Source organism: Rhinatrema bivittatum, chromosome 1, assembly GCF_901001135.1.
Source record: "Rhinatrema bivittatum chromosome 1, aRhiBiv1.1, whole genome shotgun sequence".
NCBI classification, from domain to species: domain Eukaryota; kingdom Metazoa; phylum Chordata; class Amphibia; order Gymnophiona; family Rhinatrematidae; genus Rhinatrema; species Rhinatrema bivittatum.
This window is the reverse complement of record NC_042615.1, coordinates 162,495,214-162,567,302: the sequence shown is the minus strand read 5'-3', so window position 1 is coordinate 162,567,302 and position 72,089 is coordinate 162,495,214. Positions and strand designations below refer to the sequence as shown.

At 43.8% G+C, this 72,089-nt stretch overlaps 1 protein-coding gene across 4 annotated transcripts; it reads left to right on the top strand.

Moving 5' to 3' along the window:
- Positions 1 to 25,885: 25,885 nt before the first annotated feature.
- Positions 25,886 to 71,847, top strand: KLF3 (Kruppel like factor 3). Of its 4 annotated transcripts, none has more exons than XM_029589443.1 (6): positions 25,886 to 26,247; positions 41,586 to 41,683; positions 59,635 to 60,127; positions 62,012 to 62,159; positions 67,368 to 67,522; positions 70,241 to 71,847. In XM_029589443.1, the coding sequence occupies exons 2-6, from the start codon at positions 41,627 to 41,629 to the stop codon at positions 70,420 to 70,422; spliced, it is 1,035 nt and encodes a 344-aa protein (XP_029445303.1). In that variant the 5' UTR covers positions 25,886 to 26,247; positions 41,586 to 41,626; the 3' UTR covers positions 70,423 to 71,847. The 4 variants fall into 4 exon arrangements, with proteins under 4 accessions (XP_029445303.1, XP_029445293.1, XP_029445311.1 ...); XM_029589433.1 differs by having other exon boundaries at positions 25,887 to 26,145; XM_029589451.1 differs by having other exon boundaries at positions 26,168 to 26,286.
- The last annotated feature ends 242 nt before the right edge of the window (positions 71,848 to 72,089 follow it).

Below are 72,089 nucleotides of genomic sequence, written 5' to 3'. Positions count from 1 at the left end.
GGTTTAAATCTTACCTCCATAATTGGAATTACAGGGTTAATATTGGCAGTAAAGAATCTAACCCCATAAACCTCACATGTGGAGTTCCCCACAAACATCAAGCAATAATATGTCAAAACAGCTGACAAACTTCCAATAATGAGAAAAATTCAAATATAGTTTTTCTAATATTTCCCAAACACCAAATATTTCAAAACAGCAAACACATGAAATAACACCTAAAAATGTAAAATAATAGAATTAAAAAATCTCCAGCTCCATACCTGGAATCTTTTGATTTACAGTCATCCAGATTATTGTGGATGGGCAGAAGGGGGCCACATAAACTTTATCCTCTCTCTCTCCCACTCATGTACATACATGTTGTAACACACACAGGCTCTCTCTCACACTCACATACATGCTGTCATATATACAGGCTCTTGCTCTCACTCACATATATGCTGTTACATACACAGTCTCTCTCTCTCTCTCATACGGGCTCTCATGTGCACACAGGCTCTTTCACTCATATAAATATGGAAGCTCTCACATACACAATTGTAGGCTCTCTCACATACACATGCAGATTCTCTCTCTCTCTTGTGCACACATGCAAGTTCTCTCTCTCTCTCTCACTCACTTACACATGCAGGCTCTCTCATACACATGCAGACACATTCTCCCTCTCATACACATGCAGGCTTTCTTATTTACATGCATGCTTTCCCAAGAACATGCAGGTTCTCTCTCTCATATACATATCCAATCTCTCAATCATAAAAACACACACTCTCTATTTCCTCCTTTCTTCTAGGCCTTGACTAAGGCCAGCTGCTGCTCATTGCCGGAGGGGAGGAGGGAGAAGACCACACTAGCAGTGCTGTTCCGGGGCAGGGGACTGCATTCCCCACAGGCCTCTCTTACAGCCGCGGTGAGATGGGCTTCATCGCAATCTCACTGAGCCATTCTTTGAGCCACAACACATGGGCTCCTTCGCAGCACCACAGGCCTCTCTTCCAGCCGCAGTGAGATGGGCTCCATTGCGCCTTGCTGAGCCATCCTTCAGACTGCGATGGGTGTGCTCCATCGCGGCCCCGGAGGTTATTTTATGGCCATGGTGAGATGGATTCCATCATGGCCCCACCAAATCTTCCTTTGGAGCCATGGAAACCCCTCTTCTTTGGCCACGCCCAGGAAGCTGAGGAATCACTAACACAAGAGACCAGCCCACTGGGGGATGCCCGATCCCATGATAAGCCAATCTACCCCTGACCTAAGGTACTCCTCACTCTAACATCCAAGGCTCAGAGACGTTTTCTCCCACCAATATTTTTTGAGATCTGTTTTATCAATGAGTAAAACTATTGCAACATACATACTTGAATACCCACATTCTCTATAGAATGATTATACTGTCAAATGCTGATCTCATATCAAAGGGGACAACTACGGAATCTAAATCCCATCCAATTCCTTGTGTTGGTCATCTAGTAACACTATGTAGTCCATTCCTTAAACTATGTTAGATTTATAGATTATATCTTATTTTTTCTACTCCATTTGGAGTATCCAGAGATTATAGCATATGTACATGTAAGCAAATATTATTGAAAGAAAACGAAACTATTGCTAGCAGGAAGCTTATGCACAGAACAGCAGAGAGAGGGAGAGATCAAATTAAAGATAAATAAAGAACTAGTATTAACAAGTTAATTCCACATCTTCACACTTCCCTGAATATGCTCTACAGGTATTCAGCAGTGGCAATCCAGTCATGCATCTGGGAGCTCGTTGTCAGGGTCAGATATACCGTTCAGCAGGGGTGGATTAGCACAGGTTAAATAGGCGCTAATCCACCCCCTAATACAGTAGGGGGATTAGCGCCTATTCAACCCATGTGGGATGCAGAAGCACATTTATTGCTCAGCTATTAACGCCTGCCTGGAGCAGGCGTTAATAGCTGAGCACAGGTAAAAGGAGAACTGAAAAGCAGAAAAAACTGGTTTTCTGTACTTCTTCTCTTAAGTTAAAAATAAAAAAGAAAATAACTCGGCAGACGGCCGAGTTATGAAGACCGACACCAGTAAACTCGGCGTCAGTTTTCATAACCGGCCGTATGCCAGAAATGAAAACGGTCGCCAAGTTTACTGGCGTCGGTCTTCATAACCGGCAGCCGCGGCGGGGTCACGTTAGCAAGGAGGCGCTAAGGTCGCGCAAGTGACCCTAGCGCCTCCTTGCTAGCACGACTCCCTCATTTGGGTATTGCATAGCACCCCCTTGCGGGAGCCATGCGCACATTAGGAAAGCGGGCGCTGACCTTTTAGCGCCCACTTTCCACGCTTTATATTGCATCGGTCCCACAGTGTGCAGAACACAGGCATGCATAGTAAGGATTTCTTTGTTCAAGCCGTCCCAAACTACAGACATGTGTAGCTCAAATTTCTTTGCACCAAGCAATGTTAGGCTATCAATCAGTGTTTCACTTTCCCGTGGGACTATTCCTATGCATACATTTAGATAGCATCTGATCCACTGTCCCTAATGACAACAAACCAGCTATAGAGGCCCCACTTCAAGAAAAGAATTTGTAGGGCTCAATAATTATATCAATGAGGCGGGGTATTTAAACCCCCCTCATGTTATCAGCCGATGCCTCAACACTAGGTCCTCCTGCCTTGCAGTGCATGTTGCTGTCTCCTTGTGCCTTGCCCCATTGTCCTTGTGCCTTGCCTCGTTGTCCTATGCCTTGCCTCCTTGTTCTGCCTCCTTGCTTTGTTCCTGTATTGCCCTACCTCTCTATTGCCTTGTCTTGTTCCCCAGTGTCCTTGTCTTGCCGTGTCTTGTCTGTCTTGGCCTGATTCCTGATTCTGACCTCTGGTACAGACAATGACTATTCTGGATTGCCACCTGCCCTGACCCAACCCCTGCTTGGACCCGGATATTGTTTCCTTCCTGCCTGCTCCGACCTAAGCCCTGACCACTGCCCTCACTTTGACATTGTCTAACCACGCCTTTGCCTAAGCTCTGCCGGCCCCTGGAACCCAAGGGCACAACCTGCGGGGGAACGGGGCTGGTATAAGTGAAGCTCCAGCTCCAGTCCAGTAAGAGTGAGTTCACCAGCTGTTGGTGTGGGCCTAGCGGGTTTGTCTGCAAGGCTGAGTCAACCATGCTACAGCCCTAGGGCTCACATCTGTGACATAGAAACGGGCAGAGATGAACTGAATTGGAATCCACAACAAGCTAGTCTCTATATGCAGAGCAACAATGGAAAAACAGAAACATTACCATTCTTCATAAAACATTAAACAAGAAAAACAAGAAATGTAAAATATCAATCATAATAGTAAAATCATATTCATAAAAAGAATAAATATTTTGAATCAGTTAACAAGCAGAATATCCAAAATTTCTCAAACATTAATAAAATATTTCAAACCAGCAGCACATCAGACACCAGGCAATAATTAAAACAAATAAGGATAAACAAAATATATATCTCTCCATACCTGGAGACTTCTTATTTCCAAATGCCCTGAGATTGTCATGGATTAATGGAGGAGAGGAGGGAAGGCTCATGCACAAATATCCAAAGCAGACTCCCGTTTTCACACACATACACACATACATTCACGCATCCCAGACAAGCTCCCATTCACACAAACATACACATAGAACCCAGGCAAGTTCCCATTCACACACACACACACACATATTCCAGGAAGGCTCCCATTTACATACACACACAACCCAGGCAGGCTCCCATTCACACACATACAACCCAGGCAGGCTCCCATTCACATACACACACACACACACAGAGGCAGGCTTCTTCTTTCTCAACACACGAAGGCAGGCTTCCTCACACATACACACACACAACCAGGCTGGCAAGCAGGCTTCTTCTCTCTCATGCACACACAGAGGCAGGTGTCCTGTCTCTCAAACGCACAGGCAGGCAGGAAGGCTTCTTCTGTCATGCATACAAACACACACACACACAGGCAGGTTTCCTTCTTCTCTCTCTCTCTCACACACACACACACCCAAGCAGGCTTCCTTCCTGGCTCTCTCTCACATACATACACAGGCAGGGAGGAAGGCTTCCTCTGTCACACATACACATACATACACAGGCAGGCTGCCTTCCTAACTCTCTCTCTCTCACACACACACACATTCACACAGACTGGCTTCCTCTTTCACACATACACACACAAATAGAAGGCAGACTTCCTTTCTCTTTCTCTCTCTCTCTCACATACACACACACACACACAAACAGGAAGACATGCTTCTTCTCTCACACATACAGAGGCAGGTAGGCTTCCTCTCTCATACCATATACTCAGGCAGGCTTCCTTTCTCAAACATGTACACCCATAGGCAGGCTTTCTCTCACACACATGTAAACATACACAGAGGCAAGCAGGCAGGCTTTCTCTCTCTCACCCACACACACACACACACACAAACACACACACAGAGGCAGGCAGACTTCCTCTTTCATATATATACACAAATAGGCAGGCTGCTCCATGGCTGTCAGCAGCCTCTCCCCTTTTTCAGCTGCTGGCGGGTTGGGCTCCACTACATTAGAGTCTGCCAGCAGCTCTGCAGCCTCTCTTCTTCTTCATCCTCTGGTGGGTTGAGCTCTGCTGGCAGCCCCATGGCCTCTCTTCTTTTTTGGCCAGTGGTGAGTTGGGTTGAGCCAGAGGCTCATTGCTTTTTCTCTTTTTTGGCTGTCGGTGGGTTGGGATCTGCCTGTGGCCCTTCTTCTTAGGCTGCCAGCAGGTTGGGTACCTTTAGTGGTCCCATAGCATTTCTTCTTCTTTGGCCACCGGCAGGACGGGCTCCGCCAGTGGCCCCACAATCTCTACTCATTTTCAGTACCGCAGGTTACTACCAGTATGAATCTGCCAGTGTGCCTGCACTACTGACTATACCTCCAAAGTTAGGTACATAAGTTTATCCAGCTAACTCTGCTAACCAGACAGTGACTGAATATGGACTTCAAAGTATTTTTGAATACAGTAAATTTTTGTTCAACACCCAACCAGAATGTCCAGCATCTTCATTGAAGTTCAGAGGTGCCCTAAAGCAGAGGCATCGCAAGTGTGAGTACTGTAGATCAAGAAAGTTTATAGAAATAAAAGACTATGTATGGGTCCACACCCTTGCAATTTGATTACAAGTTATATTGTCTATATTTTAATTTTTATTTTGAATTGGTGTGATTAAAGATTTGACAATATTAAATAATATAGCTGGGTTATTTTTGCTAATGAAATTTTATTTGCATAGAAACCTTTCTTTGCCTTATTCACTTCTTGTTTATATATTCGAAGTAAGCTATAATAGGAGGTTTTTGTACTATTATTTTTATGTTTTAGCTACACACTTTATTTTTTCCTAAGTACAGATTTCAATTGTCGCAATTTACTAGTATGCCATGGGGTATTAGGTTTACTCCCGATAGGGATTAATTTTATAGGGGCAATATGATCTAGGGTATTTATTAGAGTTTGATTCCAGTTATCTACTGAACTATTTATATCCTCCGAAAGTGTAGTTAGTAGTTTTGGGATCAGTTCATTAATGAAATCTTCTGTTTTAAAAAAAATGTCATTTTCTTTATATGTGTAACGGTGTTGTTATTCCTTTTAGTTGCTAAGAATATAATGGAAATAGATATCATATAACGGTCAGACCATGGTATTGGTTGAATAGTGTAACCTTCAACTAGGATAGTTATATAGGAAGGATTAAAAAATACTAAGTCAAGGGTTTTTCCCCGTGAATGAGTAGGTTCTCTGATTAGCTGATGCCAACCTAGTCCCGTCATAGCATCTAAAAAAGCAATAGTAGTAGCAGAGGGATTTTCCGAGTTTACATGTAAATTAAAATCACCCATTAAAATTGTTTCATTTAAATTTAGTGATAAGGATGTAATAGCTTCCAAAAGGATGGATAAGTTGGACTCTATTATTTTTGGAGGGCAGTAAAGCAACACTAAATTAAAAGAATTCATGTTTATGATTAAAAATTCAAAGGGTTCAGTAGCTAAAAGTGGCTTTTGTATGGGACAAAGCATTGATTTAATTATAATTAATGCTAAAACACCTCCTCCTCTCCGGTTTGATCTAGATACAGAAAAAGCACTATAATCCGGCGGACATATAGTATTTATGACCACCGTATCAATATCTGCTAGCCAGGATTCAGTAAATACTAGTAGGAGGTCAGGCATTTTTTCATTTAGTAAGTCAACAATTACTGGCGTTTTTTGCCTTATAGATTGAGCATTACAATATATGATTGACAATGATGAAAAAAATAATGAAGCTGTAGTTATCATTGGAGTTATTCTACTGAGGAAATTTCTACATATATTCTTTGAGGCATATTTTCTCCTTTTAGCGTAATACAAAGATTTACAATAGATGCCCTTGCCCGTGATGATAGGGATATCCATTTGGCCATAGAAGCAGTCCTGTGCTTTTTCCCTAATGTCTGCGTATTAGGGAAACACTGGACCCCAGAACCATAAAAGTCAGAGCCCAGCGTTGGCTGTCTCTGAATCGAATTTCTCTCCCTACCCTCCACCTCCACCATCAAAGCGGAGAGCATTGTTGCCTTCTGTTAACGGTAGCAGCAACTGCCACTCCGTGCAGGCTATCCTCAAACCATCTGCTAAGCTTAGTTATCCACTTTCATTCTCTCTTAATCATCCTTTCTCTGATTCACTTTCACCCCCAATCATCTCCTTACATAATATCCCCTTTCCTCCCTATACCCTTCTCTGGCTTACTCTCTCATACACCCTCCCGATCACTCCATCAGGCTCTCACACACCCTACCCCCATCATCTCTCTTTGTATGTCTCTCTCAAACCTTTCCCTGCGCCCAGTCACTACCTCTCACTCTGTTTCTCACACTCCCTCCAATCTCCCACCATTACCTTTGGCTCACTGTCACCTTGCTCACCTTTACCACCTCTAGCTCTCTCTTACATACACTCCCTGCAACATCATCTCTAGCTCTCTTTCACCTGTCATCACTGTCTCTGGCTTTTTTTCACATACACCCTTCCCTTCCAGCTGTTTCACTCCCTAGCTCTTTTGTACCCTTCTACCACATTTCTACTAGTTCTCTCACATCCTCACCCTCTCTCCAGCTCCTGTGCCCCCGCACTCCTCTCCACACAACCCGCTGTTCCCCACATGGTTCTCATGCAACCCCCACCACCACACACACACACATACACACACAAACACACACACAAACAAACACACATTCACACACACCCTGGATCTCTCTCATGTGCTCTATTCCTCCCACCCTAGCCCCAGTCCTCTCATACCTGCTGCAGAACACAAGGCAGGGTGGACTTAGGAACAAAAAGTTGCCAAACCACCCAAGTTCACATTGCTGACTTAAGGAAGATGACATTCACTCAACCCTCCTCATGCTCCTGCCAGCATTCAAACCCCTTTTCACCTCTCCCAACACTCACCACTTCTTGCACCACTGCCCCCAGGCATTCACCCCACTACTCTCTCTTCTCATTCCCCTTTCAGCATTCCCCTCCTCTCCCTTCCCACATATCATTCATAGGAGTCACATATGTGACCTGGGGACTGTTTCTGCTCCCTCTTCCTGTCCCTGCTGGCTACAAGCAGACCCTAAGGAAAGGAGAGGCAGGAGCTGATACAGCAATACAAAGAAGAGCCCTCCTGCTCTCTGCTCCAGCCTCCAGCCACCACTCTCCTGTTGTTGCCACTCCACCTGCTACCTTTCAAGGGAGGGGAGGGAGCAGGAGCTCTTTGCTTTGCGGTGTTTGTTCCATCATTGGTCACACCCTCTCACTGAATTACAGTTGGAGAGGTACTGGATTAGGTACAGAGTGTGTCTTCTTTGCTCTGCTCTAGATTCACCTCGTCACCTCCTGTTCTCTGCAGGCTGTCTGGGATGGGAGCTTGAGCAGGCTGTTCTCTGCTGCCTGAGACTCTCCAATAAAATCAGGGAACAAGCAAAGCCCCTGTCAATATTCCAACACCGACAGACATGAATCCTTGTCAAAAACTGAAAGAATGGCTCCATTGTTCACATTTATAGCTTTATTACCACAGAATATTTGTCTCAACCCACCAGCACAGCAGTGCATCTGAAGATATCCAACCCTAGGTCCCCCTGAGCACCTCTTCCTTTCCTTTGAAATCTGGGTGTTGCTGCTACCGCAGGGTTTTTTTTTTTCCTGTTTTTAGAGGGTTGTTGTTGATGGGTTTTTCTTTATGTGGAGCAATTCTTGCAGCATGTTGCCAGTCCATTTAAAAAAGACACGGGCTGTTTCTCGTGATCCCAGTGCCAAATTGTTTTCCTCTTTTTTTAATATGCCACCAAAGGAAATCATACCTTATTTTAGTTTTCTCTGTAAAAACTGGATCTCTTGGAAGTGCTTTCTGTGTTTTTTGAGGACACGGTATTTAAATTATAAAAGTAGGACATGTTGCAAAGGCCGGCCACGGGTTCCGTGGCCGGTCCCACTCACCTCCCTTCTGCGACCCTGCCTGCTTCCCTCGACCTCGCAGCGTGGTGGAGACGCCACCGCTGGCCCCCTTCTGGGCCTGTATCACAGCCAATTCACCGCCGACGAGTTCTTCTCCCTTCTGGGTTTCCCCTGGTGCACACGCACCAGGGGAAACCCGGTGTGTGATTTAAAGGAGCTGCAGCACACTCGGGCTACCGGGCCCTCCGGATGATATCACTCACTGGGCCTATTTAAGGCAAGCTCTGACAGTCAGAGATTGCCTTTGCAACAAGGTTCCTTCCTTCTAGTTGCCTCTGGTCCTCTCTCTGGTTCCAGTTCCGTTTACTCTTGGACTGCTTTTGGATTCAACCTCTGTTTTGCCTGACTACGTCTCGACCTTCTCCCAAACCAACCACTGCCTGCCACTGCCTGCCTGACCATCCTCGTCTGCCGCCTGGAACCGACCACTGCCTGCCCAATCACGTATTGGCTGACTATTCTTGGACAATACTCTGGCTTGACCCTTGCACTACACTCCGACTTCTGCTTCACTACCGCTCTGGGAGACCCCCGGAGGCCCACGTAAGACCATACCACCGACACCCAGCCCTGTCCAGTCGGTCATTCCCTTACCAGTGCCATCTCGCTACTCGGGAAAACCTAAACAATGTCGGGTTTTCTAAACCAATATCAAATGCACTTCACCCTTCAGTCGGTGCTTTTTCCTGATGACCAGGTCAAGACGACGTTCATTCTGTCCCTATTGGATGGCAAAGCTCTGGCATGGGCCTCCCCAATGTGGGAGCGCACCGATCCTCTATTGTCAAACCTTCCATAGTTTGTACTTGCCTTCAAGCAAGTTTTTGAAGAACCAGGAAGACTCCCTACCATGGATGCCAACCTCCTCCATCTGTGTCAAGGGTCCCGCACCCTGAACAATTATGCAATAGAATTTCAAACCCTGGCATCAGAGCTAAACTGGCAGGGGGCCAGTTTGCATGCCATATTTTTAGAGGGGCTTGCTCCACGAATAAAAGATGAGCTTGCAGCCCATGAGCTGCCTACCTTCCTGGAGGGGCTTATCGACCTCACTGGAAAGATTGATCACTGGCTTCAAGAGCGGGCCAGGAAGAAGGGTTTCTGTCAGCGGGGCCATGCCAAGGAACCACTCTTCTCGACTGATGATATCAACTTAGCCATGAAGGAACCGATGCAACTCGGCTATGGCCGACTCACGGCAGCTGAGAGATCCCGTCATTTTCAGGGTGGTCTGTGTCTGTATTGTGGGAACTCCAGACACTCATTGTCCCAGTGCCCCAAGAGGAGGGAATGAACCTCGCCTCAGGGAATGCCAACGAAGGTAACTCTCGGCCTTACTATCCCTACAACGTCCTTGTTCCAACTTCCGGCCTCCTTGGAACTTCCTGCCACCAGCTTTTCCACTCAAGTGTTAGTGGACTCCGGAGCTGGTGCAAACTTTATCCAGCAGAACCTCGTAGATCAGTACTTAATTCCTACATGTCCTCTGACTTCTCCAGTGATGCTCTCCTTGATCCATGGGGACCTTCTTCCGGGTTTGGTGACTCAGACCACATCACCTCTTACCATGAAGATTGGACCGGATCATACGGAGCGTATTTCCTTTCATGTCCTACCTACAGCAGTGAGCTCGGTAATTCTGGGTTTGCCTTGGCTGAAGAGACATCAATCATACTTTGACTGGGCCACCGGACGCCCGGTCCATTGGGGCCCACAATGTTCGGGTTCTTGTTTGAAATCAGTGGAACCCCCCCAGACCCTAACTGTAGCTACTGTTCTTCCAAACCCTCTCCTTCCTGGAAAAAGGTCACAGGAGATTCAAACCCAATCCTCCTCCCTTCAGAGGAACGTCTTAGGAGCAGTCTTCGGCCATTTGAAGGAACAGCTGACACAAAAGACGTCCAAGATTGAGACTCTCAAAAAGGGGCACAAACGGGCCATAAAAGGGTTTTTGTCTCTCTTGGCTTATAAGGAAGAGGAGGTCCAGAGTCCTCATACTTGGCTACAATTCGAGGAACAAAAAGGGGGCATTTCCACAACTCCTCCGGTACTGTCAAGAACTCCAGCCGTTCCCCGTGACCTCTCTGAGAGGACTACTCCCCGGTGTTCCAGCCAGGATCGATCACCGGATATACAAGAACCCCCACTTGAAGTATACCCAGCCATCTCGATCCCCCTGTAGGGAAACCTTGAGGAGAGGGTACTGTTGCGCTGGCCGGCCACAGAACCCATGGCCTATCCCTCTCACCTCCCTTCTGTGACCCTGCCTGCTTCCCTCGACCTCGTGGCGTGGTGGAGATGCCGCCACCGGCCCCCTTCTGGGCCTGTATCACGGCCGATTCACCGCTGCCGAGTTCTCCTCCCTTCTGGGTTTCCCCTGGCAAGTGCGTGCACCTCTCTGTGTGATTTAAAGGGGCCGTGGCACACTAGGGCTGCTGGGCCCTCTGGATGATGTCACTCACTGAGTCTATTTAAGGCAAGCTCTAATAGTTCCTTCCTTCTAGTTGCCTCTGGTCCTCTCTCTGGTTCCGGTTCCATTTACTCAGGGCCGGCGGAACCACTAGGTGAGCTAGGCCTGTGCCTAGGGTGCCGAGACTTAGGGGGCACCGTGCCAGGCAGCAGAATTTTGAAAGGGCAAAAAGTGCCCTTTCAAAATACTGCCAGCCTTCGACTCGCCTAGATGGAGACCAAGCGTTGAGATTTAGGGGGCGCCACAGCAGGCAGCCAGCTCCCGACTCGCCCTGCCGCCCCACCAGTGTCACCCTCCCGACACCCCCCCTAGTGGTCCAGCGGAGGTCCCGGGAGCAATCAGCCACTCCTGGGGCCTCAGCTGCCACTAAGCAAAATGGCGCCGGTTACCTTCAGCCCCTATCATGTGACAGGGGTCAACCAATGGCACCGGTAGCCCCTGTCACATGGTAGGGGCTGAAGGCCACCGGCGCCATTTTGCTTAGTGGCAGCCGAGGTCCCGGGAGTGGCAGATCGCTCCCGGGACCTCTGCTGGACCACTAGGGGGTTGTTGGGAGGGTGGCACTGGCGGGGAGGCAGGGCGAGTCGGGAGCTGGCTGCCTGCCATGGCGCCCCTTAAGTCTTGGCGCCGATCTTCTTTCTGTGAGTGTGTGTGTGTATGTGAGAAAGGAATTTGCCAGTTTAAAAAAATGAAATATGATAATACATATAGCTGAACTTTTGAAAAGTTGGATGAAAAATTACTAAATTTTAAGCATCCCTCTTCTGGAAAATAAAATTTAACTTAAAGTGGGTAGAGACAAATACTAAAGCAAAAAAAATTAAAGTATTTAAAATGTTCATCTCAGCAAAATCACAAATTTAAGATACTGATGCCAGGTGGGGTTTGTTTTTTGTTTTTTGTTTTTTTTAAGCATAATTTAAGCATGAAGACTAGAATCTGAAATGGTTTTGCTTTTTTTTTTTTTTTTTTGTAAGCCTTTAGAAAATGTATATTTTTAAATGACTAAGACTGGAATCTTCCCATTTAAAAGGGAAGTGGACTAAGGATGTCTTTCTGTTCCATATCTCCCACATGAATAATCATACGACTGATAGTTTTGAAGAAAGACACTTGTTTTATTGCCTGAAAGCGTAAAACAAGAGAAGCTGTATTGTGTGGGTGGCTGTCCCTTGGGAGGACAGAACCTGAAGGAAGGGTGTCATTTCGCCTTTTGATAGGAATGTGGTTTTCTTATTTAACGGTTGGGAGCATCACTTTCACTTTTAGTAATAGTAAAAAATGCTGCAAGTCTGAAAGCAAGGTGCTTCTGTGAGAGTGTAATATGTATGTGAGACAGGGAGGGTGCTTCTGTATGTGTGTGGTGTATATGTGAGGCAGGGAGGGTGCTTGTGTGTGTCAATGTGTGTGCGCAAGAGAGATGGAGCATGTTTTTGGCTGGCTTGTGGCTGTGAGAGAGGGCATGTGTGTGATTGAGCCTGTTTGTAAGTGAGATAGAGCATGTGTGTGATTGAAAGCCTGTGTGTAAGTAAGAGAGAGCGAGAGCATGTGTGATTGAGAGAGACTGGCCAGAGAGGTGACGTGTGTATGTGTGAGAACGGCTGATCAGGGAGATGACTGGTGTGTGTGTGTGTGTGTGAGAGAGAGAGAGAGAGAGACTGGTTGGGGAGAGATTGGTGTGTGAGAGACAGAAACTGGTCCTGAGGGTGTGACTGGTATGTGTGTGAGAGAGAGAAGAGACTGGTTGTGGTCCCTAAGGAAGAGATCTGTGAGGACAGCTTCAACAGCTACTGCTGCTTCTGGTATGGCCTGCAAGGGAAAGGAGTAGGAGAACTGCTGGAGAGGGTAAGTAAAGGTGGCTTTTTAAGTTCATTTTTCTTGATTGACTACCATTTTAATTATTGGGTAGTATGTGATGTGTCTGCTGTTTGAAATATTTCATTGGTGTTTGGTAAAGCTTTCAAAATTTGCATGAGTCTTTAATTATTGGATATTCTATTCATCAGCTGTTTAGAAATTATTTTATTTGTATGATTTTATAATTATGATTAATGATTTATATATCTTTACTTTATTGATTTGTTTCACGAGGAATGGTGACATTTTTGTTTTTCCATTGTTACACTGTATAGAGTCTGGCGTGATGCGTTTTACAGTTCAGTTTTTGTCTGCACATTTCTATTTATACTTTATGTGGCTTTATTCTGTATTTGGTGAGGGTTTGTGTTCTGCATGCAAAGACTGAGATGAAGCATTCTTTTAGCATGTGGTTTCTCTGTAGGGATCTGTAGTAGCTTGGCCTGTTCTGTTTTCCTGATAGGAGGTGTATTGATATTTTAGATTCTGGTGTAATATTTTTGGTATTCTTTTTCATAGGTAGGGTTGTTATTCTTTGAGTGTTGGCAGATAGTACTGTGTTGATATGGGAGGACCATGCCAAAATATATCATAATAGGTATGATGCCATATGAATTCCAAGATGCAAAGTTTTCTTGTTGGCATCACAACAGTGCATGAAATTATCACAACAACTTGTATATTAATTTTACCTCAGAATGTCATTTTTCATGTAAAATATGTTATAAATGCATAATTTAAAATTGTGTATGGGGAGGGGGCGCCAGACTGTAAGGTTTGCCTAGGGTGCCAAATACCCTTGCACCGGCCCTGCATTTACTCTTGGACTGCTTTTGGATTCGACCTCTGTTTCGCCTGACTACGTCTCGACCTTCTCCCAAACCGACCACTGCCTGCCTGACCATTCTCGTCTGCCGCCTGGAACTGACCACTGCCTGCCATATTGACTGACCATCCTTGGGCAATATTCTGGCTTGACCCTTGCGCTACCACTCCGACTTCCGCTTCGCTACCAGTCTGGGACACCCCTGGAGGCCCACCTAAGTCCAGGCGGTCCGGGTACCCAAGGGCTCAACCTGCGGAAACCCCGGACTGTTATTGGTGAAGCTCCAGCTAGCCTCCGTCTCCTCACGTACTCTGCCTTCTGGTGTTAGGTGCTCTCTGGGTCCGACCAGAGGGCCGAATCAATCCTGCACCAGGCCAAGGGTCCACCTCCAGCGCAACAGGACTTTCCCACAGGTTTAGTGTAGTTTAGTTTTAGTTTATTAAAAATATATATACAGCATACTTCATATAAATTTCTTAGTGGTTTACAGACAGAGAACATACATAATCTGCTTAAAACAAGAACAACTTACATAAATAATCATCAATATTTAAAACAGGTAATGTGCTACAGGAGTGACTGCTGAATTGATGCTCAGACCCCATCAATGATCGTTCCTCAAAAGTTAGAGGGGAAAATAGCTTTTTTAAATTATTGTAAATTCAGTTCTTTAAAGCCTTCTGTCCTTAAGTAATTTTTAGCCGGCCTTTCCAAATAATTCTCAAGGACCCTTACTAAGGTGGCCAACTCACCATATTGTAAAAGACTCAAATCAAGTTATGCAGATTACAGCATATTTAAAATTCAGGTATGATAATTCAATACCCCGAAGAGCATTGTGGGTTCCTTGCCTCATCTCTTGCTCCTCCACAATCATCTTACTATCTTTGGAGGTATCCTCACCTTCCTCCTGTCCCTCTACCCCATTTCTCATCCATGTTTTCCTCCTTCCAAAATCCTCTCTCTGTCTCTCTCCTGCCCAGTAGCAGGTCCCTCAAGCCCTCTCCCTCCCCCTCTTCCCATATCCAGCAGCAGATCTCTGCATCCCTCTCCCCAGTGCCAGATTCTACTCTCCCACCTGTTTCCCCCTCCAATCCCTACCCACTGCCCAGCAGATCCCCACTCCCCCTTGCCTCACACCCTACAGCATTAGGTCTCAGTTTCTGACATACACATTTTCTCTGACACACAAGCACACACACACACACACACACTTCTCTGCTGTTGTGCTGTTGTTCAATCAGCAAGTGCTTCCACCACCCAGCAGACATCTGCAGTTTGTAGGTTGTCTTACACATAGTGATTGCCCCATCTCCCCTCTGTTACAGTCTGAACACAGATGTTTTCCCTACCTCACCCCTCTCTCCCCCTTCCTGAGATTAAGCTTGCTTTCACCTTCAGATCCACAGCATTTTCCCACTGGCTGCTAGTGTCCCATTCAGCCCTATTGACTCCTGGCCCTTCCCCCCATTTCTGCAGACTGCCTGCCTTGAAGTGAGAATTATTTTTTTTTTTTGGAGGTCAGGAGGCCAGGGGTGCCAGGACGGGGGCAGAGAAAGCAAGATTGTCCAGAAGAAAGGAGGACATATGACCACTCTACCAGTTACCAGAGGCGGATTGCAGGAAAATAGCCCAGGGGATTTTTTTCAAAACAGGCCCATGGAGTATATTTATTTAGTTATTTAGATATTTATTTATTTTATATAACGTTGTTCCAAGTGAAGATCACAACGGTTTACAAAAGTAACATTTATCTTTGGGTCATTACATAAATTGGTGTAACAGAATTTGGTATAACAATTTGGTGTAACACAATTTGGTAAAATACATACATTGGCACTATACAATATAGTATTACAAGTAAGAACATAAGAACATAAGAAATTTCCATACTGGGTCAGACCATGGGTCCATCAAGCCCAGCATCCTGCTTCCAACAGTGGCCAATCCAGGCTATAAGTACCTGGCAAGTACTCAAAAACTAAGTATATCCCATGCTACTGATGCTAGTAATAGCAGTGGCTATTCTTAAGTCAATTTGATTAATAGCAGGTAATAGACTTCGCCTCAAAAAATGTATCCAAACCTTTTTTAAACCCAGCTATACTAACTAGGGATGTGAATCGGGCTTCAGACAATTGAAAATATCGTATGATATTTTCAAAATCGTCAGAAATCGGGGGCTCCCCCAAAACGATAGGAAAACCCCACGAAATTGTTTGTGGGGGTTCTCTTATCGTTTTGGGGGAGGGCGGGAAAAACGGCACACAAAAATAACCCCTAAACCCACCCCGACCCTTTAAAACTAATCCCTTAGCTTCCCCCACCCTCCCGACCCCTCCAAAAACTTTTTACAGGTACCTGGTGGTCCAGTGGGGGTCCCAGGAGCGATCTCCCGCTCTCAGGCCGTCGGCTGCCACTAATAAAAATGGCGCTGATGGCCCTTTGCCCTTAACATGTGACAGGGTATCCGTGCCATTGGCTGGCCCCTGTCACATGGAGGGAGCACTGGACGGCCGGCGCCATCTTTAAAAATAATTTTGTATCATCTGCAAATTTGATTACCTCACTCATCATATTCCTTTCCAAATCATTTATAAATATATTGAAAAGCATGGGTCCCAGTACAGATCCCTGAGGCATTCCACTGCCTACCCCACTCCACTTAAAATTGTTCATTTAATCCTTCTCCCTGTTTCCTGTCTTTTAACCAGTTAGTAATCCACGAAAAGACATCACCATCTAACCCATGACTTTTTACTTTTCTTAGAAGCCTCTCATGAGGCATTTTGTCAAATGCCTTCTGAAAATCCAAATGCTCTATATCTACCAGTTCACCTTTATCTATATGTTTATTAACCCCTTCAAAAAAGTGAAGCAGATTTGTGAGGCAAGCTATGAACATATTTGGTAAGATATATACATTGCAGCACACAGTTCTCTTACTGCCCTCATGCACTTTTCCTACAGCACGTGTCAACAACTCCCAAAAGTATGCCAAGTCAACCCTGGAACCCGCCAGAATCGAGCCAAAAATGTCTCCAAAATAATCTTCATCTTTCTTAAATAACTAAGAAGATGAGCACTTTCTAGACCAGGGGTGAGCAGAGCTGCAGCCCCCGTTCCATCCATACAAATTGGTTGCCCCCTACACATCTGCTTATTTATCTTATAGAGATATATCCTGGATTCCAGGTCTGGCTCTTGAACCAGTTACAAGTAATGACACTGACAGCCAGTGTCAGACACAAACATGCTCAATCACAAACAGATTTTTAGATTGCAGAAACTTTATTGGAACATACACACTGACCCACACAAAGACACATGGGGTAGATTTTTAAAGTTATGCACGGGCATAGATTTGTTCGTGCAACCCGGCGCGAACAAATCTATGCCCGATTTTATAACATGCGCGCGCTGCCGCGTGCATGTTATAAAATCCAGGGTCGGCCGAGCAGCCTGCCTCCGTTCCCTCCGAGGCCGCTCCGATTGGAGGGAACTTTTTTTCCGGCCCCCCCCCACCTTCCCCTCCCTAACCCACCACCCAGCCCTAACTAAATCCCCCCCACCTTTGTTGAGGCGTAACTTGCACGCGCCGGCCAGCTGCCAGCGCGCCATTCCCCAGCCCGGGGGCTGGTTCGGAGACCTCGGCCACGCCCCCAGAACGCCCCCGGGCCAGCACCACGCCCACAGCCCCGGCCCACCCCCGAATGCCGCGCTGCTGACACACCCCCCAACACGCCCCCGACACGCCCCTCAAGCAAAGCCCGGGACGTACACGCGTCCCGGAGCTTTGTGCGCACCGGCGGCCTATGCACAATATACATGCTGCAGGCATATGTGAATATTGTGCGTGTGAGTTATCTGCGGCAGGTTAAAATGGATGCTTGTATTGAGCGCCCATTTTCCTGACCTGCACACAGCCATGTCTCCTGGGTGCCCGATACTTTTGAGCACCAGGGATGTACAATTTTAGCCGAGCACATCCTTTTTAATTTGGCAGCTCATTAAAATATAGCATCACATATCCAGGAGAGGTAGATGTGTGCGCATTGAAAAAATGAGCACACAGTTTGGACGCACATTTTTACATGCTTGATATTGCATCAGATTGACAGTGAGTTCCCCCAGTGCAGCACTGCTGCACCATGGTGCAAAGTTCTTGCTTGCCATCAGCCCTTCCCCATCAGCCGGTGCTTGGCGACACCAGTGTGTCGCCAAGCACCGGCAGGTGTGTCGTGTGCTCCTGGTCTCTCCCGCTGCTCTTCCTTCCCTGCTGCCGTTGCCGCCGGGCTATCAGCATGTTCAAGCCCAGCGGGAACAGCAGCGGTGCTAGAAGAAGCTCTGGCACCCGCGGCTGGCCTTTTCTTGTTACCGCACCTGCCCCCCCGTGACCCGGAACAGGTACGCGGTGCGCAGGAAGGAGAAAAGCCATGCCGTGTGGAAAAGTAGCAGCAGCAGTGGCAGCATCAGCCCCCGAGCAATCAAAGTAGACGGTAATCGGGAAAGAAGACAGCAGCATGAGCCTCCTGTGGCCGATGGGATTCTTCTTTCTTGGCCTGCGGGAGCTGGAGGAGGAGGTTGCTGCAGTAACATTTGTGCTCGGTGGGGGAGAGAAAGAGAGAAGCAGCCAGCCAGCCTGTGTGTAAGTGAGAGAATGTGTGTGTGATTGAGAGCCTGTGTGTAAGTGAGAGAATGTATTTGATTGAGAGCATGTGTGTGTGATTGAGAGAAACTGGTCAGAGAGCTGATGTGTGTGTATATGTGAGAGACAATGAAAGTGACTGCTCAGAGAGATGACTGATGTGTATGTGAGTGTGTGAGAGAGAAAAAGCATGGAAGTGAGAAATCTGGGTATGTGAGAAAGCATGGGAGTAAGAAGTCTGATTATGTGAGAGAGAGCATGGGAGTGGGAAGCCTGTCTGTGTGTGTGCGTGCATGAGAGAGAGACTGGTTGGTAAGGTGATGGTGTGTGTGAGAGAAAGAGACTCGTGTGTGTGAATGTGAGAGAAAGAATGTGATTCAGGGAATGAGAAGCCTGTGCACGTGGAGAGCGAGTATGGAAATGAAAGAGAGACTGGTGTGTGTGTGTGTGAGTTTGTGTGTAACAGAGAGAGTGATTATGGGAATGAGAAGCCTGTGCATGTGAAGAGAGTGAGCATGGGAGTGAAAAACCTGGGTGTGTGAGACACAGCATGGGAGTGAGAAGCCTGCATATCTGAAAGAGAACATGGGAGTGGGAAGCCTGTGTGTGTGTGTATGCATGAGAGAGATCAGGTGACTGGTGTGTGTATGTATGTGTGTGAGAGAGAAAGAAAGTGATTATGGGAATGAGAAGCCTGTGCATGTGAAGAGAGTGAGCATGGGAGTGAGAAACCTGGGTGTGTGTGAGACACAGCATGGGAGTGAGAAGCCTGCATATCTGAAAGAGAACATGGGAATGGGAAGCCTGTGTGTGTGTGTGTGTGTGTATGCATGAGAGAGATCAGGTGACTGGTGTATGTTTGTGTATGTGTGTGTGTGTGTGTGTGTGAGAGAGAAAGAAAGTGATTATGGGAATGAGAAGCCTGTGCATGTAGAGAGAACAAGCATGGGAGTGAGAGACTGGTGTGTGTGTGTGTGTGAGAGAGAGATAGACAAAGAAAGTGATTATGAGAGTGAGAAGCCTGTATATGTAAGTAGAACACGGGATTGGAAAGCCTGTGTGTGTGCATGGCATGAGAGAAACTGTTCAGGAAGGTGACTGGTGTTTGTGTCAAAGACTGTTTGGGAAATGATTGGCGTGTGAGAGACAGAAACTGGTCATGTGGGCATGACTGGTATGGTGTGTGTGTGTGAGAGACATGGGCCCTAAGGAAGAGGACCATGAGTATAGAGCTTAGCCACTACTGCTGCTTCTGGTGTGTGCTACGGCCTGCATGGAAGAGGAGTAGGAGAGCTGCTGGAGGGGGTAAGTAAAGGTGGCTTTTTAAGTTTATTTTTCTTGATTGACTGCCATTTTAATTATTTAATATTATGTGATGTGTCTGCTTTTTAAAAATATTTTATTGGTGTTTGGAGAATTTTTAATAGATTTTATGAGTTTTTAATTGTTGGATGTTATTCTGTTCATAGCTGTTTCAAAACATTTATTTATTTATTTATTTATTTATTTGTTTGTTTATTTCTAATTTTTATATACCGATGTTCCTGTAAAGAATACATATCGCACCGGTTCTATTCTGCTTATTAGTATAGTTTTACAATTATTTCTGTGTGGGGATCTATAGCAGCTTGGCTTGTTCTGTTTTCCTAATAGGAGGTGTATTGGTTTTTAGGGCCTGATTTAATATTTGTAGTGTTGCCTTTTCATAGATAGGGTTGCTCCTGTTTGAGTATATTCCATAATACAGGTGTAACTGTGTGCGGATTAGTTTATGTGCATTACTATAGATCCTGGGAGTATGTTAGGTTGGTTCTGTGTCTGTTACCGAGATGAGGTATTTTACTAGCATGTAAGCATTTGTATCAGTCTTATTTGTTGTATTTTCTCAAGAGGACATACATTGGTGGTAAACTGCTGTCTTTTCATAAGTAGGGCTATTGAGCCTGGAACTGAGATGACTCCAGAACATCTTTTTTGTAGGGTAAGTTGTCTGGGGAATGTCGTAATTCTGCTTTACATCCATTATTGTGGGTTAGGGAGGTTCCCGTGGATGCAAACTGTACTTTTACATCTAGCCCCGTGACGATCATGGGTCATTGTGTCATGCATGTGAGAACCTCTGTCAGGTGTGTCCCGACAGAAAAAAGGTTGAGAACCACTGCTCTAGGAAAGTCTCTGGTTCCATAGCCAGCTGCTTCTCTCAGAGCTCAGTACAGTCACTTCAGACAGAAACCTCACCAAGATTGCATAGGCACTTCCTCCTGGCTTTCCCCTTCCTCCCTGTGCCTGTAGCTTGCCTCCACTTCTTCGCAACCCTCCCACCACTCTAGTGCATACCCATTGACTGCAGGCCTCACAGTCTGCTGCTTTTATGGTTCCCCAGGCTTGGCTCTGCCTTCCAACTCCAGAGGAGGGAGAGACTAGAAGTGATCCATATTGTTCCCTGAGCTTATAAACAGAGAAAATTAAGCCCTGGCCAAGAATGGGAAGAGCCACTAACCCAAAGTAGCACAACTCCAGATGAAATCCTGCTTTCTCTTGTGGAGCCAGTGCAGCCAGGGCTGGTGCAAGGGTATTAGGTGTCATAGGTGAACCTTATAGCCTTGCATACACTTCTTGCCCCACCCTTCCCACATATAATTTTAAAATATGCATTTATAGATTTTACACAAAAAGGAACATTCAGTATTCTAAGATAAAAATATCAATTACAACATGTGAATTATTTACAAGCACTGCTGTGGTAATGTAGGGAATATCCAATTCTTGGTAACAGAACAAGCTGGATTTATTGTAGTCACAGGTCAGATTAAACAACACTGAACATATAGCCTTTATTATGAAACTATGTTACCGAGCTTATAAGGCATCACCCTAATATTAGGAACAGAAACATGTACAATTTACTATATGTGCCTCTATGTAAACCGTTGTGACGGTAATATACTGAATGATGGTATAGAAAAGATTTTAAATAAATAAATAAATAAATAAATTCTCTTTTTGTTTATAATTTTTTCTTTACTAAATTTTCCATTATATTTTACAAGAAATAGAAGGCAAATGAAATGCAGAGTTACATATCAAAATATAAGATACACCATGGAAATAATAAATCTCTGCATACAAAACCCATAATCATGGGAGATAGAGGAAAGTACATGCACACTTACACACAGTATACAACTATGAGTATATGCAGAATCCAAATAATAATAAAAGAGGTGAGAGGACTTACAATTTTATTGGTCATCATTCTTTTTTTATCCCTTCTGGGTTCTTATCTAATAAAAATGTCTCCAAGTGGAGAGGGTCAGAAAAACTAAACTTTTTCTCTGAAAGTTACTATAACAAGAACAAGGAAATTAAAAAAAACAAAACATTGCTCCTATAGCTAATAATCTACCCTCTGGAGACATCAGGAAAAATTTGAATTTTCTGTCCACAAAATAATGCATCCTTATTCCTAAAGAAATTTTTAAACGCATTGGGGTAGATTTTCAAACCTGCATGTGGGCGTACATGTGCGTGCTACCCAGCGCACACACATGTACGCCCGATTTTATAACATGCACGCAAGCAACTGTGCACCTTGCATGCGCCGAGTGTGCACCGAGCCCGCACCAAGCCGCACTGCCTTCCCCCACCCCCCACCCTACCTTCCCGTCCCTTCCCCTACCCGAGTTGGAGGAAAGAGGGGCGACCAGTCCTGCCGTCACTTGTTTGAGACCCGATAACAACCAGGGTAAGCCCCGGTACAGCAGAGGAGACCCGGTTCCTGGGACCCCAAACGAGGCGGAAGTGACGTCAGTGGAGCGTCCGCTCCTTTAAATTGAGGAGCAATCAGCGCTCGCTGCTGTCGGCGCGCGCTGCTTAGGCAGTGGCCTAGGCCGCGCGCTTCATTACAGGCTGGGAGGCTGATATCAACTTGGCCGACGAACTGCTAATCCTCATCCTTCTACCTCTATCTATCGGCGACAGAAGAGTGAGTAAATCCCACAAGGTGTTATATTACAGTATTGACTATAAATATGCCTCATACTAAGAGAAAGGGTAAGGTTAGGCAGGATGCCTCTACCCCTGCCAGACCAGGCCCCTTACAAACTACCTTGACTGGTTTTTACTCTCGCACAGAAAATGTAACCCCGGAGTGTCCCATTACAAGTGGAGATTTTGAGCAGATATCTCCCTTGTCGGGAGAAGTGAGCCTTAGTCCCGGGGTCCCAACGACACCAATTCCACCAATGACCACTGCTGGTATTTATGACCAAGGCTCTCCAGTACTACGGACTGCGTATGTGCCGGTTAGCCCGTTAGAGGAAGTTCATAATAATCCAGCAGTGATGGTAAAGGAGAAGTGGGAATCCCCACTACTCCAGCGATTGGATCAAAGATCTGGTGAAATAAGTGGGAGAACTATGACAACTGGAGCTAGTGCGCTTGTTCCTCCCCCTGGTAATACTTCAGAACAGGAACTGGTTCGACTACTGCATCTGCCACCTGCCCCTAATGTTGATCTTGGGGATGCTAAAAAAGTCTCATTTGAAATGTTATGGACAGCGATAATGTCTTTACAGAAATATGTTGAAAATTTAAATGTCAATATAAAGGATGTACAGACTACATTGCTCGGATTAAGCCCGAGGGTAATAAGTAATGGGACTACTCTTAAGAAAGTTGAAGTAGAAATAAGTAAAATAAAGGAAGTGCAAACATCTATAATAAAAGGGGAAAGTATTATAGCTAGGAAACTTGAGAACCTAGAAAATGTGGTCCGATATCCCAATTTAAGGTTTGTAAATTTCCCTAAATGCAAGATGATTTCACCAATAGAACAGCTTAGGAACTACTTTACTGAAGTTTTGTCCCTTCCATCTGATAATTTTCCATCTATAATTAATGCGTATTTTCTGGGTGAAGGAAATCAAAATGTTAACTTAACTATTCCCCCACAGGAAAATACCTTGAATATTACCGAGTTTATAGAAACTTCTCTTAGTGACCAGATTGAGAAAAGGGGAACACTAATAGTAAAATTTGCCCTTTCTATGGAAAGGGATAAAATTCTTAAACTTTTTATGCAGAATAGATCCATCTCATACCTGGGCCAGAAGTTATGGGTTTACCCGGATGTAGCAAAGGACACCCAATTACGGAGAAATAAGTTTATTACGCTAGCTAACTTAGCTAGAACTTTTGGAATTCATATCATAATAAGATTCCCATGTAAATGCATTATGAGGGTTGATGGTATAAAATATGTGTATTATGATCCTTCAGAATTGGAAAGGTTCCTGGAAGAACGTAGAACTCAGGGTCAGGCAGCGGATTTCTCCAGTTAAAGTAGTTGGAATTAAGGAAATCTGTGTTTCTTCTCTCTTTACCTATTTAGAATTTTGTTTTCTTCTTAAAAAGAATATGTTAGTTCTGCTCCTTGGGCTCCCATATCGTTTGGTAATTGGAAAATTAGGAAATTATTTTTTTTCTCTCAATAATGTATACAGTGTTTATGTTCCTCATTTTCCTTAAAAATTTCAATGTATAATTGGAAACAGAACAAGTGAAATTTTAATTTGTGTTTGAAAATTCATAAATAAAGAATAAAAAAAAAAAAAAAAAGATTTGAACTCTGTAAAACTACAATGCTATTAGCTAACCTACACATTTTTTTTAATGAATATGAAATAGGATTGTATTCCTTCCTAAATCTTTTCCTGACCCAAGCAAAGAAAAAATTATTTTTTAATGAATTTTTTGGAGCTATAGTGGGACCTTGTCAGTTCTCCTGCAGGTTTTTAGCTGGGTGAAGGGCTCCTCCCATATATGCCCATTCTGCAGCGGTGGGAGTGGGGGGGGGGGGGAGGGAGGAGGGAGTCCCTAGGGTACTTGGTGATGGGGTGCACCAGTGTAATCTCATTTTTATTTTTCCTTTATTCCTCCTTTTTTGGCTTCATTTTATCCTTCACTTGATGATTTATAGGTGCGTAATGCCGAAGGGACCTCGCATGTGTTCAGGACTGTCTAGCCAATTAATTCCTGGTCATGGCCAAACAGGTTGTCTGGACCAGGTTGTCTGGACCAGGAGGGAGAAGTTGGCTGGGTGCAGCCTCCTCAAGTATGTGGCCCTGAAGAAGGCAATCTTACATGACTGGCTTTAGGCAGAGCACTTCACTGCCCTGTCCACTAGCAAAGTGGAGGAATTGGCAGCCAGTAGACACTAGGAGAGCCTACTCTGTCTTCTTCTTCTTCCCTTCTTTTGAACTAGTTTTTTGCTTGAGTTCCCCTCCTGTCTTTCCTTTCTTCTTCCCTCTTTAAGTTTCTTTTCTGTTAAGGCAGCGGGCAACAAGCACTGTGCAGTGCACTGCACAAGGGCAGCAAGGCATCCCCACTCTTTTAGACCATGATCAGGGTTGCACCTTGGACAAGCATGAGCAGTCCTTAAGCCTCCCCTGCCATGGTCATGGCACCCCCCTTCCCCTGGGGGATTCTATCCTCCCCTAGGGGACTTCTGCAGGATCAGGCCAATGCAATATCGGTTGCTGCAGTAAAAAAGAGGCGCAAGGGGAAATTGTGTGCTCCACTCGGCAGTGGGTGCCCAGGAGGGGTGGCTGTCAGCACGTTAGGAACAGGGATGTTCAATTAACGAGGGTCCATTGTCCTAACCTGTGGCTGTACACAGGTAAGGAAATAAATGCTGACCGCTGGCACACTTTTTTTTTTTTTTTTTAAACATTCTCCTCCTTTTTGTTCCTCCAACTTAATATGTCGGAGGAAGTACAGAAAAGCAGAAAATACTAGGCTGCTCAAAAATTAAAGCCTGCATGGAGCGCACTTTTTTTTGTTTTGCATGGGGAGGGGGAATAGCTAGTAGTCTCAAAAACATGAATTTACATGTGATTAGTGCTTAGTTTCGTGGGTTGTTGGACGTGCGTCTTGATATGCAAATTCCCTTGTAGCATAGCCTACAAAACGCGCATCCATCCATGGGTTAACACTGTATTGCATCCGCCTGGATGTCTGGGATGGGAGCTGGAGCAGGAAACAGATGTTGTTCTCTGCTGCCTGACTGACAGGGAACTAACAAAGCCCCTGTCAGTATTCCAACTAGGGCAGTTCTGAATCCTCATTACGAATTCAAAGAATGGCTTCATTGTTCAAACTATGGCCTTATTACTACAGAATATTTGTTTAACTTTTTTCCCCCCACACGGCAGTGAATCTGAAGATATCCAGCCCTACGTCCCTCAAGCATCCCCTTTCTTTCCCCTTGTGATCTGGGTGTTGCCGCTACCGCCCTTTTTTTTTTTTTTTTTTTTCTGATCTTGCAGGATTGTTGTTGGTTGTTTTTCTCCTTTATGCGGGGCAATTTTTTTTTTTGCAGCGCGGTGCCCGGCACACGCCTCAGTACTTCCAGAGAAAAGCAGGGAGGGAGGGAGAAAAGGAAGGAGAAGGCGCGTCTTTCTCTCTGCAACGTTGCGTGGGGCGGCAATGACAGAGGGAGGGCGGGGAATTGGGAGCATGTCCGCGACGCATGTTTGTGTGAGTGACTCGCCTCATCCTCGCCGCCCGGCCTTGGGCTGGGCAGCCGGCTGAGTATCGCAGCCGCCCTGCTCCTCCCTTCCTGCAGTCCCGCCCTGGGAGGCTCGGGGCGCCGCCGTGGTCACGTGAGCGCGGCAGAGGGCTGCCAGAGGCGCTGCCAGAGCCGGCGCGAGGGGCAGGGAGCGCTCACATCTTCCCGGCACGAGCTCCTGCGCGCACCACTCCCGGGCTCCCGCTGGCTTTGATTCCCATTTCGGGTTGGTTTGGTTTCCTTGTGTTTTGTTCGCTAAGAAGCCTCTTGTTTTTGTTTTTAATCTTGCCACCTTTTAAGCATTTGGTTGGAATTACAGAAGACCTAGGTGACTTGCTTTTTTTGGGGGGTTTGTCCTCGCTTTACAGTAAGTTAGCGCTGGAAGCATGCGCCTTTTGAGGTGAAAGTGGCGAAGGTTGCAGTGACTGAGCTGCATGTGTGCGTGTGGAAATACCGGGCTGATTGCTAAGCGATTGGAAACAACTTACAGGACTGTTGGAGTCCCGGGGGAAAAATGTTCTAGCAGTTTCCCCGTCCCCTTCTATGGCAGCAGGACCCGGGTTTGGTGGGCACGTTCCCTGTCCTTTGCACCTCCTGCAGGCGACAGCCCCATGGCCCGAAGCCATACCGGCTGCTGCTGCTGCCACGGCTGCTTTCTCTCTTTCTCTCCCCCCTCCCTCCACCTCTTGGAGACAGGAAGCCGGAGTTCAATTCCAGGACAGTCCATTTAAAAGAGGCCCAGGCTGCTTCTTGTGAACTCAGGTGCCAAGTTGTCTTCCTCCTCTCTTTTTTTTTTTTAATTTGTCTTTACCAGTAAAGGAAATTATACCTTATTTTTTTGTATATTCTGTAAAAGTTGGATCTCTAGTAAGTGCCTTCTTCATTACTTGAGGACATGGTATTTATCTTAAGAAAATAGGACTGGCCCCCAGATAATGTCCTACAGGAGTGATTGCTGAATTGGCGCTCAGACCCCATCAGTGATTGTTTTTCAAGAGTTACAGTGGAAGACCTGCTGTTCTGAAATTATGGTAAATTCAAAGTGCTTTAGAGACTTCTTCCCTTTAGTATTTTTTAGCCGGCTTTTTCAAGTAATACTTAAGACTATTTACTGCAATTTTTTTTTTAATTCAGGTCAGTCCATTATGCCCCAGAGTTTTTATAATCTAGGTGGGTACCTGAGGCAACCAGTGATAGTGCCTTGCCCAAGATCACAAAGCTTGTCAGACGAACGCTGTAAAACTAAGATTCTTTTCGCTGACCTACGTATCTTTTGAAATGAATATGAAATGAATGTATTCTTTGCTAACGCTTTTCCTGACCTAAGCAAAAAATGTGTTTTATGAATTTTTGTGGGGCTATTGGAACGTTGTCCTCGCTCCTGCAGGTAACTTAGGGGCAAGAGTCCCATTCACAGACGACAAATCCTGAACAATGCTGACTGATTTTGAAAACAAGGAAAGCTTCTGAATGATAAATGCAGGGTTTGACTAAATTAGATACCCCACCATCCATTGTTCCTCACTCTACTGAAGTCAGATGTGCCAACCAGGTTTGGGGTTTTTTTTGTTGTTGTTTTTAATTCACATTCACCTATGGATTTAAATTGGTTTCGGCCTCGCTATCAGATTATCGATAAGCAACTTGTAACTGTCTAAAAATGGACTGAAACTCCCGTTTATTACACATTTCTTCTTTTGGATACAAAATATTAGTATATGAGACCGTTTTATGATCTCTGATTTGTTGTTGCATATATCAACTTCATATAAAACAGGAACCTGCCAAATAATTATGTTGTCGTTTCAGGGGGGGGGGGGGGAAACCCTTGCTTTAAAGGAATTTTGTTCTTTCTCTTGCTGAATTTGGTGTAGCGAGTGTGTTAAGTGCAGTGGGAAGAGTTTGAAGTGGGTGTTGTGGCTTACTGCTCTTTTCACAGCACGCTTGACTTTTTCAAGTAGATAAGGAAAGGTTACTGTCGTATAATTTAACAACTTTCCATTTGGTTGCCTTCATGCTTTTTGTAATAACAGACCAAGTCTGTTCAACCTGTGCCCTGAGGAGAATGCTCTGGTGCTGGGCTGCTGCCCCTCGCTGCACAGTGTCCTGTATGGAAGTAGATACAGCATCGTGGAGAGTGGAAACCAGAAAACACAATTGTGGGTTTGTGGGGAACATAGGATAGCTTTGGTGTAAAGTTAAGAGAAAAAAAATAGTCTGCTTTTAAAGCACGTCATGGGAAAGATGGCAACATCAAATTGAGGACGACTCTGGAATTGCCGAGCTAGAATCTTAATTTATTCTGGTTACCATGGTCGATGAGATGTAAGGTGGTTTGGTTTTTTTTTTGTTTTGTTTTGGGGTTTTTTTTTGTTTGTTTGGGGGGGGGGGGCGGCTTCTGGTTATGTCTGACTTGGCATTAGGGACATTCCCATTTTCCTTGAACCGTGAACTGAAATAAGGTATTCTATTCTACTGTGTGTTTTGATTTTCTTCTAAGACCATTTCCAGTTTTTTTTTTTTTAATAAAAGAGGGCGGCTATTGTGTTGATTTCCAGGCATTATTTTTGCTGCTACAATAGCTAGCAACACAGAGATTTGCAGTTGATCCAGAGAGATGTACACAAGTTTTTATCGTTGTGATGTTTAAAGCTGCCGCTGGCGCCTATTCGCAAGAATGACAGTGATGACCCAGAATTTGTTTTAGTCCTCTGTCTCTCCGTTGGGATATAAAAGCCCAAAAACCCGTTGAAAATGTTTTCCAGTGGAACAAACCGTGGTCATACCTCCTGTATATTTTCTCACTTTTTTTTTTTTTAATGAAGACTTAGCCACCAGTTGTGGGCTCTTTGGCTGGCTTTGAAGAGTTTGATTTTAGAATAGTAATATTCTTCTTTGTGGTGGGATGGATATATGAATGAATAGTGGGGTGGGAGAGTTTGGGGTAATAGGTAGGAGTGTTTTTAGTGGATGTTTGTGTGTGATGTGAAATGCATATGGTTTAAAGCTGCGTATTTCAGTACAGTATGTGAAGATTTATATTTTAGAATGTAAACCTGTGGAAAGGCATTTTTGCTATGTAATAAACTTTATTAACGTGAGAAGTTGTGAGCTACTGGAAGAGGCTGTACCTTCGGGGTTTGTTGTCGTTTGGATTATTGTTATATGATAGTATAATAGAGGAAGAGGGGGAACAGACCAATAGCTTTCCCGTGGCTCCCCAGGAAATAACGTGGGAAGGTGCCCCGCAGCTCAGTAAAACTGAGGTAATCGCAAAGTCTTTCTGCCTGTGATTTTTACAGCTGTAGCGGCAATTTTTTATTTTATTTTACTTTTGTATTTTTTGCATGGAGTGCTATCTCTTAATAGTTCTGATTGCCTAGGTAACCTGCATGTTGATTTATTTCATATAAAGTAATGCATGCGGTTTGAAAGGTTAAGTAATTTATTCCTGAGTTTTGCACAGAGAAATTGCTTAGCTGCAGAGTTTGCGCACTGGTTAAACATTAGCCGTTTAGGCGGAAAGGAAATATAACTCTGAGGGAAAGCTTGGGGTTAATTGTCATAACCTGTGTCCAGTATGCGCTGGTTACTGTAACAAAAAAAAATGCCTAAATAAAACTAACACCTCCTCCTTATATTTGTAAATAGGGCAGGTCTGGTGTATAAAATTGGTGTTTTCATTCACACCCATACAATAAACACCTCCACCCACTGTTGTTGTTTAAGAAACTCCATCTGCCCATGAATAGGGGTCAGGGAGGGCTGGCTAAATGTTTCTCTGTGCTTTCTCTCCAGCACAGCAGCCAACAGAGCCATTTCCTGTTCTTTGTTTCAAGGCCGAGGTTTGCGTCACACATTCCAAGTGGGGGGAGGTGTTGTGGTGTGTCTGAGGCTGTTTTCTGGTAGATCGCGGCCCCAGGCCAGGCCCCCCCCCTGCCACTGCCCCACAACTCCCAGTCTCCACCCAGGCACTTATCTCTCCACATTTGTGATTGCTTAATGTGCCTGCCTTTGTCACATTGCAAAACCACAGTTCACCTTTTTACCCTGAAAAGTAAAGCTGCATTTGTAAGGTTTTAAAGCTTCTATTCTGCAGAGCTGACTTTTTTTTTCCCCCTTTGGCAGTCTTATTGGTCCTTTGGAGAAGCCTGGATTCTTGTCGGCTTTTTATTAGACCAGCATAGGAATTAGCCACACATGATGCTATATGTCAGCTTTCCAGGTCACATAAAGGAGGGAGGGACCTGGGTGGTCTGCAGAGCTCATGTACAGCAATCCCTTAAAGCTGCAGTGGACGTTTTCATGCTGAGTACAGAATTGTTAAATTTTGTTTTTGTTTTAGTACAACACAGCCAAAAGGGTACAAGAATATCAACCTGCAGCTGTTCTATATCTTGGCATATGCTCAAATGAGCAAAGTTCAGGACTTTAAAAAAAAATAAATTAAATATATATATATATATATATATATATAAGTGCAGCATGTATGTGTGTGTGCACATACACACCAAAAAAGAATATATTACTGTAGCTAGATTTATGTAGTTCACATTTCACTTTCAGATTTGTACTGCTATTCCAGTTGCAATGTAGGTTTGGAGAGGCAGTGTGTTATAGGTTTGTTTAGAGCAGTGGTTCCCAACCCTATCTTGGGGACCCCCCTCAGCCAGTCGGGTTTTCAGGATATCCACAATGAATATGCATGAGAGAAAATTTGCATGTTATAAGAGGCAGTGCATGCAAATTTTCTCTCATGCATATTCATTGTGGATATCCTGAAAACTTGACTGGCTGAGGGGGGTCCCCAGGATAGGATTGGAAACCACTAGTTTAGAAAGAATTTAAAGTCTGTGTTCTGTTTTAAAATAAATTCTAGTCATTAAACAAACCCTCATTCTTATATTTAAAAACAACTAAATAAGGGTGCATAAAGATGCTAGCCTGGTGAAGCTTAGATAAGGATGCTTTGTTCCCTCCCACGACTGCTGAGGCCACATGGAGAGATGAACTGAGGTAATACTGGCTCCAGCTGCCAAAGGAAGGGTTGTTTGGACCGAAAACTGACCAGACCCGCCCTTCCCCTCCCCTCCTCTCCTCCCACCCCCACCGGAGCCTGAAGGTCAGAGGATTTCCTTAGCAACAGGACCTGCCTGCAGGCGCTCTGTTCTGTTTTTTAAGTCTAAAATATTTTGTATATTCTGATTTAGAAGCAGTAGTGTTTTTAAGTTTAACATCTACAGTTCATAGATATATGGGTAAGCAAAGAAAATGTTGATTATACCATTTTGATAAGACTAAATACATTTGTGACTAGCCTTTGAGAATTGCACCCCCTTAATCAGAACAGGGCAGAATAGCCTAAATAAGTAAACAGCATGAAGTGTGGAATATGCTCAGCATGTGGACAGTTTACCCTGTACATCCCAGTGCATCGTTCACATTGCATGTCATATCTGCTGCTCTTACTGGATGCTGCACTTTATTTCTGTGAAACCATAAATCTGCAGAAAAAGGGTTACTGCGACTTTAGAGTGATTCCCCATCTTATTTCTTTGTGAATCCCATCTTATTTCTTTGTGATAGCCTTTAAGGCCTCCCCACCCCCTTTCCTGTGGTGTTTTGGAACTGTGTGGAAGGACTGTTACCACATCATTTGCAAACCTCCCTGGTGCTTTTTTTTGTTCCCCTCTCCCAACTCCAATCCTATTCCTCATTCTGTGCAGCACTGCAGAAGTCTGAGGCAGGAAACCAGCCAGCAGTCTGAACTGATAAGGGAAAGTAGGAGGTGACCGCTGCTGCCTGTTTTCTTCCCCAGCCATCCTTCCTCCTCCTCCTCCTCCTGTCTGATAAATGTAAAAACAGAGATTAGAAGAGTACCTACCCACAGCTTGTATTTCTTAAGACAGTTTTATATTGTAGGAACTGCTCTTATACAAATACAAAAATAAAATAAAATCTTGACATGCATTTTAAGGTAGCAAATAGTTTGGAGTTATCTCCCCTGTGTTGCAGGAATCGTAGCCCTCTCTTGAAGGGGTGATAAAAGTATTGTGATGCACCTGGAGAGGCTGCAGCACAGCAGCCAGTCTCTCTGACACCTTCTTGCCTATGGTAATCTCAAAGCCTTATTCAGGGTAAATTGCATGCAGATTTCAGTGCAATAGATGTCCTTTGTAGTTCCCAGAGCAGTTGTAGGTGGGGCAAGTTGCGAGCAGATTTTTGGTGGCATGATTTAACCTTTCTAAAGTATTGTGCCCTGCTGAGCTGCTGTGTGCATTTCATAATAATTACTGTAACCTATTAGATGATAGCAGATGAGCACCAATTGTCCTTCATCTCCTGTTTGTTTGTTTTTTACCACTTTGGATAGATGAGCATATACATTCCCACTTAAAACAATACCAGCTCTCTGCTCTCTGCCACAATTTATTTTACCTAATCTCTGAAATCTGTTCTTATTACTACTCTTTTTATGTTGTCCCAAGTGCTTAAATTCAGTTTATTGGGGTGAATCAGCTGGAGCAGGGCCTTGCAATTAGATAGTGATGATGGGGGGGTGTTACTCTTAGATTGAATAGTGATGAGAGTAGTCTGTACAGATTTATTATTTATATACATTTGCTGTTCTGTCTTTTTCCCCAAGAATGATCTCTAGGTGGCACTTTACTCCATGTTGGGCACTGCAGGACCCCAGCAAGCACCTTTCTGGCCCGTAAGGGCTGATAACACCCTTCCCTCGAGGTCTAGGCCTATTGTGAACTTGCTTCAGGGACTGAAGACTAGTGGGCCAAAACCAAGAAAACAGGGAGCCACTGCATTTCACCAGCTGATGACGCCTCAGACACTAGCCTGACTCCTGGGCGAGGGGGCAAGACATGGGTGCTGGCTGATAATGCTGTCCCTTCTGCTCTGCCGGTGAACCTGACCAGGAACATCTATCTCCTTCCTGTGTGGGGCCTGGGGCAGCCGCCCTGAGTCACATCTCCTCCCTACCCCCAACCCCCTCGCCCCTTTGCGACAGCCCCTGGCTATTGTCCGAAACATTTGGCTTACCCCACATTCATTCATAGGATTATAATCCTGGCTCCTCCGTGAATGTTAACCCCATCCTGCTTGGAATCCTGATGCAGTTGGTATGTAGATTCCATCATTTTAAAACAGGATCTAGTGAACCTTACAGTTTTTATAACTAAACAAACATGCATGCAGCTGTCTCTGGTGCAGAAAGTCTGGCGGCCTCTTGTAGTAGTGTGACAGAACGAAAAGGGTAGAAGGGATAAATGTGCTTTTTCTGCCCATGCAAATTTGGGTAAACTGAGAATGCTGGAAAATGAGGGACTTTCAGTGTTTCTCTGACAAGTTCACTTGGAAATAAACATCAGAGAAGAAAAGTCAAATAGCTCGTAAGTTTTGGCACTTCTGTGAACGCTTAGGTTGCCGCTGTAACCATTAGATTGCAGCATCATGAACCCTTCGAAGAATATTGAATTTCAACAAATCCAGTGTTTGAATGGCAGACGTTGATAAAATATGCTTGTGTCGTGGAATTGAATTGTCTCTGCTGCATGATTTTGGGCCCTGGTGACTTTTTTTTTTCTGCCGCAAAATCATCTAAAGAAGTAAGGTTTAATTTATTTATGTTTATTCCAGGCTGTTCTGTAAGGAACCCAGAAGAAATCCACAAAGTGATTTAAGGGAAAAGGGTGGCTATAATGAACATTCTGCCCAGAGGCACAGTTTGCACACAAAAAAAAAAAAAAAAAGATACCTGAGTCACTGGTAAGATAACGTAGTGGGCAAAATTCAATATTTTATTTTTCTACCTGTGATTTGGTTATGGGTTCAGTTCACATTCCCACAGAGTCAGCTGTACAGCAAAACAAGAGTTTGGAGCAACCTTCCATTCTGCTGGGTGAAGGGTTCACTCTGTGCCACTCCTTGAGGGATGAGCCACGTTCATTGGATGACCAGGCTAGGCCAGCCTTGGCTCCTGTCCTCCCCCCTTGGTTGCATCTGTGGACATGTAGTCCTGCTATTCTAGAGAAACTGGAAATCAGGGGTCTATAGGTGCAGTGAGGAACAAGCAGAACTGCCCCAGCCTATCTGGAAGACGAGGACCACAGGGCCTGTTTTTTTGCGTTATACCATACATGCTAGTTGAATGCTGGCTGTCCCTTCACTTCTTCACAGCTTGAGATCCTTTGTTCCATTTTTTTTTTTTTTATTGTTACTGGTTTTATTTCATCTGCTTTTTTTTTTTTTTCTGTGGAGGAATATTTTCACATCTTACTCTTTGATAGATTTTCTTTGTTGCCCCTAAGCATCGTCAACGCAAGTGCTGTATCAACGTCAAACCGCCTCTCCCCTTCTCTCCTTGGACCTTCGGCTTTCTGAAAGGCCCCTACCCTCCATCATATCCATCTCTCAGGGACCAGTTCTTTCCCTCAGTTCTTCCTGCTCGCTCCTCACAGTTTTTTACTTCCCGTTGCTTCCCTGCTGATTGACCTCAGATCTCCGGTAGTGGCTTTGCTATTCTGAAAAAAGCAAAATGCGCCGTGCCTTCTCAGAATGGCAGTGCCAGCCCTGGAAAGCTGAGGTTGTGGAAACGGGGTGGTGTTTGATGAGCAGTGGCAAAGAATCAGAGGACCAGTGAGGGGGGGTCCGGTGACAGGCTGGAAATTGAGGAATTTGAGGTCTACAGTGACCGAAGTTTTGCCACCTTCGGCAACAAGTCTGATGTTACTCCCGACTCATCTTTTTTTGAGCTTTATTGCATGACTTCCTAATCTCTGATTTTAAGCCTGGGCTCCATTGGATAACGTTGTTGAAATTCTTCAGCATGTAAAACCCCCACACAGAGGAGCCTTGGGCTGAGTATTACTCTGCCCTCTGGTTCAGAGCACCTTTAAATTTATTCATACTTTGCTGTTTTATTTTTAAATTTGGAATCTTCAGTAAACTTTTTTCTAAACCTCAGCAAATAATCTTGAGGTTCTGTGGTCTGTGAATGCTGACCCATCCTGCAGGTCACTCTTGTACCAGCTCTTATCAGCCAAGTGACTTTTTTTTTTTTTTTTCCTTTTTCCTTGTACCCTGCAGCCACCAGTGGTGCTTGAGGCAGAGGAAGTGGTAGGGTCAGAGTTGCACTTTGCCTGGGGACACACAACTTTGGTTGTTGACTTAAAGCAGCAAAACATGTTTTTGATTTATGTAATCGGCAGTTCAAAACATTCCTATACGACCCTCCTGTTTAGTTTCTCTTTATTATGTTTCTGGAGAGATACTTTTAAAACGTGCATCTATGACTTCTAACACTTTGAATTGTAAGTGAATTATCATAAGCGAATTGTGGTAGTGGCTTGCTGGTCCTTACCAAAACCGAAACACTGGCTTTTAGGTATGTAATACCGTTGTGTGTGTGTGTGTGTGTTTTAATATAGATTGACAGCAGATAAAGATCATACCGCCCATTCAGTTTGCCTATCCACATCTCTGTTTTTCATTACTTTGAGTTGGAATGTCTGGGTGCCCTGTACTTTTGAATCTGATTAGTTATGGCTGAGATCACCTAGCCATGGACTTTGAGCGCCATCATGATAAATGTTTTGTTTTATAATTGCAGGCGACTGCTATATACTCTCACCTTTTTTTTTTTTGTGAGGGGGGTGGGGATACCAGTGAAGCATTGAAGCAGATGCAGTGTGATAGTGGTCTGAGTGATCAAGAAGATTGTACAGCTGACAGGTGAAGCAGAAAACCGTAGTAGCCAAGCACAGAGGTGGTCATAGAGTGATTCCTCAGAAACTGGCTTCACTGAAGGGCAGTTTTGCACAGCAGATGACAGCATTTCACAGGAGCTCTTGCCTTGCAGCATAGGGGTATGAGTATTTTTATTGCATTCCCGGTAGGTTCACCATTTTGTGACTGAAAATAAAAGTTAACATTTAATATGACTGGAGAACTTAAACCGTACACTTATGAAATCCTTTTTAGGGAAAAATCATTTACTATTGATAGCAGAAATTCTCTGGAAGAGATGGCTTTTGTGGAAACAAACTATTCCCAAAGCTGCGAATCTGTCTTTTTTTGATAAAGAATAGCTCCTAGGGGTTTGTATGCCTCACTTGCCATGGCATAACTTCCTAAGGGCTCTGTCTTGAAGCTCACCTTTGCACCTCTGTCCTTATTTGCATACAAAATCAATTGCTTCACTTGGCTTTGCTGATGTGCAGGGAGTGGATAGAAATTTATCAGCAGCTACTGTATATCCTGTTTGGACAAGCTGGGTTGCCTGGGCAAAAATACGCAGTGTGGAGTGTATGGGAGGATCAGGAAAGCAGGGCTGAATTCTGGCCTTTTCAGCATAGAGAGTGGGGGGTATGTACTCAGTGCTATGCTTCCTACCTCCTGTAGTAATCTCTCATCCAACATTCAAGTGTGTAGCCTATAGTAATAGAATAGATTATGGCAGAAAAAGATCAGATGGTCCATCCAGCCCACCCAGTTATTACTGCCAAGGATATATCCCAGTTGCCAGTCATAGAGCATGACTGCCTATAAGAGATCACGCCTTATCTAAGACAGTTTTTGTCGTCATACTGCACCCTACTGGATAGCTGAGCACGCAAGATCCCCTTTTTAATTCACACCCAGCACCCCTCCCATTTCCAACCACAAGATCTCAAAATAATCCAGACCACCACCAACACCAGCACAGCTGTTATCTGAACATCCAGCCTCCTCAGTCCCTGAAGCCTTTCCAGTTGATGGACCTGATTCCTCCAGAGGGTTCTTCCATTCTGTCCTTAGGTGAAAAGCCATAAAACAGGACTATTTGTGAAAGCTTGGATAAATTTCCTTGTTACTTAGGTAAAAAAGAGATCTGACTGCCAGTTTTCCTCTGTTCTCTTGCAATACTTGTTAATCCAAACTGCACTGCTTATTTGTACCCTGAAGGACATATAATTTTTCACCTTAAAACTGCATGTTTTTGGAATAATCATACAAACAGAAGTGAATTAGCCATTACGCATGGGTGATGCCATCTCATGCCGACATAGACCCATCTCTCAAAACTCGGTAAAGATTTACTGAGCATGCATGGGAGTTTCCTCATACATGTACTGCCTCTCAGTAAATCCTCCAGCACCTTGGGACTTCAACGAAGTACTAGCACAACTCTTGAAACCTCCTTTTGAATCTCGAGTTGGTGGATTTAGTCCCTCACTTGGAAAGTGGTGTTCGTCATAGCTGTCACTTTGACTTCTACTCGCGATACTTGCAGTTATTTTCACAAGGTGATTCTGCACACTTGCCTTGCATTCTTTCCAAAATCAGTGTCTATATTCCATTTTAACCAAGCTATTCAGCTGCCTGATTCTTCTCAAGGTCACGTGCAAACAGAAGAGAATGGGCTCTTCGCTCCTTGGACTCTATACAAGCCTTGCCTCATCACCAAGCTTCTCAACTGTTTTGTGTCTTTTGATCCCGGTAGATTGGGAATAGTAGTAGAGAAACCTTTTCTATCCAGTTGGTTAGTGGACTGTATCATGCATTGTTATACTCAAGCTGGCTTATCGATTAAATGCAGTCAAGGCTCTTCGGGTCAGAGCTATGATGACTTTAGTGGCTCATCTCAAAGTCACTTTCATTGAAGACATTTGCAAAGCTGCTACTTGGTCATCCGTGCACACCTTTATGTCCCGCTGCTATCTGGACAACGTGTCCCAAAGTAACAGTAACTTTCAGCAAGCAGTTCTTCTCAGCCTGTTCTACCAGTAAACCACTCTCTACTTAGTGGTGCTGGGTTGTGTTTAGTAAGTGCTTCCACTGTACAATCCTCGGCTTGTTTAATGACTAATTCATGCCTGCTTGTCAACGGAGAAAGCAAATTTTGCTTACCTGTGAATGGAGTTTCTCCGTAGACAGCAGGATGAATTAGCCATTGTTAATACCCACCTGCTTGCCAGGATAGTGGGGCACCTTACTGAAGCTTAAACTCTGGAGGAGTCTGAGGGACTCACAAGGCAGTGTATTCATGTCTTTGAGAGATGGGTTCATGTCTGCACCATCAGATGACATCTCCCATGCATAATGGCTAATTCATCCTGCTATCTACCTAGAACCCTGCTTACAGGAAAGGAAACTTGTTTTCCCTTCTCCCTAAAGAAAGCCACAATGACATGTCATCTTGCTACAGGTTCATTTCTTTTTGGGATTATGTGCACTTTTACATCTTTTGAAGTCTGACAGTGGAACAGGAAAAGCCAAATCTGCCTTAATTTTCAGGATTCTCTAAAAAAAAAAAAAAAAAAAAAAAAAGTTGAATACACTGCAACATGACCTAAAATGACAATAGCTTTGTGTCTTTGCTCATAAATTACACTACTGTGGTAGAGGGTTAAAAAATGTACCCAATACATCATGGAATTTAATGGGTTCATCTTTATCCAGAAATTCCCCCATCCCCTCTGGCAATAATTTTCATAATGGTGCCTTTCCTCCCACCCCCTTAGAAATGTATTGGCAGGCTGCCACTGGCTTGCAGTGTAACTATGCAGGAACACTTCAGCCTCAATTTCTTTCCATGATTTCACTGGAAATTCAGAAGACATGTAAATGGTATTGTTAGTTTGTAAAAAAAATGCCAGTTTCCAGTAGGCTGCAGGAAAACACTCCAAGCCTGAAGATGCTGATTTACTTGGAAGGTCATAGAAAGTACTGCATACCATTTTATTTTATTTGTTTTTTACGTTTTATCCCTTGGCATGGTCTATCCTGATCTTTGGGATTTTTCTCTCAGCTGTTCCATTTGCAGTCTGTTTGATCAGTTACTTGGTGACTAACCCTTCTAGCACAGGTTTTTAACCAAGGAGTGGGAGAGTGACCAAACTCGAGAGCGAAAAGTCTGTAGCCCATGTGGTGCGAGTCAAACAGAGCCGTCATAAAGGGTTTTAGTGCTTTTCCCCAAAACACTGTCCAGGTATTGCAGAGACAGTCTGTAGAAGGGACCTTGGAGCAGTTTCCTCATGCTGGTGAACATTAACCTTTGAAAAGATTTTTTTTTTCCTTTTGTTCACTGTTACTACTGATTTGTGAAGCAGATGTCTCAGATACATTTATTTATTTATTTATTTTAATAAATCTCATGTTGACATTAGTGTTGCTAGTTGTCCAGATTTTTTTTTTTCTGAACTGTACAGATGGGGGTAGATTTTTAAAGACACGCACATCCATGTTGTGCGGGACCCGACGCGTGCACACGAATGCACATACTTTATAACATGCGTGCGTGGCTGCACGCTCGTTATAAAATACGAGTGGTGCGCACACATGCGTGGTGAATTTTGTAATCTGTGCACACGTGCGTACGGCGCACGCAAGGGGGCCTTCCCCACTTCCCTAACACATCGAGGCCTTCCCCACTTCCCTAACCTCCCACCCCCTGAAACCTTTCTCCTACCTGTCTTTTTTGTTTGTTGGTTAGTTACTGCTCCAACGGAGCACTAGCAACTTGCACATGCCTTCTGATCCTTCCCCGGTACAGCGGCAAATGGCCCTGCCCCCTGGACTGCCCCTTTAACTGGGCCCGGCACTTCGGCATGTAACGGGGGTTACGCGTGTGGCTGGGCCCCTTTGAAGATGCGTGTAGCATGCACAAGGCACGGCCACGCACGTAACCCTCGTTTTTAGCGTGCGGGGAGGGGGGGGGAGGGGATTTAAAATTTGGCTGATACTGTACAAAAAAGAGGGATGGCCTAAATTTTTGGAAATGGCCTGATTTTAGCCCTTCAGCTTGGCATCTGATCCTGCACTGTGAGCATACAATACAGTGTACTTTGATAGCTACTCTATATTCAGTATGTATTAAATACTACTTATTTAGATTTTTGTCCACAATTTAATCTGATGGCTAGAAAATTTTATAAAACAGTAGTTTGGCCCCCGGGGCTGGTAAAAGCAAACTTTTCGGAGTGAAGGAGCTGATGACATGAGGCTCCAAAAAGGTAGACCTGAGGATAACATCAGAAAACATTTCCTCACAGAAAGGGTGGTGGATGCATGGAATAAACACCTGATGGAGGTGAGAGAGGCCAAAGTAATAATGGTTCAGGAAAGCACGGGACAAGTACAGAGGATCATGAATTGTGAAGGGAAAACAAGAGGTTAATTGGGGTCAGTAATACTGGATCAGGAAGTAAAGCAAACTAGAGGGACACTTATCTGATATATTCTCTTTCTGTGTTTATCTAAAGGTAAATAAGAGGCAATAAAAGTTGCAGGTGTGAAAACCTCATCAGCAAAGATATTGATCAGCATTTCCAAGTGCTTGGAAATTTGACAGTTAAAAGTTAGCAAACCCCTTTGACTGTCATCTGGTTTACTGTTGCATGCACTTCCTGCAATGGATGGAGCTTGAGCACAAGGGTTGCTATTATCCTGATGTCTGTATGCCAAGTGTGTGTGTTCTGTAGGAGCCCATGCTTTGTGCTGGTATCTGGTCTCCTCTCGCTCTCTCTCGCGCTCTCTCTCTCTCTCTGGTTTCTCTTTGGTATTTTCCCAAATGAAATTTGTAGTCCTTTAGCTGTTTAAGGTGAAGGCCAGGCCCACAATGTCATTGATTCATTTGTTCTTAGACCTTATTTTGCTGTTTCCTTTATTTGTATGCCAAAATGTTCCTTTAGTAAATGCGGGAGCCGAGTTCTTCCTGTACAGTAAATGCCGGAACTAAACCTTTTGTGAGCTCCTGCTTGTTCTAAGTGCTGCTGCTTGTATGCTCCCAGACCTTTTTTTTTTTAACACAGCAGAATTGGCAAAACGTTTGTCCACATAATTTAAGCATGTTTTTACTCAGACCATCAAATTCTAAACACACGTTCTATCTAACTGGTGATCTAGTTTGACTTTGACGAGTGTTCAGGGTTGAAAGTTCACTTGTGGTGAGAGCTTGTGGAGCCTCAGTGTGTGTGGTTTGTGCTGAGTGAGCTCCATCTACTGATTCTAACTGGATATGCCATTTCTACTAGCTACAATTTTATATATATATATATATAACTGCCTATTAAATGACTCCATAAAGAAGAGTCCAGCACTACATAGGTTGTGGTCCTCTATCTTTTTATTTTTCTTCTTCAAAGGGTTAGCTAAAAACATGTTGAAAGAATTACTTTTTGTAAGGCTGCAGTTCTACCAAATTCTTCAAAATAATCATGTGCCTGTGATTGGGGGTTTTTTTTTTTGGGCTCTCTTGTTCCTTTTGACTCGTATACAATATATTCTCTAACATTTTAAAGTCTCCTTAAGAAAGATAGATGATTATATGGAAATGTCCACAATGTAATAGCTTTTTTTTTTTTTTTTTAATTCTTTTGTCTGAGGTTGTTTAAATAGTGATTCACTCTGCCTTCTACCCTCCCACCCCCAGAGATATTCTTCCCAGAGATTCCAGCATGTAAGTGAAATCTTAGGGGTCACAGGTTACCATTTGTAGCTTGTGTATCAGTTGCAGTGGTGTGATATTCACAATATAGAGGGCCACTTTATTTTCATTGATTGTAGAGGTCATGTATTCATTCCACAGAAGCTAAAATCAAATCTTTAAGACTTCCAAATATGTTTCTGAACTAAGCAGATGTCTTATATTTACTCTCCTAACATTTGTAGGCAAGAAGACGGACAAAGCCTAAGAAAAGGTCTCTTTCAAAATGCTGATGTTTGACCCAGTGCCTATCAAGCAAGAGGCGATGGACCCCATCTCAGTGGTAAGTGTGCAAGAACCGAATAAGTATGAAGTATATTTCCATGCACTGCCTCCATTGTATGCAAATATCTCATGCATATTTGTTTTGGATATCCGGAAAACCTGTTTGTGGCACTCTAGGACTGGAGTTGCCTACCCCTGATCTACAGTAAATCTGCACTGAGGCATCAGTAGAGCTTTGCTGTAATGTAGTCACACAGCGTTGTAAATACTGTTCTGAGTATCTTTTTACAAGCTTTCAACTAGTGTTGGAAGTTTTTAGTATACCATAATTTCATGCTTTTTAATATTATTGTTTTTTGTACTTGTTACAGTCAGTACAATATACCTCTTTTTATAAATATCTGTAACCATATGTATGGTATGCTTTTGTTTAGTTTCCAATGTGCCCAAAAATACCCCTCAAACTATTCTAGTGGTCATTGGGGATAGGATGAGCACATCCCCTTTTTTTCCCACAGTGCATCTGTGGACTTAACAGTTTCTGGTTTTCACGAAAGCAATCAGATTACAAGTCCTTAGATACAATGGATAGAAAACCAGGACTGGCTGAGCCTGTCTCTGAGAACCTTGGAGTCATCTGGTGACTGTGAGTTAATCTGTTGTAGTAGCCAGGGATTGTGTGCTAAGACATTCATTAGTGTAGTTGTATCTACTTTTCGTTCCTCAAGGGCTGCAAATGAGCCAGGTTTTCAGGATATCCCATATGAGATCGATATCATGCATGATTCATTTGCATGAAAACTGCATCAGTGGTATGCAGATCTATCACATGCATATTCATTAGGGATATCCTGAAAATCTGGCCCATTTGCAGCCCTTGAGGACTAGTGGACTTTTCATTTGTACTTGTTTTCCCCTCTTGTTTACAGTGAGCAAACGTTATTTTGCCTTGTATTTTTAATATTTCTTGAAACTAGGCACCTTCATTTTCATTTTTTTATTTTTTTCCTGGCAGTTTCAAAGTTCTAACAAAATATCAGTGGGAAAAATGACTGCTATTAATGCACAGGAGAAAATGCAGTGGGAAAAATCATTTTTCCCCACAGATATTTTTTTTTAAAGTGAAATTCCCAGGAAAGGCCCCTAGCGCCTCCTTGCTAACGCAACCCCGATCGGTATTCCTAACTCAGCCCTCTGCAGTTTAGGAAATCCAGTGCCGGGGGTTCAGGAAACTGACGCTTGTCAGTTGAGCGTCTGTTTCCTGCATCCGACTTTCAAGTGTTTTGCTTTTTTTTTTTAACTTGTTTCTTTTTAATAAAATTTCTTTAAGCATTTAAAACAAGTACAGAAAAGCATTTTTTTCCTGCTTTTCTGTTCTTGTTTTAAATGCGCTCAGCTATTAACGTCTGCTCCAGGCAGGCGTTAATTGCTGAGCGCTAGATGTGCGTCCTAGATGCAAAAAAAAAAAAATAATGTGCATCAGGAGTGAAGGCTAATAGCATGTGATTAGTGCTATTAGACTCACTCCGGGTGGGACACGCGTTGAATAGGCGCTAATCCCCTCATTGCATTGGGGATTCATTAGCGCCTGTTCAACCCGCGTGTCCGAATGCAGGTTATACGGTGCGCTCGGCTGAGCGCACTGTATTGCATTGGCCCCATAATATTTGGTGGTAACCTGTTGGGAAAAGAAACAATGCAAGCCAATTTAAGGTTTGCTTTCATGTGCAGCTTTCAAAAAAAGTAACCCCTCTTGTATAACATGAGATCAGTCCGTTCAAGATGCTGCTTTGAAATCATTCCAGTGACCATGTAGAGGTACAAACATTCCTGACCTCTTGTACGACGGCAGTGAAGAGCCAGGATATGACTACTTGAGGTTGCTCTGGGCTGCAGCCCTGGCCAGCTGTGTTTGTGCATTCGGTTAACCGCACGCTTCCTATGGGCTCGATTCTTCTCTAGCTCCTAAGCATTGCAGGTTATAGATCTAATGTTTCCATGCTGCCACACTGCAGGCAAGTTTAGGCCTGTCACGGGTTTCACCTTTCTGTGCATCACTGACCCAGTACGAAATGGATTTGGCCGTAAGCTCTGTCGCAAAGGAAACGCCGAAGATTGATTCAGAATGGCTTTTGTGTGAGAGGGCAGCTCAAGTTCAGTTCTGCAGGCACATTTTTGTTATTGGGGACAGTGGAGTCTGATTGTGTGGGAGTTTACTGTGAAAACAAACAAAATGGAGCCCTGTAGTGCCTCTTACACAATGTGGGAAATCTTCCCTGAGATTTCTTGTGAAATGGGCATGTGGTGAATGTATTGCCGTAATCTAGACTTATATGGAAATGTTACAGATACATCCTGATAGATCATTTAACTTTAAATGTGAACCATTTTTGTCATGAATCTATGGCTTTAATAGAAAATATGCAGATAAAGAGATGCAAATGCATGAAGTCATGGCGATAGTCTATGGAAGTTTTTTTTTGGGGGGGGGGGTTTTTGCATTATAAGTACTGTGAGAACATGTTCACCAACCTAAAAGTGACGAGCTTTAATGGAATTCAGTTACTGTGGAAGCCTAATGTTGTATACTTACAGGACATAGTTGGAGAATTCTGGAGAGCTAGACACCTGTGTCATTTGGAGATCATCAGAATTATTACTGTACATTGTCAAAAACATTTTCAAAGGCCTGCGTGTGGGGGGTTTATGTGTGTCTGGGCCTTGCGTGAATTGTGCGCATTTTATAACTGGCTCAGCCTCGCGCGTAAACCCCAGTACACACACAAGGGCCGGGCCTCTCCAAAGGGGTGGGCTCTGGGAGGGGCGGGGGACAGGCTGGGACAGCACCATTCGATACTGTCCCATGGAAGCGCACGCCGGCAGCCAGCCGGCACACGGAGATTATTGCTGCTCCAGAGGAGCAGTGAGTAGTAAAATAAAAAATTTTGAAAAAGTTAAGTTAGGTTTAGGGTGCGGGGAGGAGAGGGGAAGAGGAAGGAAGTTTAGGTAGAGGGGGTAGGGAACTGGAGGACGCTCAATTTCGTCGCCACGCGTATTTAGCAAAAATTCACACACACACACACACACTCATCCTGCACACGTGGATTTTAAAATCCGGTGTGCATGTGCACGCAGCCATCAGATTTTATAACGTGTGCGCCAGCGCGCGCATGTTATAAAATCGTTGCGTCCATGTGCGCGCATCGGGAACCACGCACACATGGACGGGCACGCGCTGCTTTAAAAATCGACTGCCGTGTGCGCGCAGCGATGATATGATTTGTGAGTCCAAGACCAATGAATCTGTGCCAGGCATTGAGAATTACTGTACATGTGAATTTATCTGTAAAGAGAAGAAAAATAGCTAGCTGCTTTATTTCCAAAGTGTAAAGCCTTTTGGAGAATTCCTGAAAAGTGCAGTGATCATTAGGAATAGCACTGATTCTTGCAACTATTAGTCAGTACATCTCCTGACTTTAATTGTGATGCATTGAGCTTTATTAATGACCATAGTTTTGTCTGTGAGATTGGAGGGGAGTGCTTAAAACATTTGCTATAGTTGGGGAGGGTCATATATAGAAGTATATTCCACATTATGGGAGTCTAAAAATGTATGCATGAGTCTTAAAAGGTAAGACTGGGGGGTGGTAGCACTGGCGAGTATTTAAGATGAATTTAGGAAACTCATGAAGATACGTAATGAAAATCTATAATTTAATATGATTAAGTTGAATTTAATAGGTTGGTTGCTGAGATGTGCTGAAAGGGCTGGGGTTGGAGAAGGATGGTAGTCTCAATAGGACATTTTTGCAATAGCTGTTTATATATTCTGGAGAACAGTGCAGCATTGATTCTTCGGAAGTGGGTATAGAGATGGCTCAGCTTGTTAAAATGAATGGAAGTAAATGAAAGGATGTTTCCAGAGAAGGGAAGAAAATGCAGGAATAAGTGAGCTTGAGACTGAAAATTGAGTGGAAGAGGAAAAAGAGAGGTGATTAGTTTCTTTAAGTGCTGCTTCCAATATATAGGGTTGGTCCAATTCATCAAGGTCTTTGCTGACAGAATTGGAGGAGAGCCTTGGTGACTGAGGCCCATAGCGGTAAACTGCTGGTTTTAGATCTGTTAGTTGGAAGTAAGGTCTTTTCTTGCAAATGCAGGATGTGAGAAGAAAAGTTTGAATAGCAGATCTCCTCTGAATATAAATTTGGGGGGGGGGGGGGGGGGTTCAAATGTCTGTTCTAGGGTTTAAAGCAAAGCTGTAGAGAAAAGTTGTATTGTATGGTATGCTGGTAGCATCCTCCCAGATGAGTTAACGCTGTGTTCAGATTGTGTAAGAGAACATCTTGTGAATTCACTAAAAAATATATAAACACAAAATAAGAGTGCGGGTCAGGGCAGGTGCAAGGTTTGTCCTAGAAGTCTGGTCTGTCCGTGGTAAGCTTGCTTCTCATCATTAGAGCTTCAAGCATACCAAGAACTCATGCACTAAAATTAGCTATTTGTAACCGAGTTCCTCCTTTTGAGTTAAAGGTGTGATTATAAAATGAAGTGGTTACTGTAAGCACTGCAGAAAAGTTAAGCCTGCACTTCAAAGCTGAATCTTGTTTGAGTCATTACTTGGCAAGTAGTAGAAATGTGTGTTTTCCCCAGGTCATTGTTGTGGATTCCTGTGATATGTTTTTTCTTTTAACCGATTTTTTTTTTTTTCCCGTTTACATCGATTTTGTCACTTTCACTTGTAGTGTGAAAATGTTTACACACAGAAATGACGGCAGAAGAAGACCAATAGGCCCATCCAGTCTGCCCAGCAAGCTTTCACACTTATTTTCTCATACTTATCTGTTACTCCGACCGCTGAGTTCAGGGCCCTTATTGGTAGCTTTCTGATTCTAATTTCCTTCCACCCCCGCCATTGATGCAGAGAACAGTGTTGGAGCTGCATCAAAGTGAAACATAAGGCTTAATGTTTGAGGGTAGTAACCATCGTATCGAGCAAGTCACCCCGATATTTGTATATTCATTCTGCTCAGATCAGTGCCTTGTTTGATGTTGTCTGGATGTAAATCCTATTTCTTCATTCCCCCCCCTTGCTGTTGAAGCAGTGAGCTGTGAACGAGTAACTCAAGTTGTACTGGTACAGCCTGAAAGGGTTTTCCCTGACCAAATGTAGTTACACTCCAAAAAGAGAAGACAGGACAAATAAGTGAAGAAGGGGACAGCTGCAGGAATGGCCAGCGGGCAGATCTCAGAGAGGAGGGTTTGTGGGTTTTAAGATGATTAATAGATTGCCTCACTAAGAAATGTATCAGCTTGAAGGCTGTAGAGAGAGGAGTTCTACTTCATTGTAAGGAGAAGCGAATTCCATTGGCCGGAGAGGGAACAGGAAATGATTTGGAATCCAGGGACAAAGTGGGAAGACAGAAAAGGGATTTGTGCCTAGCACCGCATTGAAGAAGGGAGTGCCACAGGTAAGGAGGTTCGAAACATAGGGAGAGGTGTGCAGAGAAAGCCACCTCTTGCAAAAAGAAAGGGGAGAGCTTTAGTTGATTTTGGAAGGAAGTGGGGAACCAGCGGAGAGAGGCTGTTTCCAAAGTGATTCTTGTCCTTGCAGAGCTGCGGGATGGGGAGGCGATGGCAGAAGTGCAGGCAGATGATCAGGGTGTGGATTAAGTTTTGGCCTCCGGAGAAGAAGAAAATGCTGGATTTGGGCCATGGCGTGGAGAAAGGAGTGAATAGGTTTGGTAAGGGACAGGATATAGGCATGAAAGGGAGAAAGTCAAATGTGGTTCCAAGGTAAACAGCCCTGGGTGAGTAGAAGAAGGGTGGTGTATGCTGACTGGGGAGGAAGACCGGGGAGCTCTGTGGTTTTGACAGTGCTGAGGCTGAGCCGGTGAAGGAAGCATTCCCTGTAGAGACAGCCTGAATTCAGTCACAAATCCACCACTGGACAGAGTGGGAGAGTGCAAAGGTTAAAAGAATGGATCTGGATGTCGTTTACGTAGGGGGTGGCATTTTTTGGTTGCTGAATGGCTCTGGGTGAGGCCAGCCAGAATGAGAATGTGCCCTGAAAAGTGAAGCAAGTTGGGGACGGTGTCCTGAGGGACTGTTAGAGAAATAGTCAAAGAATTCGGATGTTTTATACATTAAGTAGCTAAATCCAAACAAACCATGTGTAACTCTACCAGTTAGCCAGAGCATAGTTGGTCACTGGAGTGAGAGAGCGAGCTGGGATTTTAAACAGTTTCTGGGAAATGGATGTCATCCTCTCCTCCCAGAGAGATAAAATGTTTATGCTTGGAGCCATCATGGATTCCACAGGCTATGCCAGGTCACCAATCTGGAATCAATTTTTATTATTTATTTATTTATTTATAACGGTGGCGGGTTGATTTGCCCCCCCCCCGAGCTGGCATATAAGGTCGAGGCCACCCCCGACCGAGTATCTTTTCAATTAGAAAATCATCACTGTACACAGGCATTTCCTTCACAATGGGGATATCCCCTCGGCAGGCTGCAGCTGTATAATCCAGCGCCCATTAATTAAGATACCTTACCTTTTTTTCCCCTTTTGTCTGTTTAATGTTCTGATACAGTCTTTCCTCTTTGGAATTTGATGCACTTGTTAAACAGTTTGTGAGTAGGAAGGCACTTGGGTTTTATTCTTTTAATTCTTTTTTTTTTTTTTGCTTTTACAGTTCCAAAATATGCAATAGAAACAGGAACGGTAACTTTGAAACAGCTGCCGGCTCATGCAAATGGAAGTGGCCATTTTATAACATTCGGCCATATACGCGCGCATGTTATAAAATCGGCTGTTTGTGCATACATATGTGCGCAATTTTATATGGACGCATGCAAATGCCGCTTCTACCGTGTAAGTGGAGGGATTTTGCTAGGTACATGCACCAACACAAATACCCCTTTTCCCAGTTTGTTCCCAGTTCTCCCTGGTACAAGGGCTAAAACCCTAGCTAGATAGCCTCCCTTTTACTCTATTAGCCCCCCACCCTTCAAACACCGCTGACTTTTTATATTTTAAAACTTAGACACCATCCATAGCAGAAGTAAAGTTACACAGTAGGGGACCCCGTGCCTATGTCAGGTTACAGACCCGGAAGACTCTGCCCACGCCTGCCCCTTTTTTTTTGACTTCCCGACTTTGTCTGCATATTGGGAGATAAATACACGCATACTCAAGCACCTCTTAAAAACCGCACGGCGCACGCTGGCCCAAGATACTCCTATATTTCCCGGCTTTGGCGCACATGGGGCGGATTTTCAAAGGGTTAAACACGTAACCCCGAAAACCCGCTCCTGCGCACGCCATGCCTATTTTTGCATAGGCCCGGCAACGCATGCAAGCCCCAGGACGCATGTATGTCCCGGGCTTGAACAAATGGGCGGGGAGTGGGCGGGCCGGGGGATAGGTGGGACCGAGGCCTCTGGCACAGCAGTCGTGTTGGGGGCTTGCTCGCCGGCACTTGGCCGGCGCGCGCAACCTACTCCTGCCCAGGGGCAGGCGCAACTTCGTCAACTAAGGTCAGGAGGGGGTTTTAGATAGGGCTGGGGGGCGGGTTAGGTAGGGGAAGGTGAGGGGGGTGGAAGGAAAGTTCCCTCCGATTTCGGAACGGCCTCGGAGGGAACAGGGAAAGCCATCGGGGCTCCCCTAGGGCTCGGTGTGCACCCCCTTGTGCGCGCCGCCCCCAGATTTTATAACATGCGCGCAGCTACACGCGCATGTTATAAAATCGGGCGTAGATTTGTGCACGCCGGGTTGCACGCACAAATCTACGCCCGCGCGTATGTTTAAAAATCTGGCCCTTAGGGCTTTTAAAATCCGCCTCTAAGAGTCTGATGTATAAGGGTCTTTTTTTTTTTCCCCACTGTATGTCTAGGAAGCAGGAAATGCTTAGAACATAGGTCCCTTTAGTGACCTACAACTGGCTGACCCTTTCTGTTTGTCCACCTGTTTTACTGTAGCGTTATGGGTTAAATAGAGTCCATTAAACATCACATCATTAGACCCTGTTGGAACCTTCCTCCTATTTTGTGCCTGAAGCAAAGTAAACCTTTAAGTTAAAACATGGAAGATATATTATACTTTATGCAAAATAGAAATATTTGAAAGTAAATATATACCGTATGCAGTTGGACATAATTTATGTAGATACATTGTTCGTTAATATTGTGTTTGTAACATTATAGGCCAGCATGAATGACAGATTTAGAAAAGTATTTTACAGAATTCTTTTTAGGCTTGAATCTCCATCTGAAGAGCTAATTGGCATTTATTGACAGCAGAGCCTGAATCAGATTTTGAATTGACGCTACTGATTTGAAAAGGTAACTTGGGCGTTCACAGCTGCTGTGAGAAGGGAGTTTTATTGGGCAACGGTGACACCTAGTGACCAGAATTCAACTGGGAGGAGCCCTGGTGCATGCCCCAGGCCAAGGACTGTCTGATGCAAAGACTGAACTAAAATAAGGTTTTTTTTGGAGGGGATATCAAATAAGGGGGGAAAAAGGGTTCATAGTGCCGCATCCCAGCCGTGGTTCCAATTGAGCTGCAATCCCAAAGGATGAAGAGGAGATGGCACAGTCAGAAAAAAAAAAAGAAACCCCTTGAGTTTGCCCAGTGGCCCTTGGCAGTGGTTGGGTGCTTGCCATATGACGATCCGGATGCAATTCTGAAGCCTGGCTCCTGCTCTTAGAGCTCTTGAACCACTGCAGGGAGAGCATGCACAGTGCCCCCCCCCCCCCCAGGAGGCAGGCAGTCGCAGCCATCCACAACATGGCATCCACTGTTGGGTTTCAGATTGCACATCTGCTGAGTTCCAGAGGGAATTGTGATCCCTGCCTCTCATCCCAAGGGGGGAAGGGGTAGGGGACTAGAAATAGGATTGCAGTGAAAGAGGGCTCAAGGCAACGGCGCCACAGCTGGGGCAAGAGAGATCGGGGGGGGGGGGGAGCGGTGGCAAAATAGCTTGTTTAAAGCCTACTTTCTCCTGTACTCTCCTCCTCATTCTTCAAACAAAGGGCATGAGAGATTCAGGGTTTAGTTTTTTAAAAAAACGAGTTTGTAATTTTTTTTTTTTCCTCGAGTTCGAGTCATGCAAGTGGATTTCTTTCCATTCCACCAATTGGGGGGGGGGGGGGGGCTGAGACATTGGAATTTGCAACAGTTCCTTAGGGATCAAATATCCCATTTAAAACATACCTTAGGGCTTGTGCTTCCATCAGTGGAAAACTTAACAGTGGCTTGCTTTTTATGTATTTATTATTTGTGAAGGACCAAGACTTGGAGAGACCGACTTGTTTCTGGCCTGCTCTCATGGACCTTTGTTCACACAAATCCTGAAAATGCTGTAATAATGCTTCCTAGCTGAAAAAACACAGATTGTGAAAGATGGGCATTGGCAGCAATCCTTAGGGTACATGTTGCGATGGCCCCCATTATTGAGGGGTAGTAGTGTGCTATTGCCCTGTCTGTAGCTTTTTCTTATGGTTCACAAAGCTCCTGGTGTTTTCTGGCCACTTAGGGCAGATTTTGCAGCAAGTTGAGTTAGTTCTGTATGACAGAATTTTTTTATCCTGGTAATTTGCATATATGTGTTATATTTCTGGATTTAAAAAAATCATTTGAACCTTATGTGCACCTGAATTATTTAATGTTCTTTTTCTATTTTTATTTTTTATTTTTTCTACATTTAAAATTTTTCTTTCTCCCACTTCTTTCCTTCTTTCTCCTCCTCATCCAGGCACTACAACCTATCTCACTTCCATTAGTGCAGGTGTGGCCAACTCCAGTCCTCAAGAGTCACAAACAGGCCTGATTTTCCGGATACCCACAATGAATATGCATGAGTATGCAAATATGTCTCATGCATATTCAATGTGGATATCCTGAAAACTAGGCCTGTTTGTGACTCTTGAGGTCTGGAGTTGGCCACACCTGCTCTAGTCTGTAATCTTTTTTTTTTTTTTTCCTTCCTTCCTTCCACTTCTCCCAGTCTCCCCTCCCTTTCCTTCTGCCTCTTACCGTTTCCTCTTTCCCAGCTGTTCCTAGTCTTTGCCAATTTCTCCTTTCTTTCTTTCTCAGTTTCACTCAACCTCCTATTGCTGCCTCCCACCCAGCAGTATGTGGCTTATATTTGCTGCGATTTGTGGTGCTGGTGACAGGAGGGAGGCAGGTGTAGCAGCAGAGAGGCAGACTGCCTTGGCTGAAGGAGCCAGGAGTGAGGTAGAGGTTCCCTGTAGCGGTAACAAGGAGGCACTGCTGCTCATGACAATGGCAGGGTAGCCAGGAGCAGATGGAGGCAACATATCCCAGATTAGCAATAATGGGGAAAGAGTGACGTAGGGGGCAGCTACAAGGAGGTCCGCGTGCAGTGTGCCTGAAAACAAAGACTAGTATTTGTCATTGTGTGTTGATGGTACTACATAAATATTAATGTTTATGATAGTCATTAACGATGTCTTAGTCAAACAACTGAACTTACTTAAGTGTGTCTCTCTATGCTGAAACTCTGGTAAGATGGGACCCTCATAAAGAAAAGAAATCCAAAGACTTTTTTTTTTTTTAATGTTTTACATTAATTCTACAAAAACTTTAACCTGATAACAAATGATCACATATAATTAATCTATGAGCGTGTTAACAGAGAACAACTCACTTCACAGGCTGCTTACCTGCTTCAGACTTGAAAACCAAGGGCCAGATGTACCAAAGGGTTTTTCCTAGTTTGGATCTCATTTATCGAGGCCTGACTGGCAAGATGCACATGCAAGGCCACTCCTGTAGCGTATTATCCCCTTATCATGCTCGGCTCATGTACTCTTCCTGCCCCTTGCCATGAGCACTTGGTGGTTTTCAAAACGTAGTGCACAACAAGCTAACGAAGGCATCTGTCTGCCCCACCTAAGTTCAAATGAACTGCAGGAAGCTGTAGTTAGGGTTCCAGTGTTTTTTGTCCACTGAAGTGGCTTTTTTTTTTTTTTTTTTTTAAAGAATGTGTAGAAGAGAACTGAATTTTGGTAGAACAAAGACATCTAGCTGTACTTTGCTCTGTGTCATTAACTTTTAACTAGGAGGGAGGGGTAGCTGTGTTCCATTTTGTGCTACGTTCATGTAATATTCTACTCATAATTTGACTCCTTTCTCTCATTCATTTGTTTCCCGTGCTGCCTCTACCTGTATTCAGATAACTGATTCTTGGGCAGAGCCGTAACTAAACATTTCTTCGCCAGTTGCACAGTTAAACATCTCTGCCCCCATACCCCTCCTCCCAGCTAGTCCGGCACAAGCACAGCAACTTTGTTCTTGGCAGTAACTAGCAGAAGCATTTGAATGAGGATTTTTATTTATAGCATATTAAAAGAAACACATCTTTCCTTTTTTATAAAGCTCACGATAACCAAAATAATCAAAGACATGAACAAATGATAGCCATACATTATCTTGTAAAGCGTTTCTTTTTTTTTTTCACAAGCCACCCAAGTTGTTTGAATCCTTACAGAATTGCAGAAAACTGAACCCCAAATCTTTACCTTAAGCAATAGCAATACAAGAGTGGAGTTCATGTGCCTGAGTAAGAACATAAGAAATTGCCATGCTGGGTCAGACCAAGGATTCATCAAGCCCAGCATCCTATTTCCAACAGAGGCCGAACCTGGCAATTGCCCAAACACTAAGAAGATCCCATGCTACTGATGCAATTAATAGCAGTGGCTATTCCCTAAGTAAACTTGATTAATAGCCGTTAATGGACTTCTCCTCCAAGAACTTATCCAAACCTTTTTTGAACCCAGCTACACTAACTGCACTAACCACATCAGTGTTCTGGTTTTTGTCCTATGCGGAAGAGCAATTGCTACACTGCACATCCACAAAACTAGCATGGGGGTACATATGTAGGGGTAAGTACTAGTAGTAGTAATTTCTGTGTAGCACCATTCATTTCAACAGGATCGACCTTGGTTAACATGAACATTGTATGTAAGAAAAGTTTCTCTTTAGCCATACAGGGTTCTCTTCACTACAAATTCTCGTTTGAGGTATAAAATCGGAGGAGGACTCTGTGTCCTTCTGCATATGCTGGGGCTTCATATAATATAAAGTTAAACATTTTTTTATCCTTTTCTAGAGTCACATCAACCAAATGTTTAGACAACCGGTAACAGAACTTAACATATTTACAGGCCTGTACAGTAAAGCTGCGTGGAAAACGGGCACTCTGTGTTGAGCGCTCGCTTTCCTGACGCCCGCCCAGCCCTCTCTCCTGGGCATGTGATACAATATTTAAATGAGGGGTCAAACTAAAAGGAGGCACTAGGGACAACTGCGTGCCCCTAGCACCTCCTTGGCAGTGGGCGCCCAGGAGAGGTGGCTGTCAGCGGGTTAGGAGAACGGACGCTCAATTTTACGAGGGTCCCTTTTCCTAATCTGTGCACAGCCACGGGTTAGGTAAATGGACTCTTATTAATTTCCTAACCTGCCCACCAGCACTTTTTTTTAACCTTTTCGTTCCTCCGACTTAATATCGCCACAATAATAAGTTGGAGGATGTACAGAAAAGTAGTATTTTCTGCTTTCCTGTACACTTTTTTTTTTGACCGCTCAGATTATTGCCTGCTCTGGGCTGGCGTTAATTTCTGAGCGTACAAATGTGCAGATCAGGCGCACTTTTTTTTTTTTTTTGTATTTGGGGCGAATAACTAATAGCCTCATCAACATGCATTTGCATGTGATGAGCGTTATAAGTTTTTGGGGGGGGGGATTGGACAAGCTTTTTGGACACGCTAAACCCCATATGGTATAGGGGTTTGTGGACGTGCGTCCAAAACGCACGTCAAACAGTGCGCTCAGCTGAGCGTGCTTTACTGTATCCACCTATTAGAGGGCAATATTACAAATGGGGAAGGATTTGCTTTTCCTATGGCATTTTGTTTATTTAGGCTACTGATCGTAATGCTCAAGGATTTTTCTTATGGGATATTCTGTATGTGTGTTGTGGAACCTTTAGAGTATTTGTGATTATTGTATTTTAGTTAGTTTATCCTTTGTATTGATTTGTTTACTATATCTGGTTTGGTTTTTTTTTTTTAGTGTACTGATCTGTGATTGCATTTGTATTTCTGCTTAAGCTTCTGGAATAAAGCAATAATTAACAAATGAAACTAAATCTCATAGTATGGGGTCACTTTGGGTTACGTGATCATTGAACAATGATTTAACAGAAGTCGGATGGGTCACGCAAGAATCAGGATTGCCTACTTTTATTAAATTGAGAGGATATCTTTTGGGAGACACTGAAAAATGAACTAAAAACCATTGATGAAACTAAAAAGAACCAAACTTTTACACAAGGAAAGAAAAGCAAAAGAGAGACCAATATAATTTTTAAAAGAGGTGGTAGAACAGGGCTTTCAAACTTATTCTGGGGACCCCACAGCCAGTTAGGTTTTCAGGATTTCCAGAATGAGTATGCATGAGGCAAATTTGAATATCAATACGTGCAAATTTATCTCATCCATATTCATTGTGGATGACATGGAAACCCGACTGGCTGTGGGGTCCCCAGGACAGGTTTGGGAAGCTCTGCCCTAAAGAGTGAGGGAGTAGAGAAACCAGGGATCAAATTTAAATTGTAAACCCACTGAGAGGGGGGGGCAGTGCTGAATGTAATCTGCTTTGAAGCACTTGAAACAGCAGAATATAAATCAAAAAGTAAAGGAGGTAGAAAACGAAGATGGGGAGGAAAAGGCTGAAGGAAGCTGGTAAGGCAGTCAGGAGAGAAAAGCAGGATAAGCTTTTATACAGTTTGAAAGGAGAGAGATTTTAAGGTGGGGTTATAATTTGGGGAGGACTATTTGGAAGGTGATGAGAGAAACACTGAACTAATATTTTTGAGCTACATTTATTAGACGGGTTAGAGAATGATCAAGTATGAACATCGGGCATGGAAACAGAAGTCTAGTAGACCCCCAGTTCATTAAGTATGTTCACAGGGAGTAAGCAAGCTGAAATCAGGAATGTAAAATATTAGTCTTACTAGTCGGTTCATTAACCATTTAATAGTAGCTGAGGGAGTGAATCTTGCTGTGGCTCAATTCAGTTCGGCTCCCATACCCACCCACGTCCCCCTCCATATTGGGACAGGCTACTATAGGTAGGCCCCGGGAACACTTAGGCACATCTGTGCCTGATGCAGATATCTTTAGCTTTTAATGTTTAAATTGTTAACACTACTGACATTTAAATGGTAACTGTCAATATTTTAAATGATATTTAGATCCTTAACTGAAAGTAGACAAAACTATGGAACCAGATGGGATAGATCTTAGGAGAGTTTCCATGGGCACTGGCAGCTCTGTTGGATCATTCTTTGGAGGCAGGATTGGTTGGAGAGAAGCAGATTATGTCCTCCTTTACAAAATTGGGAGTAGAGAAGAGGCTGGTACCTACAGGCTAGCCAATCTGACCCCCATGGTGGGGGGAATTAATGGAGTCACTCCACTGTGCTATCCTTCTAGTAAGATCTTGAATCAGTCAATTACAAAATCCAAGGTAGCACTGTTTTACCAAAACAGAGGTGGTGTCCAACCTCAACAATATTTTTGACAGGGCGACCAAGGAATCTGTTCTAACGCAGAAAATATGCATTAATTAGTAAATTAGGCCCCATTGGAAATCATGAGGCCTACAATTAATATGCAAAAGTCTGCATTATTTATGCATGGGGCACCTTTGGGAATAGTGGTGTAGATGTGATGTACTTGGATTTCAGTAAGACTTTGGCACTGTGCATACAAGGCTGATAAATAACGTGAACATCCTGAGGGCGGTAAATGGAGTTTGTGCCATGGAGAAGTGGGGCTGCAGACGGAATGCCACTGGGATCAGTCCTGGATCCAGTTCTGCTTAATATTTTCATAAGTTACGTGCAGAGAGACTAGTAAACAGTGAGGTCTGCAACAGGGTTGGGCCCGTGAGGAGTGGTTAAATGTTCCTGTTTTTATGTTAAATCTTGGTTGTCAGTCATGCATTTGGAGTAGAGGAACCCAAGGGCACAATACGTGATGGGGGTTGAGGGTACCAATGTGTACCAGTCAGGAAGAGAGGGCCCTTGGGTGGTCAGATCTGATGATTAGGCATCGTTGTTTAGAGCCAGAAGAACGCTGGGTTAGGTAGGAGTAGATAACAGCTAGTAAAGAAGGTCTGCACGAATCTTTGCTGAGACCTTATGTGCAGTGATTTGTCCAATTCTGAAATCTGTATAATTAACAAGGAGATAGGTAGCACAGAGGCAAGCCTTCAACTTAAGCCCTAATGAGATGAGACTTAATGACACAAATATGTATTCTAGGAAAGAGAACATGATAGGCATTTAGATACCTCACAGGTATGTGTAAATGCACTAAAGGCAAGCGTTTTTGCAACAGAATGGAAATTCTAGAGCAGGGGCCTGGGCAGAACATTTTGGCAACATACCCAAAAATCATTAACACTTCCATAAGAGAGAGTGTGCTTTTGGAGGGAAGGAGATGCGGAGGGGTAGGGAGGGTCCTTCCTTCCTCTTTCACTAATGTAGCAACAGCAAAGACAGTACAGTCAGCCACTACCATATGTGCCAGGGGTTGCCTACCCCTCTTCTAGAGCAAAGACTCTGGTATAAGGCTGAATTGGATGTAGATTCAAGAGTAGCATAAGGAAATATGTATTTTTCCACAGAAAAGGTGGTAGTTGTATGGAGCAGCCTCCTGATGAATGTGGTAGAGGAGTAAAGAGTAACAGAATTCAAGAAAACCTGGGAATAGGCATGGAAAAATTTTTTTTCTTGCAGGAAGATGAGGTAAAGGTGGTGATCGAGAAAGGTCTAGGGTAATTGCTGTAGGATGGGAAACAGGGTAGATTTAATGGGCTTTGTTTTTTATCTGCTGTTAGTTTCCATAGTGGTAATGGAAAAGACTACTGCAGAGCCAGAATATGCTGTTTCTTGCAAATCTAGCTCCTTGAATGCAAACCGCTTTACCACAAAATATTTCACATTAATAACGTTATTTGTTTTTAATACCAGTATGTGAAAAGTACCTAAGAGCAAGTGACCCCTAATGATGATTTTGTCTCTAAAAACTGTCTCGCACGCCTGAGCTTGCTTCCCAGCACTGCAGTGAGGGTGCTTACCCTATAATCATGCCCAGTGTTTTGTTCTTTAATTGCTATAAAAAAAAAATGCCTGCGCTGAATCTAGTCCGTGGTAAAACCCTCCACACGAGAGGTTCTGTCTAATCTCTCTTTCTCTTCCCTTGGATCTTGCTCTGCACAGCAGGGTGCCAAGTGATTTGAAGGTCCCATCTACCTCCACTGGGGCATAGAGGGGTGGGTGGTTGGCAGCAAGGCTCGTGGCAAGTAGTCAATTGATCTCTTGCCCATTAAATAGCCCCAAGGTATTGGGTCTGAATCTTGTACACTCTGACATGAGAGGAAAGTGGGAAAATGATTTGTTAAAAAAGAAAAAAAAGCCTGCCAGTTAAAGAACATTTTTCTATTTAATATGTAATTTTTAAGGAAGGCGAGAGTAAAGTGACTTTTTTATTTCTGGGGTTTCCAGCAGTAGGATATGAACAATATTAAAATTCACTGATTTTAAATCAAGGTTTCACAGATTCTTACAGCGTTGAAATAGCAGCATCATCAACAAGAAAACACTCTCACCACTGTTAAATCGTAGCCCAAAAATTGTCTTCCATTCCTCTTTACTTCAGATGAGATTTAGAACTCTCATCCTCACATTCTTCAGTTTTGGCCCATCTGAACAGGTCATTTCCTTTGCAAAAATGTCCACAATATTGTTGTGGTCCATATGCCTCCTGGGCTTCTACCGGGCATCACCCAAGGGCCCGGTAATCATTTACCAACCTCCTTTGGCTTCTTCCCTAATTGCTGTGGAGCTCCCTTCACAGTCCGTCTCTTTAGAAAAACTGCTGCAAGAAGAATTCTGCTTCTGAATACCATCTTATATGACCCCCACCAAGAAAACTCCTCCTTGTGGTTCTCCCTCATAAGGCACACCAAATCCCCCTTAATAAACCTCTGCCACAGTAACTCAGCAGTAGAGGTTAAGTAACATCCATGAACACTTTCTCAAGGGCACATTTCTTGTGACCCTGTGCCCCTGCCACAGACATAAAGAATTAGTCATATACAGTTATGTTGCACTTGGCTTGCTCCAAACTGAAACAAATATTTTTTTTTTTTTTTAAAGAAATGTTTCCAATCTATATTATATTGAGTATTTGTGCTTGGTATAGATCCTTTGTCCATTCCTGGAGACCTGAGCTCCTTGCACACATTTGCTCTTTTTTTACATGTACAAATGGACACTTCTCTGAAAGGGGCATTTTTGGCCTACAATTTAAGGGACTTTTAAAATATCTAACAGCCAGCTTGTATTTAATTTTTCATGTTAGCTATAGTAGCTTATGTGCCATAGCTTTTAAAAGAATTCTTGTTATTTTGCATACAAGGTCGGATTTATGTTCTGGAAGACTGCTTGAAGAACGGCAGCTGTGGCTCCTCCCCCCAGCCCCAGAATTGGCATCTGTTTGTGCAGACTTCAGGCATCACATGTAGGGTCACTCTATCATTTTAAATAGTTGACCGCTGCATATGAAAAGCCATTTCAAGTAGCGGACGCTGCCCCTTCACTGTCCAAGCACTTGGTTTTAGTGATGAGGCGTTTATAAACACAGAAAACGAATGAATTTGTGATCTTTGTTACAGTGTTACAGATCTTTGTTACAAACTATTTAATTTTCATTTTCTGTTGAGAAATCCTGTGTGTGCTGGAAGTGGGTGGAATACATGAAGCCGTTCCTGCTTTTCTTGTATTTCATTTCGGTAGCCTCTCTAAACAGCCTTAAGCAATAACAGTAAAGTTTGCACACTATAAACCATTGTTTGCATGTTGTATTTTTCTCATTCATATATTTCATACTGTCTTCTTGCAGTCATATCAACTCAACTACATGGACCAACTGAAACCTAACAAATACAGCGTAATTTATTCTGCACCAAACATGCTGCCTGGCAAATTCTACCATGCTGCAGAGGGCGTGCCCAGTGGGATCCAGATGGAGCCGGTCGACCTCACAATGAACAAACGCAGCTCCCCACCTTCATCTGGCAGCTCGCTGTCTCCTCTGAAATACCAATCTGGGAGTAAAAGAGGCTCTCCGTTATTGACTATGCCTTCCCCTAGCCCACCCATGAAGAAGTTAACACCATCTCCACCTGCAGTGCAACCCTTCGCCATGCCCCTGTCTATCAACCCAATGATGGCAGCGCTGTCACACAGTCGCCTTAGGAACTCTGGGGTTCTTCCACTTATACAGCCAGTTGTGGTCCAGCCTGTTCCTTTTATGTATGCTCCTCATCTCCAGCAGTCTATCATGGTGTCTACTGTTCTAGCAGAGGACCTGGACAATCCAAATTGCAAACAAGGTGTGTGTCAGGGTTTTATTTTTTTCTCATTTTTACTTTTTTTTTTTTTTTTTTAAAGATGCTCACCCTTAAAATGGAAAGGGTTCATTATCCTACTTCTCACATGAATTCTGTTAAGAAATGCATCATCTTGCCATTAATTAGTTGCTTCCTATTTTTCTAATACTTGCATATTGTAGCATTTTAATTATCTTACAGAATTTGTCTTGAACACATTGTGGTTTAGGATTGAAAAAGGAAAATTGTGTTAAAGTAACTGAACCCCTTTTGCTTAAGGTCTTAATGCATTAATTCTTTATTCCTGGGGGAATTCTGTGCCAAAAATTTAAAATTTCTATGCACTTCATCTTAAAATTCTGCATGCTTTTTTCTTCACATAATGCAATATAGTCATGTTCTTCAAGAATTAATTTAAAATACAATAAAAAAAGATGCTCAACCCTCTCCCTATCTTACTCTCCCCAACTTCCCAAAAAGATCAGCAGCTTTCTCTCTCTGCATGGCCCCTGGTGCCCCCTTCCCACACCCCTTCACAGCTGCTACCTCCCAGGACCCACATCCACTTCTTCTACAGGCATGGCTGCTCCTGATGCCGCCTCCATTTTCCAGCTTATGCTGCCACTACAGTCTTGTCTTTTTTTGGGGCAGTGTAGGCCAGCGCTGCCAACTTTTAGTCCTCTGCTGAATTCTGCAGGGGAAATACCAAATTTTGCATGGGATGAGAATTCTTTGCAAACATTTTTTGTTGTGCAGAATTCCCCAGAAGTGTAATTCTTATGCAAAAATATCCTAAAGCTCTTGCTATTAGCTGTCTACGCAGTACAATACAAGGTTATGATATAATTGATAAGACAAAAGCAGGTGAAGGTGAGTACAAAAAAAGTAGTTTAAGTTTGAATTGTAAGAATCACTAAGGCCGGAGGGTAGGAGATGTCATTCCAAATTATTTTGGCAGACCAAGGAAACATTCTGCTACCAGACCAGCTAAAATTGACACAGAATTCAGATAGCATCTTTAGAAGGGGTAAAAAGGAATAACCACAAAGCACTTGAGCATATGGTGGCTGCGTGCATGGCAGATGTTGAATGGTACAGGTTTTTGATGAAGATTTATGAGAATAAAAACATGTGATCCAAGTTTTTGTGCTTATAAATTTTGATAGCAGATTTGGAAATACTGAAGCCTGGCAGAAGGGCAGGGGGATTAGTGAAACAGAGTACTGAAAAGCACAGAGGCAGGGGAGACAGGCTCAGTCATGTGGCTAGTGTTAAGTGGTGGGAAGTAAGCAAACTTAACAGGTAACTTGAGATATATATATGTAGATGGGAAAACTGCCAGTGTCCCAAGTTATCATGAGATTTTCGATCCAGCCCTGTTTTTATAACTTACAACCTGATTGCTTTGTTGGACAGGAAAGGCTAGATGTCATTGTGAAAATCAGGAAATAAGCACGTGACATGGGGCTACGTTGGCAATAGTAGGCTTTAGGTCTGAAGATGCGAGTGTGGGGTCTGAGTTCAGAAGGGTGACTACTAAAAAAGGATTGCACATAAGGTGTGTCTTGACAAAAAGGAAACCATTGCTTGGATGTGGTCTGCCGCAGAAGGCTGGGGATTGTCCACACTAAAGGGAAAAAGAAACGGTTGAGGTATGGGTCACCAAAGGACTTACGTTGGATAATGTACCCTCTGCATACAAGCAGGAGGGGGGACCCTGATGCTGAAGAGCAGCGGGTAATGTGTAAAAGCTATAGATCAAGGCATTTGGAAGCACCGCACGCAAGAATCATTGTAAAAGATACTTTCAGCCTAAGATTCATATATCTTAAGTTTGAATTGTTTTGTTTTTTCCTCCTTTATCCTCCCTCTCCCCACTCCCACTAGTACCAGTAATTGAATCTTATGAGCAAAATCCTGCACTAATAAAAACAATCAAAATGGAACCAGAAACTGAACAGCAGAGGGTGGAGTTCCTTCCAGAGCAGATGTCGCCTTCGGTTATCAGCCCACCTCTGAAAGTAATGCAGCACGAGTAAGTACATAGTTCCCCAACAGACAAGCTAAGTACAGGACCTGTAGGTTTCCTCCTAAAATACAGGGTGTCAGAAAGGCAAGTTTGTGTTTCAGGAACAAGTAGGAAGCTCTGCCGTCCCCACAGCACTTATGACCAAGGGACTTTTGCTTCGCTGCATTGTCTGTCTTGTAGGTTTTTCTTGCCCGTATACCAGGGTAAACTGCATCCATGATTACAGAAACTTAAAAGTCCAGCATCAGCCCAAACGGGTGGCCACGGACGCTCCGATGCATGATTCTGCTAGTGCACCACAATCCTGACCTGCAGCACCCCCCTCTTACTCCAGTTCTCTGAGCAAAAAAAAAAACAACAAGATAAATGGTCCATTCTACTCATCCCTGGGACATGTTTTCCCTTCTCTTCCCTGTCCTCCCCACCACAAGAGTTTTGTCTTACCTGAAAAAAAAAAAAAGAACACACCAATAGATTTTGTTTTTAAAGGTTTTTTTTTTCTAGTCCTGCAGAGGCCAGGGTGTAAATATCACTGAGCAGAGAGGAAACTTCTTACCCTTATCATACTTTATTTAAAACGGCCTTTTTTTTTTTTTTTTTCTGTAGCACATGGCGCAGGCAGAAAGTACTTTGCCTGGGTGTGCAGAATGTTCTTTTTTTAAAAACAAAGGTGACCTATAAAACATTCACCCGGAAAATAATTGTTTATACGAGGAATCCAGGAACCTAATTTTGTCACATTGTAAATAAGCACGACACAGTTCTGAAATCATTAGTAGGTTGAGAAACTACTGCTAGGTACTTGTGAATTGACAGTTATGGACTACTGGGTGGGGTCTTGAGCTGCTGATGCCACACTTGTATGTGGAAATCAAAATTTGAATGCAGTGTTCTGCAGTGCCCAAGAAGTATATGCAAACTTCTTCTAAAAAAAAAGTTCAGAAACTAATTTACAACCCTGCAAAACTATCTCAAATTTTATTTTGCAAACTGGCTGTGGGGGTATGGGGTGGGGTTGTAGGCAGTCACTGAATAGCACACTTGCAGCCTTGTAATGCATTCTTTCTTTTTACAACCGGTTTCTATGTACTCTGCTTGGGGCGCTACAAATCTGCATTTCTAGAATTATTTTTTTTGTACTGTTAACGGTGCATCTCGATTTGCAGACCAGCAGCCTCCTTAGATGATAAGGAAATATTATCCATAGTAACTAAAAAGAAAAGTGTAATGTGGGTTGATTTTTTTTTTTTCTTCTTTTTTTTTTTTACACAATGGTTGGAACCTGAGAAACATTCTCTGCTCATGAACTGGCTGGGCCAGTTTTGCTGGAAGTAGACCAAGAATCACAGTATAACAAGTTGCTTCCTCTGGCTTGAAAGAGAAAAGTATCTGAAAGCGGGCATCTAGAATTCTTCATTCAGTATTTGATTTGAAAATGCAATTAGCCCATATGGCTCCTGCGCCTTTGTCCAAAAGAGGAGGCTGGTGAGAATGTGCTGCAAAACCCATCGGTGAGTGCATTTGAACCCACCAGTGGTTTGTGTGGGTTAAATGCATCTCCAGAATTTTCATTCCAGTTAGTTCAAGAGCAGAACCCAGCAGGCTTTGCACAGTGCTTATCTTGTAATTTATAAATCCGTTCTTCATCCAGGCAGGGTGTCCATGTGCTTTTAAAACTTATAGTACAGTTCTTGAAAAAAAAACATGCATCCAGTTGTCGGTGGGTGCACAATCTGATTCCTCCTTGAAAATAGGAAAGGGAGCACCGTCATGCAAGGTGTGGTGCTGAGGGGCTCTGAAGCATACCCAGAGTAAGGAAGGTTGTCTCCTCATCCGGATGAGATTTAAGGCATTGACCCTGACTTGCTGTTGCCCAGTTGCTTGCCTGGAGTTCTGATTTCCCCAAGAAAAGTAGAACTGTGTCTCCATATATATATATTGCGAGGCAAAAACCAGGATTGAGTGGCTTCTTTGGATTAACCTGGGTGACCTGGCAGACCCTGCTAGAGTACCCTGTAATAGATGAGGCCGAAGAGTGTTGAAATTCTTCACGGCACACTCTAGATCAGTGAGCTTCTGTATCTTTTTCAAATGGAGGCCACTATGGCAAAAAAAAAAAAAGTTTGTTATGAGAGCCAGTGCCATCTCCGTTGCCCTGAGCAAGGGGGATTGCCCCCTCCTGAGATGTGGCCAGCCCAGAAGATGGGAGGGTGGGGGTTCCCCTCCAATAGTACAGCCAGGCCACTTGCTCAAGGGCACTCAAAATGACTAGTACAACTAAAACAAACTGATCCCCACACTCTCCCCCGAGTGGCTTGATTGCCTGCACTGCTTCCAGAACAGCTGATGTTGGAGGGTTTTTTTTTTCCTTCTGCGTTTGTTGTGCAGTGCCTGAACTGCACAGGTCTCAGTTTCGTGACAATAGCGCAGGAATTCAGGTGCCATACAGCCCACCGAGAGCTCCATGATGCAAGGAAAAAACTGAACAGCTGTTCTGGAAGCACCGCAGCAGCAATCCTCCAGAGACGGCAGGGAGATGGGGGGAGAGAGTGTGCATTTGGGAAGAGAATCTGGGAGCCACGCTCAGGGTGGATGGGAGCTGCCACTTTCTCCCAGGCCTTACGGTGAAGAACACTGTTCTGGAATTGTATTCTATTCTATAAAACCATTTTCACTAAAGAGAATGGGAGACTGTTTAGCTTTTAACCAGAAGTTATGCTTCCTTTTTCATGTTAGCTGTTCAGCTGTGGGTGTTTGGAATTTCAGTGAAGCTGTTGCACACTGAATTCTTTTGAGGCCACCTTGGTTAGAGCATGGAAGGATTTGAATGCACTGTCATATGATGCCAACTTGCCAAATCGCAGCTCTTTATTTTTCTAAGCCACTTTGTGATTAGATAATCATAGGGCTGGCAAGAAATGGCATAGCAATTAGACCTCCTCTATCCACTGCTGACTGTGTGACCCCGCAGCAGGTCACTGAACCTCTCTGTACTCAGACTTTTCGCTAGTGACACGCTGCTTGATCACCATTATTTTGTACAGTGCTGTGTAACAGAATGACACTACGGACACGTGCAGGCATGTGTACTCGCCACTTAACGGGGTTAAAAGTAAGGAAATCTTGTTTATGAAGGTGGAGTGTCAGCTTCAGACATCCTGTGGGTGTGACACCTTGTCTGAGCTCCCCTTTTAAGAATTGACGTCAGTGGTTAAATGAAGCCGCACCCACCTGCCTGCCCCAAACAACAGGAAACTCTTGATTACTTTCTAAAGGGAGTGGCCGGAACAGTAACGATTCTGAGCCCTGCTCTACCAGGCCAGAGGTACAGCCTGAGACTTCCAATGCAGGGGAAAAGCTATTTGAAATTAAGAACACATTTCAGGAAGAACAAAAAAAAACAAAAAACAGTTTTACTGGAAACCAAGTGGAGCTCAGCAGGAGTTAGAAAACCTGTGCACTCTGGCTGGGGAAACAGGAGTCTGAATTCTTGTTTTGTAAGAAAAACTAAATTAAAATCGGTATACAGAGTGAAAAATAGCCTTTGTTTTTATTAGACCACAAAGGGACTGTTCTCATATTTTAAAGTAATATAAATAGACCAAGCAAATGCTTTTTTTTTTTTCACCCTATTAGAAATGTAATAAAACAATATGGACTTGATACCCACATATTGATTGGCTTTACCACCTGTAGTCCGTGCTCTGTGTTTAATTCATAAAATGTATTTATTGTATCTCCCAAGAGAAAGCAGAAGGAAAATGGGTCATTCTAATTAATACATTACTAACTTAGAATTAACTTTCCATTAGAACCTCAGCTTTTTCTTTCTTTTTATTGGGGGGAGGGTAAACAAATTGATAGTAGCAACATTATTTTAAAGAAGTCTGCAGATAAAATGAACAAATCCATTTAGATTCTTTTTTTGTTCTGGTTGTCACATAAGACAGTGATGATTTTTTTTTTTTTTTTAAATGATTGAAAGCATCTCCTACTTAGTCACACCCATTTTATGACTGATAGGTAAATGAGGGATGTTGCTATGCTGATCATCGGCAATGCCGTATGCAGGCTCCATACTGACTCATGTAAAGTGTGGATATAGCAGGAATATCTGAAGAGGGAGGGGGTGGGAGTGCAATGAGGGAAGTTGGACCCATGCAGGAGAGATTCCTGAGCCTGGCATCCTCTCCTCAGGGCAGCTGGGGCTGGGAACACAGCTCCCGGCAGGAGGAAAGCTCGTCCGTTGCCCGATTTTGCCATTGAGTGGCCAGACCCAAGCTGCATGCATGCTAGGTTCTGGAAGGATGCAGAGTGTGCGATGGTCGGGGGGGGGCTGGTATAAAATGGGAGGAAATGAGTAGTTGTGAAAAAAAAAAAAAAAAGCTCATGGTGCCATAGACCATTGGAGGCCAGTTCTAAGTGGGCTGGATGCCCAAAGAAGCAGGAAGAAACAGCAGAGCCAAGTATCAAAAATATATGTCAAGATTCCAGAAATGATGCCCGAATAGGAAGCAACAGAGCAGGTGAAAACAAGATACTGCTTTTGAGGAATCTATAGCTAGTCCTGCTTCTTTAAAGTGTAAAACTTCCAACATAAGATTTAAGAAAATATGGGTCTTAGGTACTAAAATCGGCACTGTTTTTTGTGGGCTGGCGGGTAGTTGTCTTCAAAATGAAACCGGCACTGCTCATTGGCCAGTAGGGGTTGCCACAGGAGCAGCGTCCTCTTCTCCCCTCCCCATAGCTTGAGCACAGGAACTCAAGGCCCACTGGTACCACTGGATAGAAAACCTGAGCTTGAGATGCTGGTCAGGCCTTCTCTACAAGGTTTAATTTGCTTTACTGGTATAGGGCAGCAGAAGATTAAGCTTGGAACAAACTTAAGCCGTTTAAGAGAACCTATCAAAGGTGGTGGACGTTTGTGTAGGAAGATAGTTTTAGTCGCCTGTCTTGTCACTTTTCTATCCGAAGCACACACCAAAAAAAAGTGTTGGTAAGGTGGCATGTCAGCTTTCAGGAAGCTGAGGATTAAAGAGGGTTTTTTTTAACGTTGTGAAGGTTACAGTCCTTTCCATGAGAATTCTAAGCTTGGATACAGGAAGCTGCTTTGTTTCTATTTCTTTTTTTTTTTTTTTGTTCTTGGTATGTATTACGGAGTGTAATACACACCTGCATGCAGATATAACCAACTATAACATTTTAATTATGCAGGAATCATCCTTCAGTCATAGTTCAGCCTGGGAAAAGACCTGTGGAATCTCCAGACACAGAGAGGAAACGCCGAATACACCGATGCGATTATGATGGTTGCAACAAGGTTTATACTAAGAGCTCCCATTTAAAAGCGCACAGAAGGACACACACAGGTATGTGTTACAGTCACGTTTTGGATTTTTTAATTAGCATGACACTGTATGAGTGTTTCATGTCTGTATATTGCATTTCCAATCTCTAAATATGAGTAGTTGAGATACCTTTTGTTAGAACAACATGTAAAGATAAGAACATAAGAACATGCCATACTGGGTCAGACCAAGGGTCCATCAAGCCCAGCATCCTGTTTCCAACAGTGGCCAATCCAGGCCATAAGAACCTGGCAAGTACCCAAAAACTGTCTATTCCATGTTAATGTTGCTAGTAATAGCAGTGGCTATCAACTTAATAGCAGGTACATCCTGCAGGTACATCCAGTTTTTGAGATCACACAGTTCCTTTCTTCATGTGATTGCAAGGCTGAGGGAAGGAAGCATTTATCTCTAGAGAACATTCGGGCCAATACAGTAAGGAGCGGTAGGAAGAGCTGCGTTAGTGCCGGGCGCACCCGTGTTTGCCGCACGCACAGTCCGGCTCACCTACTGCTCGATACTGTATTTAAATAGCTTGCAAATGCAAGCCGCATCCAAGAAGCGTCCATGAAGCGTTAGGCCCGCGCAACCCATTTTACTGTATAGGCGCTTTATACAGCGCCTATTCAGTATCCTGGGTGCGCTGGTACCTGTCATTTCAAATGACATTTGAAATGACAGGAACCAGGAAGTGAATGGTCCTCTCTCCCTCCCGACCGAAGCAAGGTGCAGGGCAAAAGTTAAAACAAAAGTGAAAAAAGAGTAATAAAAGTAAACTTGCTGGCGGGAGCCGGCAGGCGCGCGTTCATCGAGGGAGGCAGGAGCCGGCAGCGAAAGCGGCCTCCAACAGCCCCTGCCGGCGGCGAATGAATGCACACCTGTATACGCCTGTGCAATTTGGGCGCTCAAGGCGTGACATCACACGTGACGCCAAACGTCATGACGTCATGCCTTGAGCGCCCAAATTGCACAGGCGTATACAGGCATGCATTCATTCGCCGCCGGCAGGGGCTGTTGGAGGCCGCTTTCGCTGCCGGCTCCCACCTCCCTCGATGAATGCGCTCCCGCCAGTAAGTTTACTTTTATTACTCTTTATTCACTTTTGTTTTAACTTTTGCCCTGCGCCTTGCCTCCTTTTTCGCTTTCGTTGCTTCGGGAGGAGGGTAGAGAGGACTGGGCTGCCCCTTTTTCGCTCACCGGCCAGGGCAGGTGAGCGAGGGCTGGGGGAAAGTTTGCTGCCTACCCTAACCCCTGCCTCTAACGCGCGGCTAAACTGCAGGTTAGAAAGGCGATAGCCGGGACGCGCGTTACTGAATGGGAGGGAATAGCTAATCCGATCGTTTACATCTCATATACATGCCGCGGGCGGAAGGGGTTACTTGTTGATTTAAAGAGGCGGTAAGAATGGGTTAAAGGGGATAGTGGATCACGGGTTGGGCTAACGCGGCCAAATTGTGAGTAAAAGGCGGGTTAGAAACAGGGTAACCGCGGCCGCACTTTACTGTATTGACCTGATTGTAAGGTGGGAATTCCAATGGAAGAGGTCAAGTGGAAATCTGTTGCTGTGATGTCCTCAAAGAGAAATTATTGATTACAATGTGTGTTAATTTTGATCCAATAAGATATCACAACTTACTAAGATTCTAGCTTCCTAGCAGTGCAATTCCTCTGAAGTTTTCCTTTTGTATTCTGTGCAGTGACTTTTAAAAGCAGGATCTTGGGAGCAGGGTTGTTGTAAATAGCCATATTCTATTAACGAGGCACTTTTTCTGCCCCCCCCCCCCCCCCCCACACACACACACACACACACACACCTCCTCTGGAGTTTAGTGAGGAATCAGGAAGAGAGTGCACTAAGACTGAATGCCAGACAGATTCATGGTAGTGGTGATCACCAACCAGATCTCAGACACAAGCCTGCTTTTTTTCTTTATATATTATACAGCTTAGAGTTTTAACTTCCACTAGATAGACTTGGAGAGAGGCACTGCTTATCTCTGGGCGTAATCAGCATGGGATCAATCTACTATTTGGGATCAGCCAGGTACTTGTGACCTGGATTGGCCACTGCTGGAAACAGGATAAATGAGCTTGATAGACCCTTGGTCCGACCTAGTATGGCAATTCTTATGTTATGGCACACCTAGTGGTAACTACTTAACGTATTAAGACAAAATTTTTAAAATATGCATATCCATATTTTTAAAAAAAGTACTTCTTTAAACCATTTCACAAGAGTGAGCCTTGGGGGAGGGAGCAGAGCATTTAATGTCAAAATAAAAATATTGCTTTTTTTTTTTTTATTTGAGAGGATTTCAGACATGCTAAGAAATAGTGATTTGCGGTGTCTCCGTGTGAGCAGCTAATAACTGTACAGCGTTGCCGCCTTTACTGCATGGAGTATATTGAATTGAGTGCAGCTTTTGGACTGAGAGGGCTATTAATGTTGGTCCCTTTTTCATGGCACCTTTTGTTAGCCTGCACAGGAATGTTTACAGAATGTGCAGGCCTGGGTGTCACTGAAATTTCGAATATTTCTTGCTGCCGTATGAGAAAATGAGCAGTGAGTAGAATATCCCTTAAGATAGTCAGCCAGAGACAGAGGTTAGAATTTTGCACCTTCCTTTTTTTTTTTTAACCACAGGCCCAGACAGTGCAGACCCTATGAATAACAGAAAGCAATAGTTTTCTTAGCATTGAAGTTAACGTTACCCTGTTTGTCTTCTATTCACTTTGCAGGAGAAAAGCCCTACCAGTGCACTTGGGATGGATGTACATGGAAATTTGCTCGTTCTGATGAATTGACCCGGCATTTCCGGAAGCACACGGGGATCAAACCTTTCCAATGCCCGGACTGCGACCGCAGCTTCTCTCGTTCTGACCACCTCGCCTTGCACAGGAAGCGCCACATGCTAGTGTGAAGGACTTCATATACTGTACATTTTTTTTTTTTGTTGAATTTTACTTCGATTCAGCTGGTCTGAATCTCCTGAGTTTTTAGATACCAATGAAAGGCTCCTGTTTGGTCAGTAATAGTTGTTATTGAACCGTCTTTGAACTCTCGCCATGGATCAGACCTAAAGAATGTGAACAATTTTATCCCTCCCTCCTTCCCCCCCCGCCTGCCCCCTCCGGGGGGGGGGGTGCTAAGCAGTCCCTTTCTGTAGGCAGTATGATGTACCCCTCTGAAAAGGAATGAACTGGTATGCTGACAGTGTGCTGCTTCATGTCCACTAGAGATTTCTCAGTATCTGCTCGTTATCGACAAACTTGCAAAGATATCTAAATGTAACACAGTATCCAGTTTGCTAGTTCTTGCCATGGACCATCTTCTTTATACCCTCCAAAGGATGCAATGCTAGATTTTTGTGTCCCACAGTGCAATGAATGGACCCTGACACACACACCCCTCCCCCCCTTTGTCTAGTAGTGCCAGCATATGGAAACCCGGGAGACCACTCTTTTCCTTATGACAGTTTTACAGATGTTTTCAGAGTATAAAATTTGTTTTGCTCAGGGCTGTATATTATATCTAGGCACATTGACTAATCTGAGGAGCATTTGCGTGAGGAACCTTTTTTTTTTTTTTTCCATTTCACAGTAAAATACTACCATAAAGCTACGCAGCTGGTCTCTGCGATTTGCAAGCAGACTAAAGCTGCCACCTCTCTTCTAGTTGTCGATGCTGTGTGAAACTGCAAAGCATGCTGATGTTCAACAGTTTTGACAGCTTTCTTCCAAACCTCACTTTCGGGATGCAGATATACAACGATCTATATTTGTTGCTTTCTAGTTTTTCCAGTCTTGTAGATGGACCTTACTTTGTGCACTGTATAGAAAAAGCATAATTCCTGCTCTGCCAGAACATCTGAATCCCAAGGAATACACAGAGGGAAGTGGTGCCCCCTAAGACCATTCATGTGTTTCTGACCTGCAGAAGCCCATTAGCAAAGCCCAAGAGAGCATCGGAACAAGTTCCCATAACTGAGAGATACCAAACGTTGTTGTCTCTGTTCTTTCTATTTTGGTTATGTTGTTTCTTCAACACTCGGTTGTGACAAGACAGATATGCAAAATCATTCTAGGCATCTCTAGATTTCCCTTGTAGAAAAGCAACTGCCCTAATTTAGAATCTGTTAAAGCAATTCTGGTTCACAGAACTGTCTTTATAGCTTGTGTCCAAACACTATTGCTGTCATTCTGGGAACAGTTAAATTGTATAAAAAAAATATAACAGTATTTGCCTCAGTATTTACCCTGTGGCTGTCACCACTGAAGGGATTTCCTTTCCTTAATAAACAAAATGGGTCTTATAGCAATTTTGCTGTAACTTATTATCATCATTACATTTATCTAACCTTGATATTGGCTAAACCCATCTAGGCACTAACAAGTATGTTCACATATTCTGACAAATTTTCATTCTTGCCACCATTAATTAGTGTTACCAATTGCATGACTCAGATCATAATATCACACTTGTAGTATTTTTCCTCTCACACTTTTACTTGTTCTTTTTAAATAATATATTGCCATCACTGTTCTTGCTAATTTTTTGTGGGCTGTGTGTGCAAAAGAGTTCTTGTAT

Coding starts and splice junctions, on each gene's coding strand:
- KLF3 (XM_029589443.1), top strand. CDS start 41,627: ATGCTGATGTTTGACCCAGTGCCTATCAAGCAAGAGGCGATGGACCCC. Junction 60,128..62,011: donor CAATCCAAATTGCAAACAAG/GTGTGTGTCAGG, acceptor CACTCCCACTAG/TACCAGTAATTGAATCTTAT. Junction 67,523..70,240: donor GCACAGAAGGACACACACAG/GTATGTGTTACA, acceptor TTCACTTTGCAG/GAGAAAAGCCCTACCAGTGC.